The sequence below is a fragment of the Cavia porcellus genome, unplaced genomic scaffold, assembly GCF_034190915.1.
Source record: "Cavia porcellus strain 051 isolate PalLab524CR breed Dunkin Hartley unplaced genomic scaffold, mCavPor4.1 scaffold_1, whole genome shotgun sequence".
Taxonomy (NCBI): Eukaryota; Metazoa; Chordata; class Mammalia; order Rodentia; family Caviidae; genus Cavia; species Cavia porcellus.
Genome location: NW_026947484.1, coordinates 184,729,662 through 184,801,750, shown reverse-complemented (window position 1 = coordinate 184,801,750; position 72,089 = coordinate 184,729,662). Strand labels below are relative to the sequence as shown.

General features: G+C 33.1%; 1 protein-coding gene across 1 annotated transcript; it reads left to right on the top strand.

The window, feature by feature from the left end:
- The first annotated feature begins 31,220 nt into the window (after window positions 1-31,220).
- Cylc2 (cylicin 2) lies at window positions 31,221-65,116 on the top strand. Its single transcript, XM_063239735.1, has 7 exons — window positions 31,221-31,273; window positions 34,251-34,291; window positions 34,877-35,001; window positions 36,554-38,349; window positions 53,808-53,971; window positions 62,278-62,386; window positions 64,973-65,116. Exons 1-4 carry the CDS (start codon window positions 31,257-31,259, stop codon window positions 37,670-37,672), a joined length of 1,302 nt encoding a protein of 433 aa, XP_063095805.1. The 5' UTR covers window positions 31,221-31,256; the 3' UTR covers window positions 37,673-38,349; window positions 53,808-53,971; window positions 62,278-62,386; window positions 64,973-65,116.
- Window positions 65,117-72,089: the final 6,973 nt, after the last annotated feature.

The following is a 72,089-nucleotide window of genomic DNA, read 5'->3' as shown; positions in this document are numbered from 1 at the left end:
GGTTTATTACATTGATTGATTTGCATAAGTTGAACCACTCTGCATTCCAGGGATTAATCCAACTTGATGTTGTGGATAATCTCCTTGATGATTTGTTGCATTCTATTTGCCAGTATTTTATTTAGAATTTTGCATCTATCTTTATTAGGGAGACTGACCTGCAGCTCTCTTTTTTGGTTGGGTCTTTCTTTGGTTTTGGTATTAGGATAATATTTGCTTCCCAGAATGTGTTAGGGTGACTTGCTTCCCTTATAATTTCATTGTAGAGTTTGAATATTGTTGGCATTGTCTTCCTTAAATTTCTCGTATAGTTTAGCAGTGAATACTTCAGGACCTGGACTTTATTTTGTTGGTAAAGTTCTGATTATACTTTTAATTTCTTTAACTGTCATTTGGTTATCAGCAGTTTTACATCTTGTTTATCCTGCTTTGGCAATTCGTATGTTTCTAGGAATCTGTCCATTTGTTCTGTATTATGAAACATACGAAAGTAAAACTCTTGGAACATGGTAATTTGATCTTCTGTGTTTTCACAGGGTCTTTGGTGAATTTGCCCTTTTCATTTCTTAGGGCATGGAATAGAGATTTTTCTTTACTCTTTGTAATAGGAATGGCTTTGGGTTATGAATTTTAGTTATACTTTCAAAGAAGCAACTCTTCCATTCATTAGTTCTTTTTATTTTTGTCTTAGTTTCAATTGCATTAATTTGTGCTCTGCCTTATATAACTTCTTCCTGCCTTTGACTTTAGGCTTGACCTCGTCTTATTTTTCTAGAATTTGAGATGCAGCGTTGGGTGGTTTATTTGTATTCATTCAACTTTACTATTATTAATATCACCCTGACGTTTGCTTTCATTGTGTCCCAAGGGCTCTGGTAAGTTGAATTTTGTTTTCATTCTATAATAATATTATTTGTTTAATTTCTTCTTTAATTTATTCTGTGACTCATTGATTGTTTACAAGAGTATTATTTAATTTCCATGTTTTTATGGGTTTTTAAAAATAATTTCCAATTTTATTTCACTGTGATCAGATAATATACCTGTGATTATTTCAATTCCTTTGCATTACTTAAGCATATTCTGTAAACTAGTATGTGATCTATTTTAGAGAATGACCATGTGCATCTGAGAAGAATGTGTTCTGATGTTATTGTGTGGAATACTCAGTACACATCTACAAAGTCCATTTGTTCAGAAGTTTGATGCAGATCTGTGATTACTTTGCTGATTTTTAGTTTGGTTGATCTATCTCTTTGTGACAATATGATGTTAACATCCCTTATTATAACTATGTCATCGCTTATTTGATTGTTTCCTATCTATTAAGATCTGTCTTACGTAGTTACATGCTCTTATATTTGGTGCCTATATATTTATGATTGTAATCTCTTCCTCTTCAATTTTCCCCTAACAAGTATGTAATGACTTTTCATTTGAATCGTTCTTGGTTTGAAATTCACGTTATCCACAAACAGAATAGCCACACCTGCTTTTTTCTGGGTTCCTGATGCATGAAGTATTGTTTTCTATCCTTTCACTTAGTTTATAAAATTCCTTTTGAGTTAAATGTGTTTCTTGTACACAACATATTGTTGAATTTTGACTCTTAATCCACCCTTAGTTTGTTTCTTTTTATTGGTGAGTTGAGACCATTGACATTGATGGATATAACTGATATATACTGACTCATCCCTGTCATATTATCTTTCTGCTGTTGGTTTTCTACTGTTGCTTTTTAATTGTTTGCCCTGCTTAATGTTTTTTTTTCCTCCTGTTGTTCTTTGAATTGTCGTTATCTGTTGGGAGCCGCGTCTGTGATAGCTCGCCTTGCGCGGCGGACGTGCGGCCTGTGGTAAAGAGCAAAGCCTGAGGTAGATTACCCCTCCCATCGAATATGTTAGTTTCCTGCTTACCGCGTAAACAACCCGCTCAACAATATAGTCTGCCTGGCAACTGATGATGTTAGCCAATCAGCTTGCCTTGCTTACTTTAACATGATTGGACACTGTACCCGTATATATACCGGTGCCACCCCTGGGCGGAAGAAGAAGCCAGGTAGAAGCCCAGAAGTAAAAGCCCAAAAGGAGCCGCGGAGAGCGGACCGGTAGAGGCTTTGGGGCAGACTGAAGCACAAAAGGAGCCGCGGGGAGCGGACCAGAGGAGGCTTCAGCTGGGAGAACCCAGGGCAGGCTGTACGGAGAAGGAAAATAAAAAGAAAAGGTTGTCCACTACCAGACTTTGTCGTGTGTCCTTCCTGCCGGCCGGGAGCGGACATCGACAGTTATCCTTATCTCTTTCTAGAATATCTTTCAGTACTTTTTGTAATGTTGGTTTGGTTGACATGAATTCCTTTCTTTGCCATGGAAACATCTCATTTTTCCTTCAAATACAGTTTTTCAGGGTACATCAATGTAGGTTGAAATTTATTTTCTTTCAGGACTTGAAATACTTCACTCCAATGTCTTCTTGCCTTGAAGGTTTATATTGAGAAGTCAGCTGTGATTCTGATAGGCTTTCCTTCATAGATGATGATTTATTCTTTCTTTTTTTTTTCTCTAACAGCACTTTCTATTCTGTTTTTGTGCTGAATTTCTAATATCCTAATTATTTTATTTCTGGTTGAAGATTTATTTTGGTTATGACCAATTTGGTTTATATATGCCTCACATGTCTGTATATCAGATTATTATCCCATGTTTGAAAAATTTTCTTCAATTTTGTCTGCAAATAGTCTTCATCTGTCATTTGCGCTAACTCCTAATTTTCAATTGATACTTATCACTCATATTGTTTCTCTTTGTATCATCTTACAACTGTTGAATTTTTGTTCCCAGGTTCCTTGGTATTTTTTACAAGATCTTTTCTTGAAGCTTGTGGTAATAATGGTAGATAGATAAAAGCAGATTACAGAGACTTACTGAGACAGACAACTCAGATGCCAAAATAGCACAACATGGGGAGTTCTGGACATAGGGAGATTGATTCTCTTGACCCAGGAATAAAGTAAAACAAAAAGACCCAGTCAAACATGTAGTCCTGAGGCTACTGTTGAGGTAGCTAAGATTCTGTGCCCCTGCATGCCTGAATTCTTACCACTTTGATTAACTAGAATTGCAGTTGCACTGAAGTGCAGTCACTCCGATGTCAGAGGCCAGCGAGCCCAACAGAAAACAGAGCCAGCCAGGGACCTGCATTGACCTGGAGCGAGTGTTGAGAATAAAACCTTTTCATAAGAAAGGGGTACCAAAGCAATGGCATTTTGGAATTGGGCAGGACTGGCAAGAACAAGGAACAGCAGTAACTTCAGTAAGTTGTTCCCTTCCCAGACAACATAGGAGGGGTATGCTTGGCATTGGTCATGCCCCTGGCTGAGACCCAATAAGTTGGCCCTAACCAATTCCCTATGTACAGTGCACACTAACACAGTGAAGGCCTCAGCAGGTTGACTGACCTGGAGGGGAGGTGCCAGCATACAACGCCTCTGTTGGCACTTCAATAAAACACTGGAGTGGGCAGGATCACCTAACCTGAATGCTTCAGAAGAACCATAACCAACAAAGAAAGTGACTGAGAACTCCTCTATATGCCTGTATGGAAGAAACAAAAAATATGAAAAGAGGAAGCAACAAGAAAAAGTCCTCGGTCCCCAACCGAGATAACATTGATCCTGGAGAGGTAAATACAAAAGAGATTGAGGACAGCAAACATGCAATATCAGACATGGCATCATTGGACATAAAGAGATATCTTCAGGACCTCATAGATCAGTTCAAATGTAAAATATTAAACCAAGTAAAGCAAGATATAAGTAGATCAATAAAAGAAGTGCTAAGTACCTCTCAAGAAGACACAGACAGAAAAATGGAGGAGCACAAAAAAGGAGAGAAAAATTTGATGAAGAATATCAAGAAAACATAGAATATGTGAAGCAGGTTCAAATAGATTACCAGGAAATTAAAAATTCCATTGAAAGCTGGCACAACTGCTTGAAAGAAACTAAGGATAGATTATCCAAACTCGAAGAAAGGTTTGCAATGTGGGACCATGAAAAGAAAAATTTCTTAAAAACAAGGAAACAGACAGTAACACTACAAAAGCTAGAAGATGACAAGAGGATCTGTAACTTAAGAATAAAGAAAGTGAATGAAGAAGAAGGGGTATGAACAAAGAAATGACACAGTAATAGTGTCACAGAAATAGTGAAGGAAAACTTCCCAAGCATTGGAAAAGGAAATGATATTCAGATGTGTGAGGCATATAGACCTCCAGTCACCTACAACCAAAACAGAGCTATAATAATCAAGCAGGCATATAACAATCAAGATCCTAGAAATTCAATATGAAAACAGAATATTAAAAGCCACCAGAGAAAAGAAACATCACCTATAAAAGAAAACCCATAAAAATCACAGCAGACTTCTAGACACAGACCATCCAATCAAGAAGAGCTTGGCCAAAGTATCCCAACCTCTGAAAGAAAATAACCTCCAGCCCAGATTGCTATACCCTGCAAAGCTGCCTATAGAAATTAATGGAGAAACAAATTTCTTCCAAGACAAAGAGGAACTGAGGAATTCAGGATCACTAATCAAACTCTACGGAGAATACTGAAGGACATTCTAGAGAGAAAGAAAAGTACCAGAATTCCAGGAACAGTGGCAGAGAGGCCTCAATGAATGGAGCAGAAAGTGGAATGAAGAAAAGCAGACAACTAATGGCAGAAAAAGAGGACAACAGAAATGAGGCAGATAGGTTGGCTCGCTAACATAGACGGCCTTGATACACTTTTAAAAAAAGAAAGAAAAAAGAAAAGAAAAGAAAAGAAAAAAAAGAAACATAGTCAGAGTAGATCAGGAGGTAGTGATGCTCTTTATGGGAAAAATAATTAACCTGAAAAAGAGTTTATGGACCAAAAATCAAATATGAGAAAATAATGCTCTATGTGACAGGGAACGAGAGAGTAATAGGGGTAACTAGACCAGTATTTGTGACTAGTTTGGGAAGACAGGGCTTTATAGGCAAAGGAATACAACTAGAGATCAAGTTCAAGAGGGAGAAGGTTTTGAACCACTTAGGTAAATAACAGGTTGCCCCCACCAATCTAAAAACTGAGGGTGTTTGTGAGACCCAAAAATGCACAGTGTACTCTGGGGGAGTGAAAGTGGAGGAATAGTCTTTAAAAAGATGGCAGAAGATATTGTTAATGGTGTATCAAGATTTAAAATCCATATTACTCACACTGTTCTGTTAGATAGATTTAATTCTGTCCCAGTTTGTCTACTTGCATTAGATCTGAGGGCATAGACAGCTATTCCCATAACAGGATATGGTACAATAATCATCTTTAATTTCCTATTAACTTAATCTGAAACCCTGTATAACTTATACTGCTTTATCGTGACTGATCTTAGTTAAATCTGGTTTGTTTGATTGCTGTTTGGTATCGAAAGATTTTATTCAAAACTTATGATTGATAGTATCAAGTCTGAGAGTATAGGCAACTACATTGAAAATGACAAGATTCACTATGATACCCATTCTGGTTTGATTGTTACCTGTTTTTGAAGTTTTACACTATCTATAAAGTTGTGTTTTTATTAATGTTGTTATGTATTGCTATATTAAATTTCATTATATCTGACAATATAGACAATTCTATTGAAGATAACAAAAGACAACACAGTAACCAATGTAGAACTCCTTGAACAGTGGTTTTATATGTCTTTTTCATTTCATGTTTTTATAGGAATATGCCATTTTTTCTTGATTTGTTTTGTTTCTCCCTCTAATATAGAAAGGTTAGAAATACATCTTAAGATTCATGCATGCATAGAACTTATAAACAGTTTACGACAACTGATCTTATAATGCATGAGGAAATGAACAAATACTTTGAAGAAAAAGAGACACAACAGTACCCAGTGCTGATCCCACAGTGTCATGATGTGAAATCCAGAATACTATTATTCTTTATTCAGAGTGATTTTAGCCTGCTTTGATTTGTTTAATCTCAACATAAATGAAGATATGGATAACTGCATGTATGTTTAAGTGTACAGAATTGATAACCATATTACTAAGTTTTTGTTGGACAGTTGAACAGAACTGTTTGCAGTCTCAGTGTTCGAATCCCCACTTCATACATTTCACTTTTGTATCTTGAACAACTGTTTGTAAGAGGACAGTATGTAAAAATCAACTAGTGATTTCTTACTGTTTATTTTTTGAAAGAATGTATTATTTCTACCTGTTTTCTGCTTTGTTTAGTCTTCCTTTACATAACTTTTAAAATGATCTTTTCTTCCTTGATCATAAGCTTCTACCTCGTCTTCAATGTCTGAGAGTCTATCTTCAACTTCATTCAAGAAGTTTTGCCAGATTTCAATGGAATTTTTCACCTCCTGACTGTTCCTTTCTATCTTTTTCATGCATTTTAATTCCATCTAATATTACTCATGCAAGATTTCTATCAGGTTCTTATGCTCCTCTAATTTTTTTTAATCTAGATCTTCTTAGGTACACTCAACATAATGTTGGCCATTTTTTTTTACCTTGGAGATTAATTCTGATTGGATTTCCTCTAAAGCTTCATGGAGTTATTTATTTACTTCAGTTGCTGCCATGTTCAGAAAGATCTGTTGTGCAGTTTCAAGTGTATTCCACTTCACTGTCTCCTGGGTTTGTTCTCAGTAGGCAGGAGAACTGAAACTGCATCTTACTCTTTCATTTTGTTATTTTCCTCTGGGACCCATGCAGTTGGCCAGGCACCTTCCCAATGGATTGCACTGGAATTCTACACTGGGTAGATGCTTGATTCTCTGATATCCCTATGGCTATCCAGGAGCACACTCCTAGAACTATGATGCCAGAGTCTTGATCTCTGTGATCTGTGAAGCTTGCTGGGTATTTTCCTGGTGGGCTGTATGGGGTTGAACTGTGAAACTGTGCTGGCCAGAGTTCAGGTCCTCCATGCAGCTAGAAGAGACGCACCCCCTTTGTGTTTCTAGGGTCTTGTACCTACCTCTGAGGAATTCAGAACATCTGGGACCCAATCAGCTACCAGAGATGTATCTGCTGAGTGTGTCACTGAGGTCTTTCTCCTGCCTGGCTAGAGTTCAGACCTTCTGAGACATAGGATGCTAGCAAGGATGTACCCACAAAGTGTTTTACCAGGGCCTTGCACCTGTCTGGGAGGAGTTCAGAACATTTGGGACCCTATCGGTTAGTAGGAATACACCTGCAGAGTGTGTCACTGTGGCCTTAAACCTGGATGTGTGCAGTTCAGAACCTCTGGGACCCACTTGGATAGCTGGGATGCATCCCTGGACTATGGCCCTGGGGCCTTATGCTCTGATAGCCAGAGTTTAAATTCTCAAGGGACGCTCCCTGATGAATGACTCTGTGGGCATGGTTTGGTACCACTGTGACTTGTGAAGCCGGCCAGTTGTTTACCTAAATAGATTTTACTGGTATGCTGGGTTGTACAGAGATCATATCCTCCATACCACTGGAATGTGGCAACAGGTCCTTGCAAATGGATTGGAGGAATTCAGAGCCTTGGACCATGTGACTATCCTGGTTGCACCTCTGGTGTATGGTCAAGCTTTTCATACTTTAAAATAGCCAATTCTGTATTCATACTGCTGAGGTAACACTCTTTGGTCTTCAGGGTAATCAAAGACTGCTATTTAGAAACCAGGAGAATAAAAAGATAAAATATTTCATATTATGAAATAATAGAGAATATGTAAATATGTGACAGCCTATGGTACTATAGTACTATTTTGTAAAAGTGTTAAATTTTCTTTCAGTAATTTTTCTCTACATTAATACATGCAAGGAAGTATACCACATAATTACCATGGTTGCATATTAGAAACAGTACAATAGAAATTGAAAAAACTTTATTGTATGAGTGAAGGAATGAAGTGGAACCTCTATAAATGCATAACAAAGTTTCTAGCCTAAAGTGGTTTGTACAAAATACTACATTCAGAAATGTACTGTTTCGACATTAGTACTACCAAAGATACTTGAATATGATATATATTTTCACTCAGAGAATACTACTCAAGCAAATGAAAAAGATGTCTATGAGTACTGAGTTGAAAAAGATAAGATGGGAAATATTTTTAAGCACTGAGCAAATCAGAGTTCTCAAGGCACTTAACTTTGTTTTGTGATTGGGGTTTCAGGTCACTTTTCTTTATGTGGAATAGTACAATCTGCACGGTATATAAATATGCATATATATATATGTGTGTGTGTGTGTGTGTGTGTGTGTATTTCTTTAGCATTCTAAATGTTTATTTGTCATTGACAGCTTATTTGCTAGTATGTAAGCAGGAGTACTTTGTAAGAGGAAAAAGATATTGAAACTAATTAAATTAGCAGGTAAGTCCCCCAAAAGGAAAAGAACCTTTATGTTTTAGAATTTTAAAGTTATTTTCATTAAATCATGTTGTAAATTTTATATATAGTTAAAAAAGATTAATTTTTATTTTCAACTTGGTTACATTAAGAGACACTTACTAGTTTGGTAAGGCATATTTCTGTGAATTTATGTAGATGTGAACCTAAGAATTATAATTCATCTCTTTTCTCTTGCTCTCTGGCACTCTTACCTATAAGCCTCTTACTGATCACTAGGAACTCAACAGAATAGCCCCATCATGCCTTTTCCCCATGAAGTTTCTTTTTTAGGTTGTACATAGAACTGTTTTTCCATTGACTGAAAACTCTGAAAGTGTGAGCCAAATAAATCATCCCTTCAAGCTGCATCTGCCAGGCATTTTGTTCAAGCAATAGAAAAGCAGATCAGTGGGAAAATAGGTACCAAGCATGGTGTCATGGAAACACCAGTATCATGGATGTCACTACACATGGGAATAAGGCTTGCCTGCTTTTGGAGTAGATTTATAGAGGAAGTTAGAAAGATTTGGAGATGTGGACAACTGAGACCCTAGAATGATTCAAGCAAAAATAGAGGAATAATTCTGTTTGGAGTGTTAAAGACCAATCACAGAACAAAATTCATTGCCTTGAGGAGGACTCTGATTCACTCAATGCTTGAAAATATTTCCTATTTTATCTTCTCCAAACCGATGCTAATAGACATCCATTTTATTTGTTTGAGGAATATTGTCTGAGTACAAACACATATCATATTCAAGTACCTTTGGTACTATAATAAAAAAGGTATAGAGTAAAGACCAGGCATGCTATAAGTGCCAGTACATATCATATTCAAGTACCTTTGGTATTGCAGTTACAAAAAAAAAAAAAAGTGGCAAGCAAATACCAGGCTTGTGACTCATGAGTTTCAGGTAAACATAACAACTATTTTACAAAATCCAGTGCATGCATATTACCATGTGAGAAAGAAAAGTATACAACTGTCCATATGTTAGGACTTTATCTGAGGTTCATTAAAAGGATGATAGCATAATTAATTTGATAGAAGACATATTAAGGCAAGTCAATGTGCAGGCTGTGGAATAATGTTGACTGCTTTTAAAAATAAATTATGGTAAGAATCAGGAGAAAATGCAGAGCATAAAGAATTCTAAAATATATAGTTTAGCGTCAAAAAAATACACTAAGCTGAGATCAAATAAAGTATGGTCATCGAGGAGATCAGTGTCATTAAAAAGAAACCAAGTACTATGTACAGGAATAAGAAAATGTCTCGAGTGCATTTCATGAACCAGCAGTACCATTTCCATCACAGGTAGAAAAGTGTGCATCTTTCATTTGAAATAAGAAGCTATGTACTTTCAGAAGCTATGCCTAGGAATTGTTTCTCTGGGGTTCATTTTACTATGCTCAACTACCTTGGTACTCCAGAGTCCCAGTTATTGCTCATACTGGCAAAAGAGTTTGCCAAATCCCGTGTCATGTTGATTTTTCAGCACACTGAATACAAGAATAGTGGGATCATAGAGGATTCCACAAAAATTTTAAGGAAAGTTCAGTAAAAATTATACCACAATATGTGAGCCCTTAGTACCAGGTCATCAATGGGTGGTATGTGAAGTTTTAAGAATGTGGCCATTCTCCACTGAGATCTAGAAACTTGCACAGTGTCTGCTGTGGAAAGCCTCAGGCTGTTAGCAGAAAAAGCCCAAGAGAGAAGTTATATGAGCTGGCCTAAGAAAAATCATATGAATTTGCCTTTCTAAGCATTCCAAAGCTCGTATCACTCCATGAACACCAGATGATACACATAAAGTTATAGGCTCAGCGTTTTCCCTTACTGTAGTTTTTTCTTGCTTTAGAGTGATTCCTTTCAATTCTTCTATTCCTCCTTTTTAGAATGAAAGTATTTATCATGTTTTATTGTACCTGGGGAACATATAACTTGTTTTATTGATTTTTACAATAGGTAATATCCAAGATTTGCCTTGAGTCTCAGAAGAAAGTTTGGACTTGGATGTTGAGTATTGCTGTAACTATTGAGATTATTGGAGGGATTTAGAGGATTTTTAGTTGTACACAGGAAAGTTACTTTAGATGTAATTATGCACTTGTTGTTGTCTTTGGAGATTAAATATGGTTTATAGAGATACATTTTGGTATCAAGTAAAAAAAAAAGTTTTTTAAAGCCTAATATTGATTATCAACTTGATTGAATTGAAACACTTAGAAAATTAGTAATGTATTTTTCAGGTTGTATCTGGATGGCTCATGTTGCTACAACTGTGGGGACTATCTAGTTTCTGATCTCTCCCTCAGTGCCACATTTGTGCTGTGCTCTGATTACTGGTTGTCATAAAGTATCACTGTTTTCCCATGTCATTCCACCATAGCATTGCTTTCTTGGAGTCAGCTGACCACAGACTGAAGACTGTCATCAGTGGAAAAGCTGGCCAATACACACACCATCTATAATAATGTGTTCATTTAATAGGGTTTAACAATAAAAAGAGCACCAAAATTATACATTAGAAATCTTATCTGTTCCAGGCTATAATCCCAGCAGTTGGGATCCCTATGAGTTCAAGACCAGCCTACGCTACATCGTTAGTTCAAAGACAGTATGAACTATATAATGAGATGCTGTCTCCCCAAAACAAACAAACAAAAATCATTTTTTATGACTGGCTTACTATTTAGGAAACTCTCTACACTCATAAGTGAATTTTCAATATGGGCTTTTACTTTGCTGAAAATTTTTTTAAAAAACCAGCTTTCTAAATATCAATCTCTGTTTATTGTTACAGATAAATGTTCTCCAAAAGCCCATGTATTGAAAGTTTTGCCCTTATGAAAGGGCACCATTAGGTGCTATTGGGATATTGGGCAGGGTGGCGGATCATAACATTAACTCAATATGTCCTTGCAGTGGATCATAAGACTTTTCTCACTGTCATCTTTCCTCCCCCTTCTGCCTCATGAGGCAAGTAGCTTGCTACACATGGGTTCCCTTCAGTATTATCCAGTAGCCCTGCTACTGGCCCAAAGCAAAGTTTACATACTATCATGGACTTAAGTCTCAAATTCAAGAGTTAAAGCACAACTTTTTTTCTTTATAAGGATGTTTTTATATTAACATGAAGCTGATTAACACATTTACATATAATAATTTTCCTATGCTAGCAATCTCTTACACAAAGAAAAATCATTTCATTTTAAATTTCATCAAATTAGAGCAATATGATTGAAGCAGTAATTTCTAGTTCTTTCACCAGAAACATCAGTTTCATTTGGAAACTCATTTTAAGTGCAAATTTTCAAGTTTTACTCAAGAATCATTAAATTAGAAACATGGGAATTAGATACCATTAGTCAGTACTTTTTAATGTCTTCCCAGTTATTCTGATACATATTTAAAAGCTAGTCCCTAACTAAAAAGATGAATATTAATACCTGAATACCACCGAGAACTCTGACTGTAGTGTTCTGGGAATAGGACTGTTCTAGAGAGCTTTGACAGCAAAGTCATGGTGCAGGTTGGCCTGAAGTCTCTGGGCCTGATGCACACCCCAAGTGTGCCTTGAGACATGACTTCCTGTCAACAGAGTTCATTGTACAACCTTAAGAGTTAGTGTTGATGCCAATGAGTTTCGAACTTGTCTATAGTCTATTAAACTTTATCTGTTTCTCACTTTACTACTACTTGAATGGACATATTAATGCTACACCAGTCATACCATTGTATTTTTGAAAAATCCCAACTTGTTTTATAATACAAATTCACAGTGAGAGAAAAAAAATTCCCTCAAATTATTTTTTAAGTTTCATCCGATCTTTTTTAGATGGCATTTAGATCAAACTTTCAATTTAGACTTTACAGATGATGCTGTGTCAAAATTTTTGAGGCAGTAAAGATGGAATAAATCTATTTTGCATGTGAGGAGGATATGATTTTGTGATACCAAACACAGAGTACTGTGGTTTGAATTTTGGCAACCCCCTAAACTCATGTATTGGAATTTAATGCCAAATATTTTATTTATTTATTTTTTTATTTAAGAGGAAAAAGAGAAAAACACAAAACAAACCAAAGCGGCGTAAGGGTACACGCAATACAGAACTACAAAACAAAACAAAACAAAACAAAACAAAACAAAACAAAACAAAAAAACATAACAGTAAGAAATCACCTGCTAGTAGATTACATACTATCTTCTTGAAAATAGTTCCTCAAATCACAGTATCAAAGAACACAAGGTGGACATTCAAACAGGGAGACTGCAAACAGCTGTGTTCAATGTTCCAAAAACATTGATAAAGTCAGCTATTTAACACCCCCAAACACACTTACTGTTATATCCGTTAGAGCTCTTTTTCTTTTTTTTTCCCTCTCTTTTTTACAACAAAATTTACACATCTTGGATTTTATTACTCCTTAGTGCTTATTACTTTCTTGGGGGGGGGAGAATACAGTCAAAAATGGCAAAACAAAGCTGTCAGTCAATACCAAGGATAGACATAGCACATGGTGTAGAACAGAGTACAAGTTTATCAACAATGGTTATCAACGTTGTCCCTTGTTTCCTTAAAAAGAATTGTCTATCTGATTAGATATTATAAAGTTGGACAAAACAGTAGAGAACAAGACCAATAAAACTTAGGCATTGTAAACATTGCAGGACTTCCAAAGAAGACAATAGTCAAACCAGAATGGGTATCTTAGTGAATCTTATTGTCTTCAAAGTAGTTGCCTATGTCTTCAAACTTGATACTATCATATAGAATGGAACAGAGTCTAATCAGTCAAAACAAGATCGTGGGAGTACTACAGGACTTCAAAACAAGTTAATAGGAAATCAAAAAGAGTTACTATTTATATATCCTAATTTTTTTGAATTTTTTCTTTAATTAAGACAAACATAAGAAATGACTGAATAATTTTTTTTGAAACAATAAGGGGGAGATTGAGATAAAACAGGACATAACAATATAACAATAGAGGTCACAGCATGACTGTTTCAACAACCTAGTACTTCACCACATTATAACCTGACTTAATAGTAGTTACCATAGTGTCTTTTTCCTTGAAATATTTGGATAAAACTTCATATACTCTAGCTTCAAATATTTTCATATCAAGAAGCCCAGAATAAAGCCTTTCTAATTAATGAGTGAAAATTTTATAAGGCTTCAAGGCCACCTAATGGGGAATCATGATTACCACATATTTTTATATATTTGAATCATTATTTACATTAGGGAAACTATTCGGTATTCACACATGCAAGATTGATTTATTTCACTAATGAGTATGGTCTCAAGCTGTGCCCATTTATTGATAAATATCTCAATGTGATCCTTCTTTATAGCTGAATAATACTCCATTGTATAGAAATACCACAACTTTTTTATCCATTCCTCAGTTGATGGGCACTTGGGTTGTTTCCAAGATCTGGCGATTACAAATTGTGCTGTTATAAATATAGGTGCACATATATCACTGTGGTATGATGCTTTCAGTTCTTCTGGGAATATGCCTAGAAGTGGAATAGCTGGAATAAATGGGATTTCCAGTCCCAACTTTTTGAGAAATCTCCAGACAGATCTCCACAAAGGCTGTACCAGTCTACACTCCCACCAGCAGTGCAGGAGAGTTCCTTTTTCCCCACAGCCTCTCCAGCATTTGTTGTCGGTTTTCTTGATCCTGGCCATTCTTTCAGGAGTGAGATGGTATCTCAGTGTGGTTTTAATTTGCATTTCTCTAATGACCAATGATGATGAGCATTTTTTCATGTATTTATTTGCCATTTGCATTTCTTCATCTGAGAATTGCATATTCATCTCAGATGCCCATTTTTGGATTGGATCTTTGAATTTCAGAGGTCTGAGTTTCTTTAATTCTTTATATGTTTTAGACAAGAGGCCCTTGTCTGAGAGAGAGTTCACTAAAATCTTTTCCCAGTTTGTGGGTTTTCTTTTCACTATGCTGGAGATTTCTTTTGACATGCAGAAACTTTTTAATAAGAAGTGGTCCCAGTTATTGATTCTGGGAAGTATTTCCCGTGCGGTTTGAGTCCTGTTCATGAATTCTTTACCTACTCCTATGTCTCCAAGGTTTCTATCTATTTTGTCTTCCAATAGATTTAATGTTTCTGTTTTAATATTCAGATCTTTGACCCATTTAGATTTTAATATAGTACATGGTGATAGACATGGGTCTAGCTTTAGTTTTCGGCAAATGGAGAGCCAGTTTTTCCAGCACCATTTATTAAAGAGACTGTCGTTCTTCCAGTGAACCTGCTTGGCTCCTTTATCAAAAATAAGGTGGTTGAGTGTGTTCGTAGTTGTGGTTGTATCTTCTAATCTATTCCACTGATCTTCAGCTCTGTTTTGATTCCAATACCATGTTGATTTTACTACTGTTGCTTTGTAGTATAACTTCAAGTCAGGGATTGTGATGCCTCCTGCTTTGTCTTTGCTGCTTAGAATTGCCTTTGCGATTCTAGGTCTCTTCTGGTTCCAGATGAAATTTAGGAGTGATTTCTCTAGATCTATAAGGTATGTTGATGGTATTTCTATTGGGATTGCATTGAATCTGTATAACAGTTTTGGGAGAATGGCCATTTTCACAATGTTTTTCTTCCTATCCATGAGCAAGGGATGTCTTTCCATTTTCTGAGATCATCTTCAATTTCCTTTTTCAGTGTATTATAATTTTCACTGTATAAATCTTTCACTTCTTTCGTAAGAGTAATTCCTAAATATTTCATTTTTTTGCTTGCTAATGTGAATAGTCCAGTTTCTCTTATTTCCCTCTCTGTAATTTTGTTGTTCGTGTATAGGAATACTATTGATTTCTGAGTATTGATTTTGTATCCAGCCACATTACTGAATTTATTTATTGTATCTAAGAGTATTTCAATGGAGTTTAGGGGGTCTTCTATGTAGAGTATCATGTCATCTGCAAACAATGATAATTTAACTTCTTCTTTTCCTATCTTTACCCCTTTTATTTCTCTTTCTTGCCTAATTGCTCTGGCTAGTACTTCCAGTACTATATTAAATAGGAGTGGTGATAAAGGACATCCTTGTCTTGTACCCGATTTTAAAGTAAAGGCTTTCAATTTTTGGCCATTTAGTATGATGCTGGCTGTTGGTTTGTCATAAATGGCCTTTATTATATTGAGGTAAAGACCATTGATTCCAATTTTCTGTAAAGTTCTTACCATGAATAAGTGTTGGACCTTATTGAAGGCTTTTTCTGCATCTATAGAGATGATCATGTGATTCTTATTTTTGGCTTTATTGATAAGGTGGATTACATTTATTGATTTGCGTATGTTGAACCATCCTTGCATTCCTGGGATGAATCCCACTTGGTCATGGTGTATAATCTTCTTGATGATTTGCTGGATCCTATTTGCCAATATTTTATTGAGGATTTTTGCATCTGTGTTCATTAGGGAGATCGGTCTATAGTTCTCTTTTATAGTTGGGTCTTTCTCAGGTTTTGGTACTAGAGTAATATTTGCTTCTAGGAATGACTTAGGAAGGATTGCTTCCCTTTCAATTTCATTGAATAGTTTGAGGAGTGTCGGCATTAGGTCTTCTTTATATTTCTTGTAGAATTCTGCAGTGAATCCATCTGGGCCTGGGCTCTTCTTGGTGGGCAAGGACCCAATTACATTTTCAATTTCATTAGCAGAGATTGGGTTATTCAACAGTTTTATATCCTCTTGATCTAGCTTTGGTACTTCATATGCTTCTAAGAATCTGTCTATTTCTTCTGTGTTATCAAACTTTTGAGAGTAGAGGTTTTCGAAATAGGTGTTGATGATCCTCTGTATTTCTATTGGGTCTGTAGTGATTTCTCCTTTTTCATTTCTTATTGCATGAATTTGAGCTTTTTCTTTCCTTTTTTAAATAAGGTTGGCTAGGGGCTTATCGATTTTATTTATTCTTTCAAAGAACCAACTCTTTGATTCATTGATTCTTTGGATTGTTTTCTTAGTCTCTATTGCATTGATTTCTGCTCTGATTTTTATAATTTCCTCTCTTCTTTTGGCTTTGGGCTTGACTTGCTCTTCTTTTTCTAGCTGTTTGAGGTGTAGCATCAAGTTATTTATTTGTATTCGTTCTGCTTTCCTGATGTGGGAACTCAGTGCAATAAATTTTCCTCTCAGAACGGCTTTCATTGCATCCCACAGATTCCGGTAAGTTGTATCTGCATTTTCATTTTCTTTTAGGTATTGTTTAATTTCTTCTTTAATTTCTTCTGTGACCCACTGATTATTCAAGAGTGTGTTATTTAGTTTCCATGTGTTTGTGGAATTTTTGCAGTATCCTTTGTCATTAATTTCTAATTTCAGAGCGCTATGATACGATAATATGCAAGGGATGATTTCAACTCTTTTGCATTTGCTTAAATATGTTCTGTGAGCTAATATATGGTCTATTTTAGAAAATGATCCATGTACTGCAGAGAAGAATGTGTATTCTGATGTTGTTGGGTGGAACATTCTGTATATGTCTATCAAACCCATTTGTTCACAGGTGTGATTCAGTTCTGTTATTTCTTTGCTCATTTTCTGTCTGGTTGATCTGTCCCTTGGTGTCAGTGGTGTATTAAGGTCTCCTGTTACAATTGTGTTACTGATAATTTGAGTTTTCATTTCTGTTAATAATTGTTTTATATAACTGGGTGCTCTGGAGTTTGGTGCGTATATATTTAAGATAGTTATCTCTTCCTCTTGGAGTTTTCCCCTTACGAGTATGTAGTGACCTTCTTTGTCCTTTATGGTCATTGTTGGTTTAAAGTTCACGTTGTCTGCAAACAGAATGGCTACTCCTGCCTTTTTTTGGATTCCTGCTGCATGAAGAATTGTTTTCCATCCTTTGACTTTCAGTCTGTGAGTATCTTTCTGGGTTAGATGGGTTTCCTGTAAACAGCATATGGTTGGATTTTGTTTCTTGATCCATTCTGCTAGTCTGTTTCTTTTGATTGGTGCATTGAGACCATTTACATTAATGGTTATTACTGTTAAATGCTGGTTAATTGTAGGAATGTTATCTCTCTGCTGTTGCATCTTTATCTTTCGGTTCTGTTTAATTATTTGCTTTGCTTAGTGCTTTTTTCCTTTGTGTATCTAAACTGTCTTTCAATATTTTTTGCAGGGTTGGTTTGGTGTTCATGAAGTTCTTCAGCTGTTCTTTGTCATGGAAGTATCGTATTGCACCATCTATTTTGAGTGATAGTTTTGCAGGATATATCAGTCTTGGTTGGAAATCATTTTGCTTTAGGATCTGGAATACTTCACTCCATGCTCTTCTTGACTTTATCGTTTGTGCTGAGAAGTCTGCTGTGATTCTGATAGGTTTTCCTTTATAAGTGATCTGTCTTTTCTCTCTGACAGCTTTTAATAATCTATTCTTGTGTTGGATTTCTGGGATGATGATTATTATATGTCTGGGTGTAGTTTTATTTTGGTTATGGCTGTTTGGAGTTCTATATGCTTCACTGATCCTGATGTCAGTTTCTGATCTCATGCTTGGGAAATTTTCAGCTATTACTTCTCTAAATATCCTCCTGACATCCTTCATGTTGTCTCCCTCTCTTTCATTAATCCCTATCATTCTTATGTTATTCTTCTTTGCATCGTCTTGCAGTTATTGAATTGTTGTTTCCTGGTTCCTTGTTATTTTCAAAAGATCTTTCCTTTCCTGTTCACTAGCTGAAATCCTGTTTTCAAGGTCTGAGATTCTATCTTCACTTTCATTAAGGCAGTTTTTACAACTTTCAGTGGAGTTTTTTATTTCCTGTATATCTCTGTGCATCTGCATTATGTATTCTGTTTGTTTCTTATATTGCTCGTCTAGGGATTCTATCTTTTTGTTTAGTTCCTCCAATTTTTTATCTGTGTTTTCTTTAGATATATTTAGAATCTCTTTCATTTCTTTTATCATTTCTTCTTTTATCTGGGAGATTATTTCGAGTTTGAATTTCTTTAAAGCTTCCTGGAGTTGCTTGTCAATTTCAGTGGCTATTGTGTCCGATATATGAGGTGGATGGGATATATTTTCTTCTATATACATCGCTCCTAGGGTTTCTTGAGATGGGCTGGAGGTTTGAGGTTGTAATTTGGTCTTTTGTTTTGTCATTTTCCTATATTTCTGTGTTTCAAGTGTTATTTGAAAGCTTTCTCAGGAACTGTTGAAAATCCCCTTCTATGTTTGGAGCTACTGAGACTCTGGCGCCGCGCTACCCCAAGCCATTAGGCCTACAGAACCAGTGGCCCTCCTCTGCCTGCTCAGAACTCCGCAGTTCCAGACAAGCTGGGCCTCAGGGACACTGTGCGCCCACCTGCCCCTTGGAAGCTCCACAGTTCTTCAATCGCAGCCGGGTTAGGGTACTCACCACAGGCTGCAGTGCTTCAGGAACCTGTGGACCCTCCCTGGTTGCAGAGATATCCACAGTCCTCCAGACACATGGAGAGGCCAATGCAGGCACCCCAAATCTGCCCAGCTCCTCCTCTGCAGACCAATGGCCAGGCGCGGCAGCTAAACAGGCTGGGCTAGGCTGGTAGTGTGGGCCAGCCCACCTATCGGGAGCTGAGCAGGTCTCCAAGTGAAGCCGGGTTGGGGAGGCTGATGTGGAAGCCTCAAACCCACCTCTCCCCTTCACTGCACCTGGAAGCCTGAGGGAACTCCAGCAGTCTGGGCGCAGATATCCAGAGTCCTCCAGACACGCAGAGAGGCCGGTGAGGGCACCCCAGATCTGCCCAGCTCCTCCTCTGCAGACCAATGGCCAGGCGCCGCAGCTAAACAGGCTGGGCTAGGCTGGTAGTGTGGGCCAGCCCACCTATGGGGAGCTCAGCAGGTCTCCAAGTGAAGCCGGGAATGGGGAGGCTGATGTGGAAGCCTCAAACCCACCTCTCCCCTTCACTGCACCTGGAAGCCTGAGGGAACTCCAGCAGTCTGGGTGCAGATATCCAGTGTCCTCCAGACACGCAGAGAGGCCGGTGAGGGCACCCCAGATCTGCCCAGCTCCTCCTCTGCAGGCCTATGGCCAGGCGCGACAGCTAAACAGAATGCCAAATATTTTAATAAATTGGGTGTTTTAGGAAGTGGTAAAAACTTCAGAGTCATCTTTGCTTGCATCAATTCACTTAGTGGAGCCTTCAAAGAAGTTTTTTACTTCTGCCATATGAGATCCCTGGAAGAAAGTGCCATAAGTAAGGAATAAGCACTCATTATACATAATCTCTTGCAACTTAATTTGAAATCTTTTAGACCTAGAAGTTTCAAAATGTGTGAAGAGCATATTTCCGTTGTTTAGTCATTACCCAATTGGAATGTTTTTTATAGCATCAGCATAAGAAATTCTTGGTTAGAATCTGATAATATATTTCCAATGTTTCTGCATTAGGGACATTTTAAATTCTTTATGTGATTCATGGAATCTATTGTGCATTGTTAACCAGCCCAATATATGAATTATGAAAATGACCGGGAAATAAAGAAAGAGAGAGTCAGAAAGTTCTGAGATCCGACAATTGTAGAGTAACTGAAGTATGATTCAACCTGGGAAATGACAGGAATCCATAATAGCTGCTGTGTTAACTATGACCCAAAAAATCTTGTGTACAAGTTCCCCAGGACCATGGGGGTCCAACTCTTGCCTCAGTATTTGTGAAGACAGAAGATGGAGTCAAATAAAATAATCCTCAAGCTTTAATAATTAATGTGAGGGCCAGGGATTTGGCTTAGCAGTACAAGCACCTGTCTGGCAAGCACAAGGTCATAAGTATGATCCCTAGCATCCCCCCAAAAATGTTGTCTGTATTGGTGAGCTTTGGGCTTACTTGGCATCCATTATTGATTTCAATTTCGTTGGCTCATACTAGGTCATTCAAAATATTTGTATCGTCGTTGATTCAGCTTAGAAATACATCCATTTCTTCTGTTTTTAATACTATGTAAGTAAAGATATTCAAAGTAGATAATGATGATATTCTCAATTTCCATAGGATCTTTAGGGATTACACTTTCTTAATTACTCTTTACCTGCATTTTAGTTTTTTCTTTCATCTTTTTTAAAGTTTTCTAGGGGTTATAATTTTTTCATGCTTTCAAAGAATCAACTCTTTATTAATTCTTCACATTGTTTTCTTAGTCTCGGTTGTGTTAATTTCTTCCAACTTCTTTATAATTTTCTCCTTTCACTGGGCTTTGAATTTGAAATGCTCTTCTTTTTCTGAAGTTTAAAGTGCAGTAGTAGGTTGCTTATTTGTGCTTGTTCTGCATTCCTGATGTGAGAATTGACCACTACAAGTTTTTCTCTTAGGATTGCAATCACCAAGTCCGACAGGTTGAAGAATATTGTATCTGCATTTTTATTTAAGTGTAAACACTGCTTAATTTTTGCTTTAATTTCACCTGTGACCCATTGGTTGTTCTTTAGGGTGTTATTTAATTTTCATGTGTTTATAGAGCTTTTCTAGTTTCATTTGTCATTAATTTCCAATTTCACTGCACTATGGTCAGATACTATGCATGGGATTATTTTAATCCTTGTAATTTACTTAAGCATCCTTCATGGGTTGCTGTACTTTAGAGAACATCCCATGTGCAGCTCAGAAGAATGTGTAATCTGATACTGTTGGGTAGCACACTTTGTAAATATCTATTATAAGTACATTTGTTCACAGATTTTGTTGATACTATTTCTTTGCTGACTTTTTGTCTCGTTGGGATATCTGTTTGGCACAATAGGTTATAACTATCTCCCATTACAGTTGTGTTGCTGATTATTTTTATTTTGCATGTCTATTAATATTTGTCTTATGCAATTGGGTATGCCTATGTTTACTGCTTATATATTTATGATTTTAATCACTTACTCTTGAACTTTTCCTCTAACAAGCATGTAGTGAACTTCTTTATTTATTTATTGTCATTCTTGGTTTGAATATCACATTGTCTTCAAACAAACACTTATCACTGTCTTTTTTTAGGGTTTCTTTTGCATGTAATATTATTTTCTATTCCTTGACTTTTCAGTCTATGAATTCCTTTTTGGAGTTAGATATGTTTCTTGTATACAGAATTTGGATCTTGTTTCTTGACCTATTCTGCCAATCTGTTTCTTTTGATTGGTGAATTGAGACCACTGACAATGACACCTTCACTGATATGCATTGGTTTCTCTTTGTCATGTTATTTGCCTAGTCTTGTTTCCTGGATTTTACCCTCTAATTAGTTGCTTGCCATATATGTATTTTTTTTTCTGTTGTTTTTCTTGGAATTATGGCCCTTTTTACCTTGTGTTGGGTAACTTTCATTAATCTTTCTAGTGTTGTTTTAGTGATCAAGTCAGCCGTGATTCTGGTGAACTTTCAGTAATAGTAAACCTTTTCTTTCCTCTTACAACTTTTAGTATTCTGTTCTTTTTTGAATATCTGAGGTCTTGATTAGTACATGTTGGGAGTAGATTTATTTGATTTATGGCTACTGAACTTCTATATGCTTCATTTATCTGCATGTCAGATTCTGGTCCCATGTTTGGGTAATTTTCTGCTATTCTACAAATAATCTTTTCTGTCATTTGTATTGACTTCTGCTTTTTCATTGACGCTTAGTCTTTGCAACAACTTGCACTGTTGAATTTTTATTACTTATCCTCTAGCTATTTTTAAGATATCTTTTAATTCATAATCAATGGCTTTGATCCTGTATTCAAGGTCTGACAGTCTAACTTCATTTTAATTCAAGCAGTTTTGCCAAGTTTTAATAAAATTTGTAATTTCCTGGATATCTGTTTGAATTTGTTCATGCAATCTCTGTCTTTGCTGTATTTTTTATTCCAGGTTTCCATTGTTTTCCTGTGTACCTCTATTTTTTCAATCTATGACTACCCTAGATTTGCTGAGCAATTCTTTCATTATGGCTTTCATGTCTTTTTTAACCTGAGATATTATTTCTGATTTGATTTCCTTTAGAATCTCAAGGGTGTGCTTCTTTTCTGTAGTTGCTAACAGTTCAGAAATTATGATATCTGTCTTCCATTTGCTTCTATTTCCATGATTCTTGAGCTTTTTTTTAGGAGGAAGAGAGGTGCAATGACTTTTAAGTGTGCGTAAATCTTAGATTACATTCTGCTTCTACATCCTGTCATTTTGCATTTGAAAATTTTTATATTTTGCTTTCTGTGTTGAACCTTTTAAGTTTTGGAGCAGGTAGTTATGTGACTCATATCAACCCTCTCTAGGTAATTTCTTTTCTGAAAGGAAGTCTTTTGTGTGTAGGAGGTTGTTGGCTTCTGTTTACCCCCAAAATCCTACCTTCTCATTAAACTGTGTGATATTTTAATCTATTTGGCTCAGTCCTCAGTCTTTTGGTGAAAGGTTTAAGTCTGATTATTACTCCAAAGCTTTCCAGTATTTTTACAAATGGAGAACATCTGATTACAATTACTATGACATTCAATCTAAAGTAGTATAATTAGCATCAGTAATAATATTACGCACAGTTTAGAAACTGACAAACTGTACAAATTACTAATTTTTTACTTAAACCATAGGAGCATAATATACAGATGTATAAAAAAACCAATCATAAGTTAGGAGATTGTATGCAAAATATTTCCCTTGGGTATAGTAGTTTTGCCCTGTGGTGGGAAAATTTAAGAAGGATAGTGGATAAAACAAAGATAACTTAAAAGGAAGTTGAAGCAAGACTGGAATACAAAGGATGATCACACAATCTTTGGGAAGATAAAGAAGAGGAGAGAAAAGAACGAAGGTTAAGTAAGGGATTATCTGAACTTGGTCTCCAGTTTTGAGGATGAGATTAGTTTTCTGTGACTGGAGTTCTCAGCAGTCACTTAGAAAAAAGAAAAGATAAGGAAAAAAGAAAGAAAAAATGAAAACAAAAACAAAGAAAGATAACATAAAATATAGGCGGCCTCAACCACCCACTGGTCTTCCAGAACTCAACACTGGTTCACCAAACTTAGCACGTGGTGGTTCACATTTATAATGTTGCTTTATAATTTTCCACTCTACCAGTTCCACCACTCCATCCTATGTACCCTAGTGTGTCGTATTGTGTGGCTAATGGTCCCTCCACACACCTGGTTCCACAAATGTAGGATGAAGGAACCAGGCAATTGGATTCTTATCTAAGCCAATTGCCAGTCCCAAGATACAGAGAGAGAAGCTGAATCATTCCCAGCTGTTTGCCAGTTCTGTGATGTAGGGCTAAACCTGAAATGAATTAAGAATTTTGGGCACAAACTGGGAAAAGATTTTAGTGAACTCTCTCTCAGACAAGGGACTCTTGTCTAAAACATATAAAGAATTAAAAAAACTCAAACCCCCAATATTCAAAGATCCAATCCAAAAATGGGCATCTGAGATGAATATGCACTTCTCAGATGAAGAAATGCAAATGGCAAATAAATACATGAAAAAATGTTTATCATCATTATACATTAGAGAAATACAAATTAAAACCACACTGAGATACCATCTCACTCCTGAAAGAATGGCCAGGATCAAGAAAACCAACAACAACAAATGCTGGAGAGGCTGTGGGGAAAAAGGAACTCTCCTACACTGTTGGTGGGAGTGTAGACTGGTGCAGCCTTTGTGGAGGTCAGTCTGGAGATTTCTCAAAAATCTGTGATTGGAAGTCCCATTTATTCTGGCTATTCCACTTCTAGGCATATTCCCAGAAGAACTGAAAGCATCTTACCACAGTGATATATGTGCACCTATGTTTAGAGCAGCACAATTTGTAATCACCAGATCTTGGAAACAACCCAAGTGTCCATCAACTGAGGAATGGATAAAAAAGTTGTGGTATTTCTATACAATGGAGTATTATTCAGCTATAAAGAAGGATCACATTGAGATATATATCAATAAATAGGCGCAGCTTGAGACCATACTCATAAGTGAAATAAATCAATCTCGCATGTATGAATACTGAATAGTTTCCCTAATGTAAGTAATGATTCAAATATATAAAAATATATGGTAATCATGATTCCCCATTATGTGGCCTTGAAGCCTTATAAAGTTTTCACTTATTAATTGGAAAGGCTTTATTCTGGGCTTCTTGATATGGAAATACTTGAAGCTATAGTATATGAAGTTTTATTCAAATATTTCAAGGAAAAAGACAGACACTATGGTAACTACTATTAAGTCGGGTTATTTGGTGGTGAACCATTAGTTTGCTGAAACAGTCATGCTTTGACCTGTATTGTTATATTGTTATGTCCTGTTTTATCTCAATCTCTCCCTTATTCTTTAAAAAATTATTTAGTTATTTTTTATGTTTTTTTTAATTAAGGGGAAAAATTTAAAAAAATTAGCAGGGTATATAATAGTAACTCTTTTGATTTCCTATAAACTTGTTTTGAAGTCCTGTAATACTCCCACTATCTTGTTTTGACTGATTAGACTCTGTTCCATTCTGTATGATAGTATCAAGTTTGAAGGTATAGGCAACTACTTTAAAGGCAATAAGATTCACTAAGATGCCCATTCTGGTTTGACTATTGTCTCCTTTGGAAGTCCTGTAATGTTTACAATGCTTAAGTTTTATTGGTCTTGTTCTCTACTGTTTTGTTCAACTTTATAATACCTAATGAGATAGACAATTCTTTTTAAGGAAACAAGAGACATTGTTGATAACCACTGTTGATAACCTTGTACTCTGTTTTACATAATGTGCTATGTCTATCCTTGGTTTGACTGACAGCTTTGTTTTGCCATATTTGACTTTATCCCCCCCCCCAAAAAAAAAGTAAAAAGGACTAAGGAGGTAATAAAACCCAAAATGTGTAAATTTTGTTGTAAAAAAGAGAGGGAAAAAAAAGAGTTCTAAATGATACAACAGCAAGAGTGTTTAGGGGTGTTAAATAGCTGACCATATTAATGTTTTTGGTTGGATCATTGAACACAACTGTTTGCAGTCTCACTGTTTGAGTGTCTACTTTGTATGCTTTGATACTGCGATTTGAGCAACTATCTCTAAGACAATAATATGTAATCTATTAACTGGTGATTTCTTACTGTTTTTTTTTTTTTTTTGTAGTTCTGTATTACTTGTACCCTTACACTGCTTTGTTTTGTTTTGTTTTGTTTTGTTTCTCTTTTTCCTTTTAAAAAAAATTAAAAAAAAAAAGAATTTTGGGCAGTAAGAGAATGGGGTAAATATTGATTTTATGTAAGAAAGACATAGCCTGTTAAAAAAACTATTTTCTAAGATGAATAAAACAAAACAAAAACAGAATAAAGCAGATAAGAACAAAACAATGTAATCAACACAGGGTTTCAAAACAAGAACAAGAGGAAATCAATAGTGTTTACCATAATCTCTTCTTTTTTTAAATAGTTGTCCATATCTTCACACACAATGGAGTCAAACAAGACAAAAAATATTGCAAAAGCATTCAAAACAAAAGAATTAAAGAATTATAGATCTTCACAATCAGTATGAATGAAATCATTACTACCTTGAAAACCAGTAGGAAAATCAATGACTATCATAATGTCTCTTGCTGTCTTCAAAATAGCTAACATATCTTCATATATAATGAAATTAAATAATGGGAAACAGACTACAATCAATTAAAACAAAGAATAAGCATTTCTGAACTTCAAACTAGATGATAGGAAATCAGAAATAGCTACCTTAATGTTTTGTTATCCACAAAGTAGATGTTCACACCATCAGTTGCAATAAAATCAATTCTTGTGAACCCTTCAGAACAAGTTCTAGGAATGTATAAGCCTGTACATATACACCTACACTTTCTGTATTAGAGGGAATGACGAAACAAAACAAAACAGAATACAAGAATAACAAGAAACCAAAGAGACAAATAATAATGAAGAACCCAAAACAATGACAATGTAGGCTTTCTAAACAAGGCAGAAGGAACACAATTAATGATGTCATGTTGCATAGTTACCTTCAAAAGAGTTACTCAGATTACCAGATACAAACATGAAAACTTGATCTAATCCTGTGATTGCTGACTGTTTTGTTCCAAGAACTACTAGAATTAGTAGCACAATCATTTTAGCTATTTTAAGTGTGTATATACACAAATTTATATATTTTTCTTTTTCCTTCTTTTCTCTGAGTAATCTTTTCCCCCTTTGAGTAGTTTCTTATACTCTCAAAATATTTATTATATATTTTGTATCTTATTTACTCTCTCAGTTTCTTACTCTAGGGAGACAATACAGTGTTTATACATGTGAGTTTGATTTATTTCATTTCAAAGTATGATCTCAACTCACATCTATTTATATAAAAGCCTCAATGTGATCCTTCTTTATAGCTGAGTAATATTCATATAACATACCACATCTTTTTTATTCCATTCCTCAGTTGATGGGCATTTGGGTTATTTCCAAGATTTAGCTATTACAAATTGTAATGCTGTAACATGGGTGCACATATATCAATGTGGTATTGCTGTTATCAGTTCTTTTTGGAATATGCCCAGAAGTGGAATGTCTAGGTCAAGTGAAACCTCCAATCCCACCTTTTTGAGGACCTTCAGACTGACCTTCATGGTGGTTGCACCAGTCTACATGCCCACCAAAAGTGTAGAAAAGTTCCTTTTTTCCCCACAGCCTCTCCAGCATTTGTTATTGGTGATTTTCTTGATCTTGGACATTCTTTCTCGAGTGACATCTCATCATGGTTTTAATTTGCATTTTTCTTATGACCAATGAAGCTGAACTTTTTTTCATGTATTTATTTGCCATTTGTATTTCTTTAGCTCAGAAATCTATAATCATTTTAGATGTCCATTTTTGGATTGGGTCTTTGAATTTCAGGTTTCTGACATTTTTTAATCCTTTAGATATTCTAAATAGAAGTCTTTTGTCTGAGGGATAGTTGACTAATATATTTTTTCTAAATTTATGGGTTTCCTTTATACTCTGTTGGAGATTTCTTTTGAGATGCTAAAACTTTTTAATGAGATGAGATCCTTATTATTGATTCTGGGAAGTATTTCCCATGAGGCTTCATTTTTGTTCATGAAATCTCTACTTACCCCTATGCCTTCAAGATTTCTACCTACTTTGTCTTCCAACAGATTTAGTGTTTCTGATTTAATATTTCTTAGTTAAATTTGATAATTCATATGTTTTTAAGAATCTATGCATTTCTTCTGTGTTGTCAAGCCTATGACAGTAAAGGTTTTCCAAGTAGTAACTGATGATCCTCTGTATTTCCACAGGGTCTGTGATAATTTCTCCCTTTTCATTACTTATTGCTTGAATTTTATGTTTTTCTTTCCTTTTTAAAATAACATCGGCCAGGGACTCATCAATTTTATATATTCTTGTAACAACCAACTTTTGATTCATTAATTCTTTCTATTGTTTTCTTAGTCTCTATTGCTTTAGTATCTGCTCTGATCTTTATAATTTCTTCCCTTCTTTTGGCTTTGCACTTAACTTGTTCTTCTTTTTCTAGGTATTTGAGGTGTAGCATCAGGTTGTTGATTTGCTTTCATTCTGTTTTCCTGATGTGGGAATTCTCTGCAATAAATTTCCCTCTGAGGACTGCTTTAATTGCATCCCCGAGGTTCCATTAATTTTATTTGTATTTTCATTTGCTTGTAGATATTTTTTAATTTTTTCTTCAGTTTCCACTCTGACTTATTGATTGTTTAGGGGTGAATTCTTTAATTTCCATATGTTTATGGAGTTTTTGCAGCTTCTTTTGTCATTAATTTCTAGTTTCATGGCACTGTGATCTAATAATATGCATGAGATCATTTCAATATTTTTGTATGTACTTAAGCATGTTCTCTGGGTTAGTATATGTTACAGTATAGTCTCTATTTTAGAGACTTTCCTGTGTGCAGCTGAGAAGAATGTATATTCTTATGTCGTTGGGTGGAACACTCTGTATACATCTCTTAAGAACATTTGTTCACATGCTTGAAACAGTTCTGTCGTTTTCTTTGCTGACTTTTGTCTAATTGATTTATCTCTGTGTGTCAATGGGGCTTTAAAGTCTGCCTTTCTAATTGCATTATTGATTACATGATTTTTTCATTTCTATTAATATTTTTTTGTGCTCCCATATTTGGTGTGTATATATTTGAAATTGTTATCTCTTCCTCTTCAGGTTTTCCCTAACCAGTGTGTAGTCTCTTTTGATCTTTGTCTCTTTTGATCACTCTTGGTTTGAAGTGCACATTGTAAACAGAATAACTATCCCTGAATTTTTTGGGGGTGGATTTCTGTTGCATGGTGTATTGTTTTCCATCATTTCACATTTAGTCTATGATTTGGACTAGATGGGTTTTGGAGTAGATGGGTTTCTTGTTGTATACAGCATATGGTTGGAGGCAGTTTCTTAATCATTTTGCCAATCAGTTTCTTTTGGAGTAGATGGGTTTCTTGTGTACAGCATATGGTTGGATGCAGTCTCTTGATAATTTTGCCAATCAATTTCTTTTAATTGGTAAATTCAGGCAATTTACATTAGTGGTTGAAAGTTATATATATTGGCTTAGTTTGTCATGTTATCTTTCTGCTCTTGATTCTTTACCTTTCCCTTCCATTTAATTGTTTTCCTTGCATAGTGTTTTTTCTTCTGTTGATGTTCTTGAGCTGGTAGTTATGTTTATGTTTATCTAGAACATTTTTCATTATTCTTTTTAGGGTGGGTTTTGTGATCATGAAGTTCTTCATTTGTTCTTTGTCATGGAAGTATCTTATATCTCCATCAATTTTGAAGGTCAATTATGCAGGGTACATCAGTCTGGGTTGGAAGTTGTTATCCTTTAGGATTTGAAATAGTTCACTTCGCGCTTTTCTTGACTTGATTGTTTGTCCTCCTTAATTTTTTTAACTATGTCTTTAGATATGTTCAGTTCTTTTATTACATTTATTCTCTTACCTGGGATATTATTTCTGATCCAATTTCCTTTACAGCTTCATGGAGTTGTCCTTACTTCAATTGCTATCATTTTCAGATGTTTCCTGTATATGGTTTACATTTTCTTCTATGTCCATATCTCCTAGGCTTGTCTTGGATGGGCTGGATGTTTGCATTTTGCCCTTTCATTTTGTCATTTTCCTGTATTACCCCAGAGAAGTTGAATGCAAGGTCTCAGTTACTTCCTGGGTTGAGGATATCTGTTCATACTGCAGGGAGCTTCTCCAGTGGCATGGGCATCATTAGTTAGGCCTTATCAGGTATCTACTTGAAGACTCCTCAATTGTGTGGAGTATGCTGGGTGGGCCTTCAGCATACCCGATGTGGTATTGTGAGGTTTCCTGGCTGCCTGAGGTTGCTGGATGTACTGAATGGCTCTGAAATGTGTAGGTAGAAGGTAGAATAGCTAGATGGAGTGCACTGTGCAGGTCTTCAACTCGACCAGATGGCACACCAAAGCTCCACAGCTGCTAGGTGCCACTAGGTGTGGCCCTACCGGGTTCCCAGGGAGGTGCCGAGGTTTCACGACTGAGTGGGGTTCTTTGGGTGAGACTTTGGCTCATGCCACCAAGCTTAGGTGATTCCATGGCCACTCACATTCACTGAGCAGAGTCCAACCGGGCCCTGAGGGGCCTACTTTTAGGTTCAAGGCTGAATGAGGAGGCTGGGCATGGTCCTACCTGCTTCCGAGTGAGGCACTGAGGTTGCACAACTGGATGGATACATTGTGTGTGCCTTTGACTCTAAAAAAACTATGGTTTTGGATGCATCTTTCCTCTAAAATTTATTTTGAAATTCAGTTTAAATTTTATTTCCATTAAATCTTGGTTAATAATCAGTTACAAAGTACTCCTCTCAGGACTGAATAAATGATTCAGTGAAAGAAGCTTTACAGAGAGATCATCTAAATTTTTATGTGTCTTCATTCACATTAAGTGTCCAACTGGAAAATGGAGCAATAAGACATGAACCTTGAAACTGAAAATTTCAGCCTCCAAAGGTACCAATTACCTGAAGACTGAATACCAGTTAAACCTATACGCCTCTGGTGTAGAATTTCAATTTAGCAATTGGGCATTGTTTTTATGAATAAGTTTGTGATAATTTGTGTCACAGCTATAAAAGAATAACACACACTCCTTATAAAAGATCATTGGATTTCCAACATCTTAATAGATCATACACATTTAATTGACAAGAACAATGAACAATTAATTTGAGAGGTCATGCTATAATGGCAATAACTGTTAGCTTTCCATTCATGATTTGGATCTCACTGTAGCCTCATAAGCAAGGTACATAATGTACCTTGTGGATCCTAAAAATCAGATTCAGAAATTATACTTTTGTTAATATATTCAATATATGTATTCATCTAGCAGTGTGGTGGAATCATTACATATTAACTCAGAACTAAAATTTATAATTTTAATAAGCAATTAGCCTTGTTTGAAAAGAAATCTTGTATCCATGACTAAACCATAATTTAAAGCAAAGTCATTCAATAGATTTGGAAAAGCATCCATTTTTATAAGGGATATTAAAGTTGTAACTAATCACAGATAAATAGAATTTTTTTCCATATGTGTGAATAAATTAAAACAACAAGAAATATCAAATCATTTATTTATTAATATTTAAACCAACCAGATATTTTTACATTTGGTCAATTATAGAATGTGAAAAATAAATTTAAAGTTAGAGTTTTAGTATAAAGAACAGATAGAATTAGATTCTGCTGTTGTTTTCCTTTAATTCTCAGTATCCTTGGTCTCTTTATGATGTCACCTCTATACCTCACTAATGTGAATTTACATTCCATTAAGTCCTGGCCAAGTCATAGGTGGGAAAAAATGTCTGTACCAAGATTGTAAGTTCTTTTGTCACTTTTTTTTTGTTTTGTTTTGAAATAATCAAATACTTTTCTAAGCATATTCTCTTTGTTCTGAGGTGATATTTTCATGTTATTATTATGCCACCTACACACACAAATAAATGTATTTAAATAGAGATCTACATGCTAAAGCAACATCATAGGTTACTTGGTCTGAGACTTAGTTCATGTACTTCACCAAAATAGGAGGTTTTGGTTGTGTTTTTCATTGACTTGTAAGTCTTAAATAGTTTTCCTTTATACTGGATACTAGGCCAAACACAATAAAGGATTCTTAAGGGAATGGTATGGTATCCTAATGGTTCTTAAGGGAACTGGTATCCCTGGAATCCTGGACATTTCTGAGAAACTGTTTTATGTATATCACTGTTATTAAGGAAGTCTGTTGAACTTTAAAGAGTATAGTAAATGTTAAACCTTTAGAGTTGAGCAGCCCTACATAAGACCAGCCAATCATTTATTATATTTTCCTTTATTTGAACACACAGCAGGATCTCATAAAGAGTATGAGTTAGTCTTCTTTTGCTACATAACAAATTATCATAAACTTAGTCATATAAAATGACACAATGCTATCTTGAAATTCTATATGTCAGAGGCTCAAGGTTTAACTGGTCCCTCTGCTCAGGGATTCATTTTTCAGGATACTTTCTTCACAGATTAAAGCTCCCACATAGTTGATGACTTGTGAGACTTAATCTTTCAGCTTCCAAACTTATGCCTTACTGCTCCATTTTCTCACTGGATATTAAGCTGGATTAAAGTACAGGTTGAAAAATTCTTAGTATGTGATATTACACTGCTATATAGAATAGATTATTTTGACATGACAAGTTTGATGAATACAGTTTCCTTATACTGAATTTGTTTTCTGTTATAATGAGACAGGAAAATAATGTTATAATTATTTAAATATTTTCATAGAAAAATGGTGAAGGAATGGATTTTTAAACTGTAAAAGAAAGAATGGCTAGATTTTATAGGAAGGATGACCCATAAGCCTTAAAAATGAAATGGGTTTTCCACAGACAATTTTGTCTATTTTGTTATAACATACTCATAAAAGAGCAATTTTGCATATGCTTGTCGTTACTCTTGAAGGTAGGCATCTGTGTTTTAATGTCTGCCTCTCCATTGTAATGCTACATCTAAATCACTTTAACATGCTTTAACTTACATCATAAAGCATCACATGAGATCAGAAAATTATACTTTGATACATGTATACAATATTTTAGTTTAAATCAGATATGTATGTATTTCATAAATATTTTTAGTTAATTATGTGAAAACATTGAACTACTTATGACCAGCCTTTTAGCAGTGCATTATTATATCCAGAGCCTCTATTTTGGCCAACAGCAAACCAGAACTTATTTTATGTGACTTCATATTTGACACCTATGCACTGATCAAAAATTTACTTTTTCTCTGCTCTCCTAGCTTCCGGTAATCACCAATATATTCTCAACTTCTGTGACAACAGTCATTCTCTATTCCACCTATGATTGGGATAATCTGTCTGTACCCGATTTATGTTACAAAGCCTCCATTCAAATTTCTTGTTAGATATAGAGCTAAATTGTTTTGCTTGAGCTATTTGTCAGTTTTTGAAGTAGATTCCTCTTGCTTTAAAGTTCTCTTAATGTACTGATTTTGCTGTATCTCACAGATTTTTGGTATGATGATTTTCATTTATTTCATTAAAATTTGAATTTTACCTGTGAATTTATTTTTATTTTGTATTAGGTCTATTGGTACAATTTAGAGATATACATAATGATCATTTGCATCATAGGGAATTTGTATTCATGCATAATATATTCTCATTCATCTTTTTTCCCAATTAAAGGGAAATTCAACCCATTTCCCTTTCTTATTTACAAGTTTGTTTTCATTTTTTCTTTCTTCACCTATTGGTAGGTTCTTCCTTCACCTATTGTTACTGTTAGAGTAAGTTAATTCCCATGTTATTTACATAGTAATAGAAGATTCTCTTACTATTGATTTCTAGGAATTTTTCTTGCATGATGAACAGGAAAGAAAGAAATTTTTGATTTAAAAAAATTGTTCAATCTTACTCTGTAGCCTGTAATATCATATAGCTTGGAGAATATTCCATATATCATTAAGATAGAATGTTGTATAGTTTTCTGTTCAATGCATTTGGTTTAGGGTGCACTTTAAGTCTATCAATAAGCTTCTTTCTTTATAATATGTTTTTATGTTACTGCAAATTTTAGTGTTTTATTACACTTACAACTTTTGTTTTTTCTGATAGGTAGAATTACACTTCATTTTAAAAAATCAATGAAATTGACACAGAACTTCAGTATAAGAAAGGATGAAATTAACCATCACTACCATTTCTCTTGTTTTGTTCAAAATAGCTACCCATACCATCAGAAATAGTAAAATCAAACAAAATAAAACAATAAAACAAAATTGAAATAAAGTATTACAAGACTAGCTTTGTTCTGATTGGTTTGGTTTGTTTTTATTCTCTTTAAAGTAAAAAAATATAATTATACCTAATGTAATAAAAATTATACTGTATATTCTTATTCCATCCATTTAACATCTCTATTTTAATAGATGTCACTGTATATTCTATTTATCAAATCATGTTTTATATACACATAAAAATTTGACGTCTTTTTCAATTTTTAAGCTTTTATATCTTTATAAAATAAAATATAGTTAGGATTAAAACACAATGAAAATGATACAATTGAGTGCTTTCTTCACGAGACTGTCTTGTCTCTTCTGTTGAAATTGGAACAGACATTTATTCATCCCTATTTTACTGATTATAAATAATTTTATATAATAATGAAGATCTGAGAATTTAAAAATATTTACCTATGTGTCAGTAGAAGCTATTAATGTATAACAATGAGCATTAGAGTAATTTTGAAAAATTAATTAAATATTTTCCATTTTATTTTAATAGCCAAAAAATAAACTTTGGGACATATGACAATTATATTCCAGGTAAGAAAGAGTTTGATATTTATATTGTAAAATATGCATGAATAATTTCAGGATTAAATTGTCATCTTTCATTTAAAATGATAAATCAAAAATTGACAGAATGCAATTGATTATTGTTTTCTTTTCCAAGTTAAATTCCTCAGGGAATCAGGGAACACTTTCTACTTTTTGTCTTAAACCTAAAAAAGGATAAGAAAACACATTCATTAATATAAAAGTGGACATATTTAAATGTTAGAAGTCATCTAGTCAAGTAATCTTATAATTAAAAATCAGTATAGAAATTGCTCAATCTCTCACCCAGTTTCATTTACTTCACTGCTGATAGATTACATCCAATTTATAGTTGGTCAAAAAAGTCCTTTATAGATAATACTAGAGTAATTAAGTTATTTTATTATCAAGTGATTTTCCTTCATATATTGAAGATCACAGTGAATTTCAAATTACTCAATTTTCATAAAAGTAAGCTATAATTTGAACAATTTTATTCATCTGTACATGTATTTCACTTAGTACCATCACAATTCTTTTTAATTTTTAGCAACTGAATATAAATTGTGCATTTTTTCATTCTCATTTAAGTCAGCGAATTAAGCAAAAAATCATGGAATCAACAACACTTTTCCCTGGCTTTTCCCAAACCACAACGACCAGGAAAAAAAAGGCGAACAATACCTTCCCAACTAAATAAAAGTGTACCTCCTCCTGTAAGTATTGAAACAACATGTATTTTTACTGATTAAGAATTATTTTTCAATAAGCATGTGAAATCATACACAGTTGTTACACATTATGCCTCAGAGCTGAACAGACAATTTCTATGATGATGGAAGTATTTTATATCTTGCAGTGCTATGAAGATGTTGTGCCTTTTTTTCTTTTTACTAAGACTGTGTCTTACTATAGTTCAAGGTAGCCCTGAACTCACTATGTAGCCCACAGTGGCCTACATCATGGCAAATCTCCCTTCTCAGCCTACCAAGTGCTGGGATTCCAGGTGTGCACCACCGTGCCCTGGCAATGAAGCTGTTGAACACTTGAAATAATTCTAGCGAAATTGAGGAGTTGCATTTCGTATTTAAATTAAATTTAATTGAAGTAAGATAATCTTAAATCATACCTGCTTTGTAATGCCATAATTGACAACACATTTAAAAGTAATTCAAGACTTACTACTCAGATAAGGTCAATGTATCTTATCTTCATTTCATTTTATCACTTACGTCATGCCTTTTACTTAGTTGTCCTTCATTGTATCAAATATCTACAAGACACATAGAAATTTAGCTGCTCTATTTGACAGTTAATATGCACCCTGGAGAAATGTTGATTATCAGAAGAAAATCCTTTATTACAACCTTGGGATTGCAGTATGCTCTGAGGAAGATTTAAAGTTTCCTTTGCTCATATAATATACAATTCAGGATTCTGAATATTGAATAATAAACACCTCACAATATTTCTGAAGTGTCCATGGGGCAGAAAAGTATAAAACAAAAGTGTTCTCAACTTGAATACATCACCAAATCTTTTTTGTCCTTGTTGTTTGTTTGTTTATTGGGAAAGAAAGTCCATCAGTAATGATCAGCTTTCTTTGCTTATTTCCTTTACTCAGCTTATTCTTCTATTGTGTAAATATACCATTTGCTAAAAATCTGCATATATTTCATTAGTGATTCAAAATAAAACATACCATGATATCTACTGAGTGTTAGAGATTATTCATTTCTGTTACCTGCTATTTTGCCACGTAGAAGGTATTTTAGACTTCTAATAACATTTTTAAGCATTCTAGTTTCTAGAGACTTTGAAAGTGAGAACAGATATCAAGACATGCTTAAACCTAAAACTATTAGATTATTATGCTACTTCTGAATTTATGTAGAACTGGATAGTGGCCAAGATATTTCAAGCATTATGAGGAACAATAAGTCAAAAACATCAAAAGCTTTTCCTGTTTGTAAAGTGAGGTTCTAATATATAATGGGTCAGTTAATATCTCTATGAATATTAACATAAAATCTTAAGGTAGTTATGAAGACTACCTAAATTATAATAGGCTCAAAATGAATTGTAACTAATAATTTATATAAAAAATAATGAAATTCATAACAAAAAAATTGAAAATCTACCATTTATCAACATTTAAATAAAATAACTGAAATTTTTATAGTTGAAACTAAAATTTAATTGGCTAAGCACTGCATGGCTTGCAATTTTTTATTTATTCCTCATTACTCTAATCAATACTTCTTTTAGACCGTCGATGAAGAAAAAGTAAAAAGCGAAGATAGACGACCATTATGGATGCATCGGTCTCTAACAAAAATTTCCGAAAGACCATCTGTTTATTTAGCTGCAAGAAGAAAATCTCTACCCAAACCAGCTCCTTCCCCAAAGGCCGATTCTGTACCTCCAAAAGCAGAGAAGAAAAAATCAGAATCAGAAGCAAAGCTTAAGGCAGATGAAAAGAAAGACAAGGATTCAGACAAAGAAGCTAAAGGTGAAAAGGCAGAGCCAAAGAAAAGTAAAAAAGGTTCAAAGGAAGCCAAAAGTTCTGGCTCAGAATCTGAAGGTGAAAAGGCTGGGGCAAAGAAAGATGCCAAAAAACCTGCAACAGCTGCAAAGGAAGGCAAAGGTTCTGGCTCAGAATCTGGAGGTGAAAAAGCTGGGGCAAAGAAAGATGCCAAAAAACCTGGAAAAGCTGCAAAGGAGGGCAAAGGTTCTGGCTCAGAATCTGGAGGTGAAAAAGCTGGGGCAAAGAAAGATGCCAAAAAGCCTGGAAAAGCTGCAAAGGAGGGCAAAGGTTCTGGCTCAGAATCTGGAGGTGAAAAAGCTGGGGCAAAGAAAGATGCCAAAAAAACTGGAAAAGCTGCAAAGGAAGGCAAAGGTTCTGGCTCAGAATCTGGAGGTGAAAAAGCTGGGGCAAAGAAAGATGCCAAAAAGGGTAAAAAGGATGCCAAGAAGGGTAAAGATTCAGCTACAGAATCTGAGGATGGAAAAGGCGGGGCAAAGAAAGATGCAAAGAAAGGTAAGAAAGATGCAAAGGGCAAGGAAGAAACTACAGATTCAGAACCTGAGAAGGGAGACAAAAAGGGTGGGCCAAAGAAAAGGGATCAATCAAAAGACTCCAAAAAAGGTGCAAAAAAGAAAGATGAAAAGAAGCCAGGTGCTTCAGAAAGTGAATCAAAGGACGCCGGCAAGAAAGAGGCCAAGAAAGATGCCAAGAAAGATGGCAAGAAAGATGCCAAGAAAGAAGCCAAGAAGGACACCTCAGGGTCTTCTGTAGGGAAGAAGGATGACAAGAAAGGTGCCAAGAAAGATGCCAAGAAAGATGCCAAGAAAGATGCCAAGAAAGATGCCAAGAAGGGCAAATAGGCCCTGGGTAATAATTCCACTGGACAGTACCAGGGAAATGCTTATGGGTTTGAAGCAATGTCAACACTCTAAAACTGAATCTAGCATGAAAAAGAGGCTTTAAATCTTAGTCATATACATTTTACAAGGGATTGAAAGAAAAATACACCATGGAACCATAATGTATTAATAAAATTTGTGGAAGACTTTTATAAATATTAATGGAGAATCCATTGGGAACCTTGGAAAATATTATGCTACATTAGAAGACATGGATTATCAGACATCTCTAGAAAGACTTAAAAGTTGATATGAATAAATGTGGAGAATATAAGGCAATCTGTGGAAAGAAAAACATTTAATCTTTGCTGAAGACGTTTTAAGTTCAGGAAGGAGCATTTTATAGCTATACATTTAAACCATTTCAAGATGCATTAATAAATTTAATGAAGAACTATAGGAGTGGCAAAAAATGTGAAACCACTTTGAACTAAGTACAAATCAGAGATAATGTCAAAAATTAGACAAATGGAAGGCAAAGGAGAATCAATCAAAGAAAACAAGGAAAAAACCCATGAATATCATCATTTGCCTGTATTTACTAGTGAACCAGTGTCACCATTTTTGAGGTTGAACTAATGATTACCATGTTTTTGGTTGTTGACTGTTTCACTTCTAAGTCAAGATGCACATAAATGGTAAGTTAATGTTGATTTATTTTATTAAATGATTTAATCCATTAAATAATTTAAATGATGCATTGCTGCTTTTAAAAGAACTATGAAATTTATTGATATTTTATTAATTTATATCAGTTTTTCTCATTACAACAAATATTTGAACATGAAAATGTTACCAAATCAATGAGATTTTAACAAGTGTCCATGAAAAAGTTAAGAGAATTAAGAATTTTTTATGGTGCTTTATGTTGTATAACCTTAACCTTCATTTATCACTTTATTTTAAAAAATAAAGTTACTAGCCTCCATTTAAAGATTGAAAATCAAAATCATCAAAATTACTGAGAAAATATTAAATGTGATATAAAAAGAGTGCCTTGATATATTGCTTAATTCTCAGACAGAACTTAGCAGAGATGAATAGATATAATACATAAAATTGTTTAGACATAAGAACAAGTAACTTTTTATCTTTATACCACATGAAACTCTCTAGTAACTCCCAAGTCCTATTTATGTGAGAAAAATCAAGACGAGCAAACAAACTACAACACTAGTTATCTTGCCAGTTTAGTGGCAGCTAATTTATTTAGATTTTATACATTTAATATCAGTTAATGTCAATGTTACTGCCGAGCTTATTGATTTTCCTCCTCCCCTTTTATACTTCTTAATACAAATTGTCAGACAAAATGAAGATTTTCCTTAACCTTAAGGGGAATGGAATGCTTTGTATTTCCCTTGGTCTTATCATCAGCCAGTCTTCTCTGGATGATAAGGTATAATTGTTTTGATTGGTCACTAAGCTTTGGGTCCTGTCCCTTATGAATCAGGAAGTAAGGATTATTTGCTTTTGAACTTAGAGTTTGTTAAAGAACACCACATTATTAATGTGGGTTATTTTAACAAATTGTGGCATTCCTGTTTCTCTATTCTCTACTCCCTTTACGACCTCTTTCCCTTAACCTTGACTTAATATTTTCTTTCTTTGAATAATCATTCTGAATCTTCTTTTCTTCTTTAAAAATATCCTAAAACTATTTTCAAGAAGATGCAAATATTTTTGAATTTATTTTATTTTAGCATGGAAAAAAAAACCATGATACATAATTTCAAAATAAAATAACAGATTACAGTGTATAATATGTCTAATTATCTTTAAATTAGTTGCTCAGATTAAATGATATAGGCGTGAAAAAGTAATCCAATAATGAAAGAAAAAACACTCTTTTATGAACTAATAGAGATTAGCAGTATAATTATCTATCATATAGAAATATATAAATATCCTTCCTTTCTACTTTTCTGCTTTGCTCTTTCATTTTGAGCAATTTCTTCCCCTTTCACTTTAATAGTATTTATTGTACATTTTGGATCTTATTTACTCTTTCAGTTGTTTACACTAGGGAGACAATATGACATTCACATGTGAGTCAGATTTATTTCACTTACGATTATGGTCTCAAGTTGTATCCATTTACGATAAAAGTCTCCAGTGTGTCCTTGTGTATAGCTGACCAGTACTTCATTGTGTAAAAATACATTTTTTTATCTGTTCTTTGGTTAATTGATAGCATTTGTTATTGGTTGATTGCTTGATGATGATAGTTATATCTGAAGTAAAATGAAACCTCAGTGCTTTAATTCGCATTTCTCGAATGACCAAAGATGTTGAACATTTTTTCATGTAATTATATGCCATTTGTATTTCTACATTTGAGAAGTGTGTATTAATCTCAAGCCAATTTTTAGAGTGGGTCTTTGAATTTGGGGGTTCTATTTTTTTTTAATTCTTTATATGTTCTAGAGAGAAGTCTTTTCTTTGAGGAAAAGCTGTCTAATTTTTTTTCCCCATTTTGTGGATTGTTTTTTCACTCTGTTGGTTATTTCTTTTGAGCTGAGAAATCTTTTTAATAAGATCCCAGTTGTTGATTCTTGGAAATTTTCCAATGCAATTTGATTTTTATTCATGAACTCTCTGCCCTCCCTATGTCTTCAGGATTTCCACCTACTTGTCTTCCAGTAGATTATTGCTGTATTAATATTTAAATCTTTGATCCATTTTAAGCTTATCTTAGTTCATGGCGATAGCTGTCACTCTAGTTTTAGTCTTTGGCAAGTGGAAAATCAGTTTTTCCAGCACTATTTATGATCTTCCTTCCAGTGAACATTTTGCCCACTTTGTCAACATTAAGGTGTTTCTTCTCTAGGCTTGCTTGCGATGGGCTGGAGTTTTTAGATGAATACTGAGTTCTCAGATGAAGAAATACAAATGGCAATTAAATAAATGAAAAAAGATTCAGCCTCCTTAGTCATTAGAGAAATGCAAATTAAAACAAACTGAGATCCCATTTCACAATAGAAAGAATGGCCAGTGTCAACAAAATTACCAAAAACAAATACTGGAGAGGCTGCAGGGATAAAGGAACTCTTCTGCACTGTTGGTGGGAGTAAAGACTTGTGCAACCACTGTGGAGGTCAGTCTGGAGATTCCTCAGAAAGCTGGATTGGAAGTTCCTTTGGACCCAGCTATTTCATTTCTGGACATATTCCCAGAAGAACCGAAAACATAATATAAGAGTGATATATGTGCACCCATGTTTACAGCAGCACAATTTGTAATAGCCAGATCTTGGAAACAAGCTAAATGCCCATCAACTGAGGAATGGATAATAAATATGTGGTATTTTTACACAAGGAAGTACTACTCAACTATAAAGAATGATCACATTGAGATATTCAAAAATAAATGGATGCAAATTGAGACCACACTCTTAAGTAAAATAAATCAAACTCACATGTGTAAACACTGTATAGTCTCCCTAGTATAAGAAATGGTAAAAGTAAGTAAGATTTTAATGGATATCATGAATTAACATATTGCTTTGAAATCTTATAATGTTTGCATTCATTGATTAGATTGGTTTTATTTTGTTTTGTTTGATTTTATTAGGTATGATAGTATAAGCAGCTATTTTTAAGAAAACAAGATAATATGGTAGCCATTGCAGATTTGCTTTCATCTTGATTTGAAGTCCTACCATGCTTTTGTTCTTCTGTTTTGATTGGTTGTATCCTGTTTTGTCTTATTAGATTTTATTATGTGTGATGATATACACAATTTTTTTTTTAAGGGAAAGGAGCCCTCTAGATATTATAGTACTCATTGTTCATTCCCTGTTATTTGGTTTTGAATGCCCCGTAATGCTTTCATTCTGTTGAATGGTTTTATACTATTTTGTTAAGTTTGATATTATTGTGTGTGAAGATATGCTCAATTGTTTCAAAGAAAAGAGACGTTATGGTAGCTACTGTTGATATCTGGTTGTTTGGTTGTGAAGTACTGTTTTGCTTGCATGGCTCTGTTCTGATTTTCTTTGCTCTGCTGTCTTTTGTTTTATTCTCTTTAAAATAAAAACGTGGTATTTGTAGTTGCATCTGTATCTTGCAGTGTACTCTAATGATCTTCAGGATTGTTTTATTTCCAGTACCATGCTCTCTAGCGTAATTTCAGGTCAGAGACTGTGATTTCCATTGCCTTGCCTTTATCACCCATGAATTCCTTTGTTATTCTGGAGCTGCTCCATTTCCAAATGAATTTTGGACATGTTTACTCTAGATCTGGAAGGTATGCTAAAGGTATTTTAATAGGGATTGCCTTATGTTTCCTTACCAGCTTTGGAATTATGGTCATTTTCACAATGTCAGTTCTTCCTATCTAAGAGCAAGTGATATCTATCTATTTTCTGATATCTTCTTTAATCTCCTTTTTCAGAATAATGCAATTATATATATATATATATATATATATATATATATATATCTTTTTCAAACTTTGATAATTGATTCTTAAGTATTTCAATATTTTTGGCTGCTTTTGTGAAAGGTTTAGGTACCCTACTTTATCTTTCAGTGAGTTTGTTTGTGTACAAGAATGCTATTGATTTTTGAGTGCTAACTATAATGTATCCAGCTCAGTTGCTGAATTTGCTTATTAACTCTAGTAATCTTTTGGTGTAGTTTTTGGAAATTGTATGTAGAATATCAAGTCATCTGCAAATAACGATAATTTAATTCTTCCTTTCTTATCGTTATTCCTTTTATTTCTCTCTCTCCTAACTGCTCTACTAACATTTCCAGAACTATAGTGAATAGGACTGGTGGAAGAAGACATCCTTTTCTTGTTCTTGATTTTAGAGTGAAATTTTAAAGGTTTTGCCCATTTAATATTATGTTAGCTGTTAGTGTTCAGGCTTTGCCAGATTGAGGTCAAAACAATCTATTCTGATTTTCTGTAGTTTGTATCATTAATTACTTTGGACTTAAAACTTTTACTGGTTCCATTTAAATGATCATGTTATTTTTGTCTTTGGCTCTGTTTTTATGGTGTGTTACGTATATTGATTTGGGTGTGTTGAACCTTTCTTGGATGAGTCCAAAATGGTTATATAAGATTTGCTACATGCTGTTTGTGAGTATTTTATTGAGGATTTTGCATGTATGTTCAGGAAGAAGACTGACCTTTAGTTCTCTTTCTTGGTTTGCTCTTTCTATGGTTTTGGTAGTAGAGTAATGCTTCCATCCAAGAATGAGTCATAGAGAATTGCTTCCCTTCCAATTTCATTAAAATGTTTGAGGAGAATTGGAATTAAATCTTTTCTAAATTTATTGTAGAATTTCATTTTGAACTGATCAATACCTGTTATCTGTTGGTGAGTTTTTAAATATGCTTTTCAATTTCAGTAACTGATATTGGGTTATGCACAATTTTTATATCTTGATTCAGCTTTGATAATTCATATGTTTCTAGTATCCTGTCCATTTCATCTGTGTTTTTCATGCTATGTGAATAAAGATTTTCAAAGCATGTATTGGCAGGCAGTTTTCTGAATTTCCTCAGGATCTGAAATGGTTTCATTTTTTTTTTATTCCTCACTGAATGAATTTGTAATTTTTCTTTCCTTTCTTGATAAGGTTGGCTAGGGATTTACCTTTTTTTATTTTTTCAAAGACCAACTCTTCAATCATTATGTGTATTGTTTTGTAATTCTCATTTGCATTAATTTCTGCTCTGATATTTTTGTTTTTTCCTTTGATGGGCTTGACTTGGTCTTGTTTTTCTATAAACTTGAAGCGCAGCACTAGGCTGTTTATTTGTGCTCATTCTGTTTTCCTGATGTAAGAAATTCCTACTATAAATTTTGCGCATAGAATTTCTTTCCTTGCATCTCACCAGTTCTGGTGGTATTGATTGTAGGTATTGTTTAGCATAGTCTTTTAATTTATCTGTGACCCATTTGTTTTTCAGGAGGAAGTTGTTTAATTTGCATATGTTTATGGAGTTTTGGTGGCTTATTCATTGATTTCCATGTTCACTAAATTATGACCAGATAATATGTGTGGGACAATTTCAGTTCCTTTGCATTTAGTTAAGCATGTTCTTTGGGATAATATATATTCTATTATTCAGAAAATTCCTTGAGCAGCTGAGAAAAATGTGTATTATGCTGTTAGGTGGAACACTCTGTAAATATCTAATTAAATGCATTTGTTCACGTTTGATTTAGTTTTGCTATTTGTTTGTTGACTCATTGTCTACTTGATCTATATTTTGTGACAATGGAGTATTAAATCCCTACATTACAACTGTGTTACTCCTTATTTTATATTTCATATCTACTTATATGTGTCTTAAATACTTGTGGGATTCCATATTGTGATTCCAATAATTAAAAATTATTCAAATATTATCTCTTCCTCTTAAAGTTTCCTCTAACAAGTATGTAGTGACTTTTTTCATCTCTTTTGAAAATTCTTGGTTTAAAGTTCCCACTGTCTACAAATACAGTAGCTCTGCCTACTGTTTCCTGGGTTTGCATTGCATGAGTATTATTTTCAATCTTTGGCTTTCATTCTATGAATTTCTTTTTGAGTTAAATGCATTTCTTATATATGCAGCACATTATTGGATCTTGTTTCTTGATCCATTGTTCCAATTTATTTCTTTTGGTGAATTGAGGCCATTTACAGTGATGGTTATAACTGGTATATATTGGCTTATATTTGTCATGTTATTTTCCTCTTCTTGGTTCCCTGATTTCCTCCCATGTTTAATTGACTGTCCTATCAGTTTCTGTGTAATGCTGTCCTTAAAATTGTGGTCATTATCTCTATCTATGTTATCTTTTGATATTCTTTCTAGAATTGGTTCAGTAGACACCAATGTCTTCTGTTGTTCTTTGTCATATAAGTGTCTTATTTCTCCATTGATTTCAAAAGATAGTTTTTCAGTCTATTACAATCTGGATTAGAAGTTGTTTACTTTTAGAGCTTGAAGTATTTTACTCCAAATTCTTCTTGACTAGTGGGATTGTGTTGTGAAGTCAGCTGTGTTCTTAATGGTTGACTAATGATTTTAATTTCCTTTATTGGTGACCTGCTTTTTTTTTTTTTTTTTTTTTTTTTTTTTTTTTTTTTACTTTAACAGCTTTTAATACTATGTTTATGTGCTGAATTTTTGGAACTTTAATTATTGTACTTCTGTATATAGATTTATTTTGGTTATAGCTGGTTATAGCTGTTTGTAGTTTTGTTGACTTCTGCCTTTTCCTTGATATTGATGGGCCTTATATTGCTTTTTTCTTACATTACGTTGGAGCTGTTGAACTGTTATTTAATGGTTCCCTATTGCTTCTAAAGGATCTTTCCTTTCATGATCACTAGCCAAAATCCTGTCTTCAAGGTCTAAAAGTCTCTCTTCAGTTTCATTCTAGTGGTTTTGTCAGCTTTCAATGTGATTTTTAATTTTCTGGATATCTGTTTCATACATTTTATTTATTTTTTTATATTATTCTTTTGAGATTTCCCTCATTTTCTTTTTCTCCTTAGATTTTTCATAAATATATTCTGTAGTTATGCTGTGCAATTCCTTCATTATTTTTGTCATTTCTTTTTTAACCTGAGAGTTTATTTCTGACCTAATTGCCTTTGTAGCCTCATGGATTTTTTCTTTACTTTGTTTGGTGTCTCTTCACAAGGTTTTGGTGTGTGTCTTTCATATTCTTCGAAATCGCTCCTGTTCTCGTTCTAGATGGTTTGGAGGTCTGAGATTCCACTTTGTTTCTTTTCTATTGACATTTTGATCACTTGGTTCATATATTGGCTTTTCAATCTCACTAGTTTTGCATCCCTGTCATGTGCATTTTAGGCAGGGTCCTACTGTGTGGCTTGTGTTTGACCAGTTACCGTAGTGTAGGTGTCGTGTCAGTCTCATGAATTCCTCTTGTGGGCTCAGTTGGTTAAGTCCTGGATTCTTCCTACGCTGACTAGCCTTGAGAGTATTGATGGAACCAACTTTTAGCTCATATTGTTACTGTTGCTCCAGACTTTTCAGACCACCAGACTCACCTGTTCATGTTGTGTGTACCAGATAGGGCCTAGTGTGCTGGGAGAGCTCTCTACCTAGATTTAATTTTAATCATGTCCCTCAGTCATTAAAATTACACCTTCTGTCTACCCCTCATTTCAGTTGCCATTTTAATAGACTAATTTTTAGTGAAGTTTTATGTTCAAAGATATTTTCCTTGAGTTTTTGTTTTGTAGTGCATTATGTAAAAGTCACAAATTTTTATCTTGATAATGTATACTAAAAGTTTCATATATTATTTCCACAGATGTTTGATTTTGTCTTTTAAGCTTTAGGATTTTCATCAATAATTTCAGTGTTAAGAGAGACAGTTCCTCTTTACCTTTTTTGATTTGCTTTCTTCTCTCCCTTATTTGTGATAAATAAGATTTCTAAAACCATAGTGAATAATTGTGATAAAAATAGGCATTCTTGTGTTATTCAATAGTCATAGAAAAATTCTTTCCTACACTTGTTTGATATTTTCATTTGTTCTTTGTTTTTATTACATATTCATGTGCTGTTCTTGTATTTTGTGTGCTCCTCTTATTCTGTTATTGGTTCAAATGTATCAAATTTATAATCCCTTTACTATCCATGAACAATTATCTCAATAAGGTGATATTTAATAGATTTTATAATGAATAAAAAACAATAAAATGTTTTTCTGAGCTTTAACATGAAGTTATCATCAGAACAGCAACATTTCTAGATATATTTTGTTAATGAATACTGAATTTAAAAGAAAATAAATATCAAAATAAAATATAATGTCTCATAAAATTTTAAGAACAATTCTCATGTTGACCAGAAATATGAGAAGAAATAGAAACACAAAGAACCAAAGCATCACAGTTTGCCAGTCTAACTTGTTTTCCTTGATGTAACCGTCTGTAACACATGTCTTGAAAGAATATAAGCCTTAGGATTATTATGTGTGAACGAGTGCAGAAGTACTATTTAACTATTAGAATGAATAAAATTAACTAATGTGAAATTAATAATAATTAGGTTATGTGAGGTTGATAATGAAGTTATGTGAATTTAATTATGATAGCTATGATAACCATTATAGTAGCTAAACAAAAACCTAACTAACATACTGTATTTAGCCCTTGGAAGAAATGGTCCCATCAATATTTTCTAAACATGATGCCTGAGATTAGTTACAAAGATCATGTAATATTTATATATTGACTAAAAAGAAAAGTCAATTAATTAATTAATTATTGAGAATTCATGAGTAAAGTTGAAATTGTTTATCAGTCTTATCTTTAGTTTTCCTCTACACTATTGCTGATATCACACCAACACAGTTAATGCTTATCTTTACTATAGATTGTAAGTATCTATGACATTATGCTTAAAACAGGATTATTAAAAACAAGCTTGCTTGTATCCAGAATTAGTAAACTTTTCACAACATATAAATAAATGCATGAAATATGACCAAGCTATGTTATAAGAAAATTACTTCTTTTGGTTGTATGACAACCAATACATAAAATAAATTTTGAAAATCAAAGGCCAGCCCCATACACAAATACTTACTGATAAATGTACAAGGCTATGTTTACCAATTTATACAAAATAAAGAAATATAAAATTCCATAATCTTTTACATGCCTATTTTGAGCATAATATCATGTGTATATGAATAGTTCTTATTTCCTATAAAATTATTTTCTAATTATTTGTCAGTATAGTTAAACAGCTTGTCATTTATATGTCTTTTGTTAAATGTTCTTTTTTAAAGATGACTAATTTACCTCACTTTGAAAGGTGACAAAAAAGGGAAAAAGTGTGGTTGGGCATTATAGTAAGGGAGTAATAATCATCTTCCTTTAAATTAAAATCTTCACTGCTGGAATGTTATATTGAAATACATAGTGCAGCATCAAACATAGTGGGTTGACAGAATAAATATTAAAATACTCTCGGTGTCTTCCTGAGTCCATACACTGTCAAGCTCTTTCGCTTTCATCCCAGGGAATAAAATGACTATTACTTATGTTCAAAACTAAACAGTGCTCAGTCAAATATATTTGTCACTACGTTCTAATATGCAATTATATCATTTATGAAACTCATGTGACCAGTTTTATCATAATGCAACTGCACTCTCAAATACGTAGCTCAACTTAAAAATTATTTTACACAGCATCATAATCTTCATATTTATTGTCAACATTAATAGAATTAGTTTATTTTCCATTATATCAGAGGAATTGAGGAATTGAGGACAAGTTTTGAAGGTTAAATTGTTTAGCCTTTTACACTTAGCTCTGATTGTTCAAAAAAATCACTTAATTATTCCACAAATACTGGAATTATGTAAAAATCAGTTACTCTTCAGTTAGGTATTAACCTGTAGCACAGAATTATGGACGTTTTCAAAGGTGTGTTTTATTTCATAATATAAGTTGATAGTAATATTGGAAATTTATATAAAATTTTTAAAGAAAAAAATATCAATTGGAACTCAGAATACTATTTTGAGTTAATAAGATTAACTTTATATTAAAAATATACATTTTCCAAAAAATAAAAACTATTTCTCTAAAAGAAATTCTACAATGAGGAGCTTTTTCTCATGTGTAGTAACAATCAGCAAAGATGTCTGGGTTCTTTGACCTTTCTTTGACATTTTCACTGTGATAAAGTACCAGAGTCAAAGGAGGTGAAATAGGATGTGAGATCAATTTGAAGGTAGAGATCTGTATAAATTACAATCCCCTATTCTATAATTACATCACATGTTTACAAGTGCACATTTTTAGGAGCTATCAATTCTCAATTTAGGCTTTACCTCCTACATTTTCTATGTGGAAGATATTTTCCTCTTTTAATGTTTATCTTTCCCTTGAGTAAAACTTAGAGCTGTAAATATGAAATATAGTTGTTAAAGAATTTCTGCTTTTGTTGGCATGTTGATCACAACTGTATAACTAAGTCACTGCCAAGTTTTACTGTGATGTATAAAGATTTTTCACATGTGATTAAAATCACAGAGGAACTATAACAAAGGCATTTCTTACCTTCAACATTTATATCTCCTGAGAGAAGCACTTAATAGTTCTAACCCCTTCTATGGAAAAAAATGCAGGCCAATACATGTCTATCTTTTTTCTGCTATAAAATTCTGTAAACACTCCCCAGTATGACTAATTGTCTGTATTGATTATATTATTTGCAAGATATATTCAACTTTATTTAATTTATTTTCTCTGTGTATGTGTTTATAACACTATCGATATCACAGAGTGAAAGAATAGTAATTGAAAACTGAGTGTCATGAAATACAAAAATACCTGAGAGATTATTATAGAACAATTTTTATGTAAGAACAAAAGTATTATTCTTTAATAGGCAATGTAAGATTACAATGATGTTTTGAAATTGTATACAATATTAGATTTTGTCATTTTCTTTAATGTCAAAAACACCACTATAAACCATTGTAATACAGTAAAAAATGTTAGTAACCACGTATTTATTTAACACAGTTCCTTCATCCTATGTTTTCATAGTGCTAAAATGTCATTTCCTTATTATATACATAGGTATATATGAATGTTTCAAATAATGTTCAAGATTTTCGAATGCAAGTCACTAAAGAAAATTGTACTTAACTCCAATCTCACAGTTTACATTGTATTGTAAAAATAGACATCTAGAAATTAATGTGTCTCCTCCTACTAATTCTTCAGCTACTTTAAACTGTTTTTCCTCATGAACTTTTTTTTTTCCCCCTCAGAGGGCCAGAAGTTATCCAAACATATTTCTTCAGTAACATGGACAGTGCAGGACAGATGTTAGAGAGTCAAAAAATGTTACTTGTGAAAAAACAAATTGACGACAGACATATGCTTTCATGTATTATCTTTTCACTTTGTTGTTTCCTATTTCATGCAGAAGCTTAGTAGTTTAGGACACTATCACTTTTCTACTGTTGGTTTTGTTACTTAAACATTTGGTGGCATACCTTAAAAATTCAATTCATAGAAAAAATCATTAAGGTCTATATGTTGTTCTAGATGTTTGTGTGATCACACATTACATTATTTGATTTCTGCGTATTTTGTAGGATAAAAAATGTGTATCCTTCTTTGGCACTTAATTTTCCACTACTATTTGTTGAAGAAACTAGACTTTTTTGGATATCCATGATAACCTCATTGAAGCTCATCTGAATCAGTATAAATCATTAGGATCCCTCTGTGTAACTCTTTTCAAGTGCCATTAGACTCAAGTGCTATCCCAGGCAGATACCAAATTCATTGGCTAATCAAATTATTTTCACAAATTGATATAGTATTCAAATATAACAAACACATATATAAATTAGTGATAATAAATAAATAAATAGAGATAATATATATAAAAGAATGAGATAATATAATCTCTAATTGTTATTTTCAAGAATAAAAATAAATAAGTAAATAAAATTTAAATTATTTAAATGAATTTAATAAATTTATTTAATAATAAATTTATTTAATAATAAATTTATTAATGACTAACTTAAGTAAAATGATTTTTAAATTTCTAAATAAGATAATTTTTATTTAAAGAAAAAAATAAATACCTCTAATTATTTGAATTGCCCATAGACTACTTATATCTAATACAGTGTAAATACTGTATAACAGTTGCTAGCCTGTATCGCTTAGGAATAATAACAAGAAAAAAATCTGTGCATTTTTAGGTTAGGTATTTTTTTATGGAATATTTTTATCTGCTCTTGATTGATTTGTGAAGTCAAATGAAGCTAATGAAACAATAAGAGACTTAATATCCAAGAATGTAGCTCTTCTGATGAAATAATATTCATATTAGATAAAAATATTTAATTGCAAGAAAATAATGAAAATCACTTAAAAGGCAATTATTTTTAAATAAGAAATATAAAGGTGTGATTCAATAAATCAATAACAGTCATGATCAATGGGCTGACAATTATGTAGCTGTAAAACAATGATTACCAATAAGAAAGAATTCCGGATATGTAAATAAAACTAATTCATTTTAAATTGGAATTAAAATGTTTTTAAAAAAATAATCCAAAAGTTATATACTGACTACAAAAATAAAGGTTTGCACTAAAGTTTTACTCTAAAATAAGGTAGATGTATAAAAATGTACAGCATTGCTAGAGATTAAAATGACGTTTTATAAAGATAAAAAATCAGAACACAAAGAAAATACTACAATATTTTTATTTGCACCATAAAATCTAGTACCATTAGAAGTATAAGGATAATTATAAGAATTTATAATAACAGTTGGGTTCATTAATTTTCTAAACAGATAATGGAACAAAAATAAATACATAGAAACATTGAAATACAGAATAATTTAACTACTTATATGCATTTTTAAACAGAAAACTATATGACAATTAAATTATTTTTATTAAAAGTGAAAAATTACATCAAATGGGAAATATGTAAGATATATTACATTTTCAACATGGGGGACTTAGCTCACTGGCATAAGTGCCTGCCATGCAAGCAGGCGGTCGTGAGTTTGATTCCTGGTACCGATAAAAAGGAAAAAGACAAAAAAAAATTAAACTTTTAAAATAATTTATATTATGGATTTAGAACAGTGGCATTGCTAGATATAAAATCTAAAAGAGACATGAAAATTCAAAACAATTTGCAACTAGGCCAAACACATCAATGCAATCCAGAGTCAAAAAGTACTGAAAAGAGAAAATGGGAGAAAGTGGAAGACACAAAAATTAAAATCTGTGCAGCACTGTTAAAAAGGAGACCAGGATGAAATTTTTTCTATCATCTAAAATTACAAAATATTTGCACAAATAATATGAACTAGAAAAGGCAGAGAACACAAACACAAGAAAATGGACAGGAATAAGAAAATTAAGAATGAAAAATACAACTAATAAAATTTGATAAAAAATTAACAAAGTCGAAAAATAATTGTTGAAAACATTAATAAAATTTCACAGATTTTCAACAAAATGATGAATACAGAAAAATATATTGTTTAGTTTTACCCTTTGTTTTTCCTCTACTTATTTTAGAATCTTCTAATAGTTTAAATCTTCATTGCATTTGAACTCAATTTTTGTATATGGTGTGAGAAAAGAATCTGATTTCATTCTTCTGCATGTAAAGAGTATTTAGTTTTTATTGGAATGTCTATCATTTCCCTGTTTTTGTTTTTGGAAACATTATCAGTATTGAATTGGCCATGATTGAATCGATTAATTTGTGGGCTCTTTTCTGTCCTATTGGCTTATATGAATATTTGTCTACCATTACCAACACGTTTTCATAACTGTACATGTGTAATACGGTTCAGACTCAGGTGATGAAATGTCTCCATTTTTGGTCTTTTTGTCCAAGAATGGCTTGGCTATTGGGTTTTTTTTTTTTTACTTGTTGTCTGTATGTGATTCCTTAACCATATGACTGAGCAATCTTTCTTGGAGTATATAACTAAATACTTTGATATCATCAGTGCCTTGAGGAGACATTTGTGCTTCCATGTTAATTACAGCATTTTCACAGTACAAGCTTATGGGAGCAACAGGAGGGGCCATTAGTGAAAGGATGGATGAAACCAATATAGTATTTATACAAAGTGCAATACCCCAGTATCAGAAAAGATATTTAAAACATAGATGAACCTTAAGGACACGTTAAATGACGTAAGTCAACTGTATAACAACACATACTTCATGATCTCGCTTTTATGTGAAATCTAAAATAATTGAACTCATAGAGGCAATACAGTACTGATAATTAAAGAATGACATGTGAGAGAAACAAATAGATGTGGATCAAAATGTGCAGTTGTAGCTAAAAAGGGAAAGCATCTGGTTTTCAAATGTGTTGCACAGCATTCTGACTACAGCTGACAATCTCTCTTACAAAAAGAGGGATTTCAAACATTCTTCTAAAATGATATGACATGTAATAAAAATCATGTGATATTAAACTTTAGTTTTTACTTTATTTAATATTATGGTCTCAATGTTCATCCATTTTCTACAAATATTTCTAATGCATTCTTTATGGCAGAGAATTATTCTATTGTATATAATTAGTGCATTTTCTTTATCCATTCATCTGTTGATGAGCATATAATCTATCATTTAATACATAAATATATAATAAAGAACAGGACAAAGAGGAGAAAAATTATTTTGTTTAGCACACACAACATAGCTAAAAGTATACTTTGACAATTTTCATATGTGTTTTATATGTTTTTGGCCCTTTAGTCTTTTTTAAAAATTCATATGCATGATAAGAAACTTTATATGGTCTAATATAAAATAGAAATGAATTTGATGCTGGCAAAATGAGATGAGGTAAAGACAAGGGGAGAAAAAAAGAATGGGTTTTGTAAGCATACCAACTCCTTACAGTAAACATAGTCATCATGCACTGCATACATGTACTAATAAAGTTTTAAAAAGAAAAAAGCAAAAATATCTAAGATGATCAATAAGGTAATTTATCGCTTTATAATTTTATCCATTATTTGTACGCTGTAAAATTTAAGAATTATATTTTATTTGCAAATGAGAACATTTTAAAAAGTAGTATTTCAGGTTGTACACACATATATGTACTCACGTGCACATGTTTGTTTGAATGTGTTAGAAATTTACTGAACGTTTTTTACATTCTGCAGATATTCATTAAAAATTCACTACTCACTAATGTCTTTTGATGAGACCCTTTATTTAAGCATATTTTGTAGTTATTAATCCACATTGAAGACTCCATTACTTGCATGTGTAAATGTTGCATAACTATTGTTTTAAAAGTAGGGTTACTGTTGGAACAAAATGCCTTGAATTTATAAGCCCTAAAATTAAAATTTTTGATTTCTCTATATGAAAATTGAATTTTCTTATAAAAATAATGTATTTATTGTATAAAATGCTACTAGAAAATACTTGAAATTAGAGACATGATTAGGAGGAATGAACTAAGATCAAGTTTGTATTGCTATTAGAAATGTGGATTCAGTGTTTATTTCATAATCAGAAGCATTAATTATATCTCAACACTGGTTTATTATTTAGAGAATTTTGTAAGGAAAGATGATATTCTACAGCAAGAAAAAAGTGGAGATCCTGAGTATATCAATGACAATACACAAAAAAAGGAAAACTATAAATTCATTTTGGAAGCAGAGCCAAACTTGGCAATGGGGACTTCGCAAGATTTTTATTTTACAAGGTCTATGGTAAGCACCAAATTTAAATTTTGATGAATTTTAATAATATGTAATGAGAAAGTGATATATGCTAGTTTATCAATTGTGTCTTGTTTGATCGTTGTTCATGAAGATCTCACTAAAACATTCTTTCTTTTTTTTTTTTTTTTTGTCTTTTTGAGACACAATTTCACTATGTAGTTCAGGCTGGCCTTGAACTCACTTTTTTCCCCAAGTTGACCTAGAACTTGCAGCAATCCTTCCACCTCTGTGCTGGAACAGCAAGTGCCACCATGTCCAGTCTCTTTCACTATTTTTAAACCATGAATTAAATCTTAAAAGAGTCAAATCCCCTTAATAATTCTGTTTTGTTGATTTGGAAGGTGATTTTATTGACCACATACTATAAAAAAAAATTTAATATAGTGCATCTATTTTCATGGAAACACAACAGAATTTGTGTTATGATTCCAATTCATTTATGCAACTATTTGGAGTGGAAAATATTTGTAATATCTTGCCTGTAAATATTGTTGTTTATATTAATGAATAGTAGGTGTGTATATAATAATTAATCTATAATATATTTCCAAATCTGTAGAATTTATCCATTACTAATAAAAGGCAACTGATTTCTGTTTTCAGTCATTTTTTATTAATATACTTACATTTCCTAAAATAAAGGAAATACATTATTTCTCTCCACTCATCTAAGCACTAGTTAAACTTTGTCTTGTTAGATGACTTTATATTACACAAAGAAAAAAATAAAAGTTAGCACATAACTATTCTATATTTTTTATATTCCTGAATCTGATATTGTTTATTGTTATTCTATACACACTATTAATTACCAAAATACTACAGTTGGTAATGAAATATATAAATGTTCTTTCTACATATCTTAATACTAAGTCATTAGAAAGGCTCATACACAACCCCACTTCCTTTTACATGAGTAACAATAATAAGCTGGTTTGAAAGCTCATGTTATCATGTTTATTGAGCGATATACTATAGGGCTTTCTTAAAAGGGGGCACATTTTTTGATGTTTATTTTTAACTATTTTCTTTTTTGGTACCAGCAATCGAATTCAGGGCCTGGCACATGCCAGGCAGGCACTGTGCCGCTGAGCTAGTTCAGTGTTTAAGTACTTGTCTGGTAAACATGAGGTTGTATATTTGATTCTTGGTACCAAAATCAAAGAAACAAACTCCAGTTTAGAGTTCCAGTCCGTTATCAGAAACAACAAATATATAAAGAAAAGTTGCCAATTTAAAATACTGTTAAAATTATACATGAAACATATATACTTATTAAAATTTCTGAAAGAACTGAGTATGACTAAAGAGAAAGCTATCACTGAAAAGGAACAAGAAACAACATTTAAATGCAAAATGAAGAATCAAATACAAAATTTCTTTAAAGTAGGGACACTTTTTAAAGCAGGGGCAAAATTCAACATTATTTTAGTACTATAAGCATATACAAGCAATCTTTTGAGTGCTTACAAAAATTTTATGTTAAAATAACATCAACAGGAAAACAACTGGTATTATTTGCCACTCTTGGCTCTCAGTTGTAATACTGTCACTTAATCCCCACCGCGATTCAATATGCTGTCATCATTTAACTGAGTCTTGGAGAGGTTAAGTGATTGAGCACATATGTATTGTGTAATACCACAGTCTGAATCTGAATTTAAGTTTCAGGTCACTGATATGTAGACTATGGTTTTGAAACACTACAGGTTTTGGGGAAAATATTCTTTAACACCTGGGTCTAAGTTAAGTGACCAATAAAAATTTTTTAAAAAGGTTTATTTGGCTCACAATTTCCAGGAGTTTCAATCCATAGTCCAAGGTGAAAGCACAATAGAAAAGAGCATTCCTCAGGATTTCACTGACCTCATGGACATTGGGAAGCGGAGATAGAAAGGAGGTGCGACAAAGAAAAAGAACGCGTTCTTTCTAGTTCTGTCCGCAGGCACCTGACTATTCTGACCAGGGCCCACCTTCTAACAGCACACTTGGTTTGAACTAGTGGATAAGTTAATCCAGTGACGAATCTAACATCTCCATGATCCAATCACCGGCATAAGTCCTGCCTCCGAACACACAACCCTGGAGGGTCACTTCAGATATAAACCATACTACACTTCCAGGTCATTTTCCACATACTTCTATTTACTTACATACAAGTAGCTATAGTCGTTAAGATTACATAAAGTGATATTATATAGGTAAAGCTTCTCCAATTTTGCTAAAGCAGGATGACAATTCAATGGATGGTTGCTTACCTCCATTACTCAGAAAGGAAATTCTCCTACAACTTCTGATAAGTTAGTCTTGTCAGTGAATATGGCCTTCTGCTTCATGGTTTGATGAGTTATATTAGGGAAGCTCTGCTGTGTTGTACAAGTAGAGAAATTGTATATATGCATTAGAAGTCATGTAAGAGAGATGAAGAGAATACAAAATATATTAAAGTCAAAACAGGATGGAAGAATTCCAGGTGTGTCAATTTCCTTTAATGTGACAAAAAAGTCAGAAAAGCATCATAGAGGAGGGTTAACTATGGGTTATGCCTTCAGAGATTTCAGGCAGTGGTGACTTCACTGCTTTTAGTTCTGTAGTGAGGAAATATATCATGATAGATAGGCATGAAAAGAAAAAGACCATGAAGTAACACTAATTATAAAAAACATTAGAAAAAGTATATTTATAAAAACAAGGGTAAAACCATTTAGTTATGTAGCCAAGATATTAAAAAATAAGCTCTAATTAACTGGATGACTTGAAGAACACTTTCAATTTTTTGATATTCCTACCTTTTCCATTAATAAATTTACATTATCATGTTTTCTAAGGATTTGTCAGAATAACAAAAACAACTGATGTAACTAGTTTCATATGATCCCCAAAATGGTGAGAAAATATATATTGTATAACACCACTAGGAAACTCTGCTTCATGAATAATTTCTGGAGGTGTTAATAACAGGCAAATTATTTTCACATTGTTGAATTTATCAATGAGACGCTATACAACATCATATTAATAACAATAAAATCATAAGAGGATATTACATATATATTTTATATATTTTACTATGTAAAATGATGAGCAAATTTTATTTGACTCTCTCATAATGCCTGTGTCAACCCCTGGGAATTATAAAATGAGCATTAAGCAGGTAATTTCTGACAAAAATAAGTTTCAGATCACCAGATACCTTGCTGTTTTTCTAGTATCTTTGAAGACTGACACCAAAGATCTGACATATGTTAAATTTTAAGTATCAGCATGTTGTCTATCACTGTATTTACGTGCTACTTGAATTTACCTTTATGCATTCAAATGATAATGCAATACAACTTCTCTCAAAATATACTGAAATCATTACGTGTTAAGTTTGTATTGGGAAGACTAAAAAATTGTCCTATTTTGCTACAGATATAGAGAACTACATTTTTTATTTTAAATATTTGATTTTTAAGATACACATTTTAGGGCTGGGCATTTAGCTCAGCAGCGTAAGCAGCTACCTGGCAAGAGTGAGGTTGTGAGTTCAATTCCCGGTGCCAAAACAAAACAAAACAAAAAACATTTTAATCATATTTTTCTCATTTTCAAATAAATGATTTTTGCCTAGTTTTATTTCTTTCCTCAAGTGCAAGTTATGCATTTGAAGGCATTAGAGACAACATTAGTTATCAGAGTATTGTATTATAAGAAATACATATAAATTTCCCACAATAAAATGTCTTAGTCCCTTTCATTATCACTTGGACAAAATACCTGACACCTATAGTTTAGAGAAGTTTACTTTGGTTCATCTTTCAGTCCATGCATATTTTGTTGACTCCACACAGAAAGATCATGTTGAAAGTAGTGGGTGGAGGAAATAATTCACTTCATGGGGGCCAGGAAGTATCTAGTAAGGTAAGAGCTGGGCACAGAAATACAACTTTCAAGGTCAGCCCCACTCCCATTGACCAGGTCCTCCAGCCATGCCTTCCTTCCCAAGTGCAAGTCAGCTATAAGCTTCTATAATCAAAAAACCTTCCAAAAGCCCCTCCTGTGAGACCAGGAGACTTTTGAGGAACACCTGCATATAAACCATAACATCCCCCTGCTAGATCCCAAAGACACTGCACATCACTTTATGCAAGTAACTTTTGCTCCATCTCTATGACTTGCCTCACTGCTAACAATTTCAGCAGTTTTGAAAAGTCCATGGTCCCTTCTGAAACTTGAGAAAACTACTAGCTGTAAAAATTTAAAAGAATATTCAGCACTGCTGCAAAGCAAAGATATAGGATATTCTCGTCCAAAAGGGAGGAATAGAAAGATACAAATCAATGAGAGCAAAGCAAGACCGAAACCCTGCAGAGCAAACGTAAATCTTGTAGTTCTTTGCCTGCACCTAGAGTAAGTCCTGGCAGTTAGAACCCTAAAGGGCTTAGTGGCGCTACCCCTATGGAATTTCCAGTGCTGCAGCTCTTACAGCTTCTTCCTCGGGCTGACTTTGCTAGGTCCTTGCAGCTTACTGTGGACATTTTACTTCCCTAGCTTCTCCACGTTCTGGGGTCTCCACTGCACCTTTGGGTTAGCTCTCACTGCTCCACGTCTGCCCTCTCAGGGGTGCACTGTCTGACCTCCCGGTCTTCTTCTGAAATCCTGGTGGAGGCCTCTTGTACATCACAGCTCTCATTTTCTGCATGACTCTAAAAGCAAAAAAGCAATGATATGTTGATGATGCCAGGTTTTGCTGCCAACTCAGGGCCCCTTTTATTGTAACTCTGGAAGTCTCTGAGGTCATGCATTATGGTTGAACATTATGAACCCTGTCCCTGGTAAGAATTTCCTAGAAGAATTAGGGCTGGCAATTTAGCTCAGCTGCATAAGTGCCTGCCTTATAAGCAGGCAATCGTGAGTTCAATTCCTGGTACAGATAAAAAGGAAAAAGGCAAAAAAAAAAAAAAAAAAAAAAAAAAACAAAGAGAGAGAGAGAGAATTTCCTAGAAGGAAGTTCTGGATTATGATGCCTTGTGGTTCTTTTTCCAATTATCTCATTTCCAGTTTTGGGGCCTTTTTTTCTTCTTATGTCCTCAAAATATTGTTCTATTGTCTTTTATAAAACAAGGGACTTGGCTTCTTTTTAATGTTAAGCTTTTAAGCAATCCTGCATTCAGCTGCTCCAAATCTACAGGCCCAAACTTACAAAACCTCCTTTTCTGGTGAAAGTAAAAGCTTTAAAAATCACCTAACTTTTTAATTTGCTCTTGTTTTTCACTGTGTAGCTAGTTTAAAGTCCCCAGTTACAACCATGTCACAGCCTAAACTTTGGGCTGCCTTGAAATTTCCTCAATCACATTAATTATTCTTCCATCCTTAATCAGAGTCTCTTGAAAAGTCTCACACTGTAGGTAGCCCACTATTGCTTTAAATACCCAGAAATTCTCAGGTGTTGGCCTCCTAAATTTTGAGTAGTCTACCATGGCCAGATATCAATAAATTTTTTCAAGTGTAAATTTTATATTATAATGAAGCTAAACTTTTTGCTCGATTAATGTATTTCTCTCATTATTAACTCTTTGCTTGAACATATTGCCAAATATATAAGCACATTCAAATTAACTTAGGGAAACAAATGAAAGGCATAAGAGATCTCTCTTAGAATCCTAGGAAAGAAATATAGCTGATCCTGAGACTGAAACCAGGAAATTAAATAGAAGGAACTCAGGTCTTGTATTAATATGCAGCTATACAAATGTTTATCTCTGTATTTCAATGAGTATGTATTTTTGGTCACTATTTGGATAAGTGGCTGATCTATTCTTCATAAATTAATGGAGAAATATCTTAGGATCCCCACTTCTGACTTTAAATGCTTTCCCTATTCACATACCCATCATAGACTGACTTGAATCTCTTAAGTCTAAATTTCTAATTGATATAATTTGGTGCCCTGGGATAAATAGAACATGTTGGATTTTGTATGTGTACCTCATTGGGTACTATAGTTTGTCCTATCCTTTCAATGATCAATAATAAAATAGTGTATGTTAGGATTACTGTTGTATTTATTAAAAGAGGGCAGAGAAATGAATAGCAGAAAAATATTATTTTCATTTCACTAACTTATATTTTTATCATTGTTAATTTAAATCTAAAAATTATATATAATTTTTACATCTTTAATTTGAAGTCTTTCAAATTTATTTTTCTGGAAGATATTATACAAAAACTTAAATTATTTAATGAATAAATAGTTATTTGAAACCAGAAATAAATAATATCCATAACAATAAAAACAAAATGACAATGACATTAACATGGATTATATATTATTTTCTTAGAACCAGCCACTGTTATAAATATATTGTGTTTTAATTATAATTTGTAGGGACTGGAGATTTAGCTCTGTGGCATAAGCGCCTGCCTGGAAAGCAGACAGTCATGAGTTTGATCCTTGGTACCGATAAAAAAAGGAAAAAGACAAAAAAAATTATAATTTGTATAATCAGTGCTCAATAAATCATGAGTATTCAGTTTAATGTGTTAATATAATAATGTTTCATTTACTTTTTTTTCTAAATTTAAACAGAGGTAATAGTTTTTTTAAAAAATGTGTCCTATTCAAAGCCTGTGTTTTCTATCATTGTTTGTTTTGCTTTTAGTGCCATGTAAATGAACTGTTATTTATGAGTCATAATGTCTTAATTGAAATTCTTTTTATTAAATAATTTGGGAACCGGTTTTTTACAACACTAACAGAAAGAATAAACTAGTAGCATTTGGTTGGTAGAATAACGTGCATGAATAACAACTGAATTCATTATCTGATGGAAATCAAATAAATATGTGAAACTCTTGCCTATATATATTTTGTGCTGCATTCTTTTATAAAGAAAATGTATCCAAGATCATTCATTCTGGTTTTTACAGTCAAAAGCAAATAGTTTTCTACAGGAAAATGAAATGATAACAACAAAAAATATTAAGTTTTTAAAAATTGCTAAAGCAATCTAAAGAAAATAAATATTAATTCCTCCTTCCAGAACCAATGAATTACCGAACATCTAGCAATGTTTTAGGAAACAAAAAGCAAACTTCAAAAACAGGAACACTACTATTCTTGTTATAACACATGTGTAAAACAATGATATATCTCTGTGAATATGCATCCTTATAGCTAAGGAATTAAGCTGTGAGATAGATAAGTAGCTGGTTTCCATGAATACTGGAAATTTGTGAATATCCTTTCCCAGACTATCAAAATTAGTCAGTTCTTATGGAACCAGAAATAATACAGGAACCAGGGCAAGTTTGTTACATATATTATAAGATGAAAAGATAGAAATAATAGAATCTACTAACGAACTATTCTGATGTATTCCCTTATTTCTCCTATGTTAGGATTTACTTGGTACACCAGTGTCTAAGGATTAAAAGTATAAATACTAAACACACAAGTTTGCACTCAATTGTACCTAATTGGAGAGGTTGTAAACTTTTCTTTAAATTAAAATGCTTGGTACATTTTAAGTAAAACTAATGATCACATTGATCATCATGACTTTGTACCTGTACATGATATGAATTGATTTTACCCTTTCTACTATCCAATTTTCCAATTCTCTTCCTCTCCTTATTTACAAAAGCTTTGTTTCCATTTTTCCCTATTTTCTCATCCTCTCCCCCCACCAGCACACTTCCACATCCTTTCTGAATATTTTCTTTCTAATTCACAATATCTATTATACATTTTGGTCCTTATTTACACTTTCCTTCTCACAGCAGAAAGACCGTGTGGTATTTGCACACATATGTCCAATTCATTTCATTTTAGAATATAGTCTCAGGGTGAATCCTTTTAGCCAGAATTGTCTCAAGTTTCTTATTTGTGATAGATTAGTACTCCATTGTGTAAAAATATCACATCTTTGTCTGGTCATTGGTTAATGGGCTTTTGGGCTGTTTCCAATACTTAGCTATTATTACTTGTGCTGCTTTAAACCTGAGTATGCATAATATCTCTGTAGTATGCTGCTTTTAATTCTTTTGGAAAGATAACAAGAAGGGAAATACGTGGGTTGAGTAGGAATTTTAATTCTAGGTTTTGAAGAATTTTAAACTGATTTCCACAATGGTTTCATCAGTCTGCTCTCCTGCCAAAATGGAGGATTCCTTTTCCCCTGCAACCCCTCCAACATTTGTCATTGATTGATTTCTTGATATTAATCATTTTTCTGGGGTGAAATGGAATCTTACTGTTGTTTTAATTTGCATTTCTCTTATGATTAATGATGTTGAATATTTTTTCATAGGAATCAATCTAACAAAGAAAATAAAAGACCTCTATGCTGAAAACTACAGTACTGTGCAAAGAAGTTTGAAGAGGATATCAGAAAATGGAAACATATTCTTTGCTCTTGGGTAGGATGAACAAATATAGTGAAAATAGCAATATTTGCAAAATTATTATACAGACTTACTGGACTCACAATAAAAATTCCAGCAGCATATCTCATAAAATTAGATAAAAACAACCCTAAAATTCACTTGAAAACCAAAGAGAGATACAGAATAGCAAAGGCATTTCTAGGAAACAAAGGCAAAGCAGAGGTCATCACAATCCCTGATTTGAAATTACATTACAAAGCTACTGTGAAAAAAACCAGCATGGCCCTGGCAAAAGAAAACTGATGTTTAAAGGGGCATAATGGAAGATGCCGAAATAACTCCAGACATATTTAGCCACGTTATCTTTAACCAAGGTGACAAAGACTGTCACTGGAGGAAAGATGTCTTAATCTCTTTAACATAAAAAAAAAAAAATGTAAAACATAACATCCTTAAGAAATCATGCTGGAAAAGCTGGTTTTCCACATGCTGAAAATTAAAACTAGACCCATGCTTTTCACTATTCACTAACTAAATTTTTCTACTCACTATTTTGCATCATTAGAACAATATTTATTTTAGGATCAAGTACTAAAGAACATGAAATAATGATATTTCATCAAAACATGTTGCATCTCTAATGTTGTTACAAAGATTTGATGACAAAAATTCCATATTTGAATCACGTACTTCAGGTTAAGGAAAGATAAGTATTTTTGTGGAAGACTACATAGTCATTTTGTAGTGTTACATGAGACCTGAAGAAATTGCAAGTGAGAAAACTAGAGACCTAGAAAAGCCAACTGGTTTTGAAAACTGGGTTGATGGAAGATGCCTAAATAGAATACAGTACCATTAGTGGTCTTATAAGCAGGATTCTATTTCTCAAGACATGTCAAAAGTCCAGATCCACGGGTCTGTGGATTTTTGCTGTAAAAATCTGTATATTTTTTTTCTGAGATACCTAGAAATGTTTACCTAAAGAGATGCTAATTCAAACTTCATAACATCCCAAACACATATTGAAGTTTTGTCACTACTTGCATCATTTTTATATAGATGGCCCTCTTTAAAAGTTGAGAGTCCAGAGAAAATAGGAAAGCAATTATTAAAATTCTTTTGCAAGATATGTTTGTTGTCCAACTGTGGAAGAAAATTTGTTAAAACCCAAATTATTTGCTTTAAAAGTAGAGAAAGAGAAGCGTAATTGTTCCAAAGACTGATGATACTTAAGTAGTTCCTGATGCTTTCAGTCACTTAGGATTCTTTTGGGGTGTGTGTGTGTGTGTGTGTGTGTGTGTGTGTGTGTGTGTTTGTCTGTGTCTGTGTGTGTGTGTGTGTTTTGTATCATGCTCCTTTAAGTTTTCCATTGTCAAATAGTATCTTATAAATAATGATACCAAATTGGAAAAGGGTAGCATTTTTAACATTTTTGAATATGTTCTCTGAAAAGATATAATAATTTATAAAGATGGCTATCAATTCAAGCCACTGAAACTTGATTTTTACCTTCTACAATTTATGATAGTTTCTCTTGTTTAAATGATTCAAAAAGTTTCCATCCTAGGCTTAATTTCGGGCCTTCTGTATGATGAAATAAAATTTTGTCATGTGTAATGTAAATAACTTATAATAAATCATGAATAAAAATACTGTGGAAAAGTTTCAGGTGAGTACTGAATAAAGGACTCAGTATTCTTATAAGACTGACTTCTTTAAGAAAAAAAAAATAACTAAATCTTTAGGTTCTGAATCTATTTAAAAGTTAAATTTACCGCTCTCAAAAATTACCATATATGCTAACTTTTCCAAATACAAAAAGAAATAATTATCATGGTTATACACTGGAGTTTCATAGTGTCTGCTGCTAATAATTTCAGAGTGTACAACAAAAGACAAATGAATAAAGTTTAAGCAAATAATACAGTTTATCTTTGAAAGGAACTTAAAACTTATATGGACATTACCAATGTTTTTTGTTGGTTAAACAAAAATATCTGACTATTCAAAGAAAGATTAGTACAACACATTTGCAAATCTAATGCTATAACTAGAATAGAATCTTTGAGATAATTTCAATAGGAATCATTTGCAAAATATTTCTCTAAATCTTCTTGATATCTTCCCTTAAACTGCCAATTAATAAAAATGTTAACTGTCCAGAGCATCTCATTTTTCTCTCGATTAGTTTTGAATTTTAGAAAACGTGTCCTTAAATTTAACTATTAACTGCATCCGTGATTCCTCTCCACTTCTAACTTGGGCTTTTTAAAAATTTTATGTATGAATGCATGTATTTATTTATTTGCTGAACACCATTATAAATTCTGCTTTAAATGAATATAATATCAGACAAAAATTAGAAAAAATGGAATTTAATATCCGAAGTTGCCTGCAGGTTCACATCTGGAAATGATACTGATATTGCTATTTAGATATCTATATATAAGTGCATAATTGTGGTACATTTATATAAATACGTTTAAATAAAAGTTTATCAGTTTAATCAATTATGCATGTTTTTAAAATTATCTACCAGTCTCCATATCTGATATATTTTTTTTTCACCTATGAAGGTGCTTCAGAATCTTATTTGACCTTAGCTTGATTATATTCTAGGACCAACAGGAAGATGCACCAGACATTATATCACACTGGAAAAGAGCAACGTATCACTTGAAGATCTTCCTTTTATGGAGCTGATTGTCAGCTTTAATTTTGAAGGGAACACATGAGTCACCTGGTGAAACAAATTAAAACAGCTACTGTCTATTTCCGTGTCCCTGTGTGTTATCACCTAATTTAAAACCATGCATAGGTAGTTTTCTATGGTTTCCATTTTGGCAAAATACAGAGGCATTTTTAGATATACACATTTTTGTATTTTCATAGTTCTAATTCGACTTTCATTATTTGCTCATATGGTGGAGGCAGAGTGTAATTCTGCTCTCTTTATCACAGACTTTTCATACCATTTGAGTAAGTTCTATCATCATGAAGCTATATCACGCAAAATTACAGCTATGTGTATGAAATTATTTGATTCAAAACTGATTTTCTTTATGTTTTCTTCTTTTGTTGTTTAACTACTTGTTGTATGACTTTGAAAATATACATAATATATTAGATAATATAATATATAAATATAACTATATATATTATATATTTCAATTACTCTTTGTATGGCTTTGAAAATATACACTTCTATAAACTATTATGCTCTAGATTTCTTTTGAATTTGTTTATACATAGGTAGTATTTATTATATATTAAATATACATAAATATAATAGATAAATATTTTATATATCATATATAATACATATAAATATTCTATTTAAATAAATATTTATAAATAAATTTATTTATTTAAAGATCGTGAAGATAGTAGACTGAGATTCCTTCCTTTCTCCTTATAATATTATAGTTCTCTATGTAAAATCTAAAAATAAATTTTGTGAATGTTTATTTCATTTGAATTAACTCAAAAACTTCTTAGATAACACAATTATTGTCAAGAAAAGGAAAATACATTAGTCAAAATCAGGTCTTATCACTAACTTTAAATGATACCTTTTTGATTTTATCTATTCTGCCAATATATATAAACCATTTACAATATAGCCCTAATTTATTGTGCATTCTTCCTATTAATAACTCGTATTTCTTTTTAACCCAAGAGAATGTTTCTTTCTTTTAAAATAGCTTTATTAAGTTATAACTGATAGTCTTAAAATGCATTATTTGATGCATATTATTTTATGAATTTGCAATATAAGTGTAACTTGAAATCTTAACTATAATGTAGGGAGTAGACACATTCCTTAGCTCCAAAAATTTTCTTGTCTTGTTTTTGTTTTTGTTTTGTTTTGTGATAAGTACACTTAAATTTAAGCCCATCTTCTTAATAAAATTTAAGTGTCTAACACTTATAGAATATTTTTTAACTACTGGCACAATGCAGTGCAATAAATTTCTAGAACTAATTCAACTTACATAACTGTGACTTTGCACGAATCAGTTTGTAGTAACCAATAGAGGCATATGCAAGAAATCACTGCTCAAGATCAAAGTCTAGAAGCTTCCCCCTCTTCTGAATTTTATAGACTTAGGTCGTATGTTTAAGTCTTTTAGGTGTTTTCAATTGACTTTTGATCATGGCATACAATAAGAGTTTAATGTAGCATTATTTTTTTGAAAGTGTATTTTTACTCCTCTTCCTTGGTATTTTCATAATGTTCTTATTTGACTTGGGATATCATTTTCTTAAATTAACTTCTCTAGCCATTTATATCCCTGAATGTCCCAATTTCAACAACTAACTTCAGGAAGTTTGTGGACCTTTTTATATAATCTGTGCTTAAGTTCTCACACAAACATCTCCTAAAGAAATATGTAGACTTCTTTAACTTTATAAGCAAAAATCAGTGAAAGTGTGAAAAGCATAATTCTGCCAAAAAACTAGCTTTTATATTCTACAAATTATTCTAATTTAGGGTAACTTTCTTGAACTATAAGCAGTGAAGCTAGATAAGTTATAGAATTCAAAATACCCTACTAAGGGCTTTAAAGTTTTATGGTCATTTTAAAATTGTTGATGTTCTTAACTTTACAATTGTGGGTTATTTATTTTTTTTTTCTGTGAAATCATATAGTATGGATTGGGAGTGGGTAGGGGCAGTTTCACATGAGGATGGCCAGTGTGGGAACCATTTCAGATTCAAGTGGCCAGATCCATGATATTCATAAAGGATATTTGGTGGCGAGCACCTCTCAGAAGCATATTTGTAACCTGGTATCACCTGGAAGTTTCAGGGTTCTCATAGTTTGGGCTGGCAGGCTTTAAGGAAAGGAAGACACACTGAAGTACTGTTAGTGGTCACATTTATCATTTTCATTTGGCAGTTAAATTATTAAGTGACAAGGCTTCCAATAAATCCTATAGCAAAGCTCCTTTGTATTCCAATCATTGAATGTTAATAGGAATTCATTCTTAGCTTAAATATGGTTTAATACTTCAAATAAAACAAGATCAATATGGAAGGTAAAAGCCACTCCTCACTCACTGACTATTTTTCTCTTGGATGAATTTGAGAAGTAATTTTATGAAGCTAAATTGAATTGCTTCTTTTGGAAGGTAAGATTTATACATATCTCATTTCACATGTATGTGAAATCTGAGGTTAAAATGAAGTTCTGTATTTTATATCTGTGAAGGAACACATCAGTGTAGTTTGCTATATCTGTGAAGGAACATATCAGTGTAGCATGTACCCAGACTCTGGAAATGCTACTTCCTGTATATTTATTTTTTAGCAGGAGTCTTTGATTCCCAAACAGGGCAATTATATTTTTCTTATTTGGTTAAACCTAATAAGATGCCTGAAAAATTAAGATGTTCAGTAAATCTTTCTTTCTCTTTCAAAACTATTTTTCTTCAGTTATTAACTTAGAAAAGCTTTTTACGTGATAATTGCTTCCTAAAATATATCCTTTAGGGCATGGCTTTGAAATCAGGCCACTGAAACAAAAATAACAAATTTAATCTTTACAACTAAATTAAAAATTCGAGGTTTCCAAAAAGATCTGAAGAAAGTGGATAAGCATTAAAGAGACAAAAATTTTAAAAATAAAAATGACAGTTGTCGATGTCCGCTCCCGGCCGGCAGGAAGGACACACGACAAAGTCTGGTAGTGGACAACCTTTTCTTTTTATTTTCCTTCTCCGTACAGCCTGCCCTGGGTTCTCCCAGCTGAAGCCTCCTCTGGTCCGCTCCCCGCGGCTCCTTTTGTGCTTCAGTCTGCCCCAAAGCCTCTACCGGTCCGCTCTCCGCGGCTCCTTTTGGGCTTTTACTTCTGGGCTTCTACCTGGCTTCTTCTTCCACCCAGGGGTGGCACCGGTATATATACGGGTACAGTGTCCAATCATGTTAAAGTAAGCAAGGCAAGCTGATTGGCTAACATCATCAGTTGCCAGGCAGACTATATTGTTGAGCGGGTTGTTTACGCGGTAAGCAGGAAACTAACATATTCGATGGGAGGGGTAATCTACCTCAGGCTTTGCTCTTTACCACAGGCCGCACGTCCGCCGCGCAAGGCGAGCTATCACAGACGCGGCTCCCAACAGACAGTGACATCATTTTGTTACTATAATTGATAATTGCTAATAAAATTGAGACTTTAGGAAAATGTGGTTGATCTCTTCACTAAATAAATGGTGTACAGTATTTCTCAATAAACTGGATCTCAATTTACAGTAAAAATAATTATTCCATCTCAAGCAACAGTTCTATAAGAGTGACAGAACAAAAGACAATCTACTGAAGGGCTCCATGGCAAATACAAATGACTACTCAGGAAAAATTACAGTTGATCAATTGGATTAACTCACCAGAGCAGGAAGTCAACCCAAATTTGTGAGATTTTGATTATTCATTGGATAATAATGAAGTATGACTCAAAATAAAAGCAGAGTTAGTACAAAGCAAATAACAGACACCATTTTGCCGAATATAAAAACACTTTGAATGGCTACTACCCATGTGCAGATAAGGAACCTGGGCACAGAGAAGTGACTTGGCCTCTATTACACAAATGAGGGGTGGTACACTGAGGATTTGCACTGTGACTTTGCATCTTCAGAACCTAAGCTCTTAGCATCTGCTCCACGTGATCTTTCTGCGTTGATTCTTCTTTTCCTAAAACAAGCAAATGTAATTTGAATTCTCTGAAAATAATATCTAAATTACACTAATTTGGTTCACTTTTTCTTTTAATGTCTGGAAAAGAAAAAAAGTAAAGCCATAACAACACATTTTTTCATATTATGTAAGGAGTTGTGCTTAATAATTCTTTTCCTTTTCTCTCAAATGCATGGGACAATGTAGTATATTGTTTCATATCACAGAAACTATATAACTTTTATTTTTACTTCAGTCAGGATTTTCTTTTCTTTTGAGGTTATAAGCAAGTGATATTATTCATACAGATTGGTGAATAATTTTTCAATTGGGTAATTGTTTTAGTTTATAAGGCAGCTTAGACCCCCTCCACTATTTTTCATGATATGCTGTCTAAAAAAGATAAATATGTGGATGACACTTTGCAGTTACCATTACATTACAGACCCTGCTGCTGAGAATGGGAGGCTACTTCCGTAATACACCTTTTGATAGGTGGGATTTCTTTGATAGCTGACACTAGACAAGCATCAAAAACAGTCAATAACATAAAAAAAAAGTGTGTCTTGATGTTGCTTCACGCTTGAATTTAAGAAAAAATTTAGTAACGAGGAATTGAAGTAACATAAGACTGCTGTCATCATTGAATGGTTTATTAGACATTTATTACATTTATCTTGAAACTAATAAGTCAGTTAATGTTTCTAGTCCAAAAAGTAACACCAAGGTCAATAGATGGAAAACACTCAATAAAATGCTTAGGAATAAATTATTTGTGTATCTTAGACTAAAATTAAAAATGTATGTTTTTCATGTTATATGTTAAGAATAATTATAATTTATTACATGCCTATCGCATGTAAGAAATTAATCTTGTAACAACTTTATTTCTCTATTTAAATTGTATTATTCTCTATTCCTGGTATTCCCTTAAAATACATTCCATCATTTTGCCATTTATTTTGTTTGTTCTAACTACATTAATAATCATCGACTTTTACTTGGCTTAATTTTATTATTTAACAGGTACTGTTAATTTTTATTTTTATTGTCTCTTGAGATTCAGAATGTTTGAGAATATACTTGCTGGTGCTCTTTTCTGTAGGCTATACATTCAGTAAGAACAGGTTCTGCCTCCTTTTGGAGAGGGGCATGAGAAAATTAGTCTTTTAAATGGTACAGCTACTAGGTCATGTATGCAAACATCTTGCACGCAGTTGTAATAAATTTAAACTATAGGACATTTGAAATGCAAGATATTGACATTTAATTGAAATCATGTAAAGTTACCTGGTATTGTAAAGATGCTAAAGCAAAATGAGAAATTTAGGCATTGCTATATGAAAATTTTCTTTAGCTGCAAAGGTATTTTGTAGAGATATCACAGAACAATTGATTCTGAGCTTCCATCTTTTACATATTAATGACCCTAGATACTCAAAACTAGCTAATTATTACAAATTACATTTGGGATTAGAAATCAGTTGGTAGTCAGAGATATTAATTTTAGATGTATCTGTTTTCTCTAAATATAAAATTTATTGTCACATATGGTTTTAAGTTGATCTTAGGTATGAATTATAGCTGAAATGCAAATGAGTTTGCACATGAAAGATTAGGTTTTTACTAAAAGTAAAACTGAATTGTGTTTCTTATTTATGAAAGAAAACTGACAACTTCTTAAATCAAATTAGTGATAATACTCACGACACGATTCCAAACCCAAAAAACAAGACAGTAATCTAAGGAGCCTGAAATGGAAGAACTGACTCTGGAAATCAGATTTTCAAGATTTTGATTAAGTGGACTAGAATGGATTTTGCTTTACTGACAATCAAAATAAAAAACACAAGCTAAAAATGGAAAGGGAGTTTTTAAGAGAATTGATGCAAATAGAATATATACATAATAAACATAAGGTGGTGATCAGAATAGATAGAAGAGTCTTTAGGCATTCCCACACATAAATGTTTTCAAAGAGGACTTAAAAATACCATGTTGTTCCTCATTATTACATGCAGAATTAAGCACTCAGCACATCTTCAGGGCCAGTCTTCTTTGATATAAACATAGAATTCAAAAGGGGAATTGAAATTAAGGTCGATTATACTACACATTTTCACTTTTCAAAATACAATTTATATATTGGACTTTTCCATATCCAGATAGATGATTTCCTCCAGATAGATGAACATTAGATGATTAAGCCAACATAGTTTAAACTCAAAGTCCATGTACTCTAAAATGGGTTTAACATGATGAATAGTATGTATCTTTTTTCTGCTCATAATTTTCCAGTTAGGCATTACTAAAGGTCTGATACTACCCTCAGTATACTGAGGTCATATTCTGTAACACAAATTTTTGTGAAGAATGTTTTGGAACCTAGAGCTTAGCATGACTTTTAATATTTGATGATATGGAGTTATTTAGTATGATATAATTTTATTTGATATAATTTCAAATCTTTAAATATTATAGTCATATGTGTCATTGAATTGAAGATACATATAATATCATGAACAATTTAAAGAACTATCTTGATTACTTTTCTCTCATTGCCAAGACAAAACATCCAACATTCAAAGTTAAGGAAGGAAGATTATTTAGCTCACAATTTGTGGAGGTTTCAGTCCATATCAGCTGGCTTCAAGGCAGGATGGTATGGTGAGGGGCAACTATTCAAAGTGGCAGAAGACAGTAAAAGAAACAAGAGCAAAAAAGAGGGAAGAGTAAGCCTCTCTTTCTCTTTTTACTGTACGCAAGCCACCCCCAATAGGGGAGGTGTAGCATTAATGCCTTCTCTGTGCCCTCCTCTTGCTCAGGATAAGGATGTTGTACAAAATGAGAACCCTGTTCCCCTGCTGAGTTGCTTAGTTAAACTTCTAGACATCTCAGGTTGACACAAGGAATAAAACATTAAAGCATCCTAGATCATTAACAGCCACCCTAGGGCATGTATTCTGTATCCCAGGAGGTAGAACTGCTAAATTAGTTAAGTTTCTAAACTTCTCAAGTTGGCATAATGAATCAGTCATTACAGGTGGTATGCACACT

Coding starts and splice junctions, on each gene's coding strand:
- Cylc2 (XM_063239735.1), top strand. Junction 34,292..34,876: donor ATATGACAATTATATTCCAG/GTAAGAAAGAGT, acceptor TTCTCATTTAAG/TCAGCGAATTAAGCAAAAAA. Junction 35,002..36,553: donor ATAAAAGTGTACCTCCTCCT/GTAAGTATTGAA, acceptor TACTTCTTTTAG/ACCGTCGATGAAGAAAAAGT.